Source organism: Tachypleus tridentatus, chromosome 12 (genome assembly GCF_004210375.1).
Source record: "Tachypleus tridentatus isolate NWPU-2018 chromosome 12, ASM421037v1, whole genome shotgun sequence".
NCBI lineage: Eukaryota > Metazoa > Arthropoda > Merostomata > Xiphosura > Limulidae > Tachypleus > Tachypleus tridentatus.
In genome coordinates this window covers 23,665,466-23,734,048 of record NC_134836.1, presented here as the reverse complement: position 1 = coordinate 23,734,048, position 68,583 = coordinate 23,665,466, and the positions used below count along the sequence as shown (strand labels likewise).

Sequence of the window (68,583 nt, the reverse complement as noted above, 5' to 3'; positions counted from 1 at the left end):
GTTTGAATCAGCCTCTACTTCTACTGACTTTTCATTAGCTTTGATTTCCATCGCAAGTGATGATGATGGAGCGGAACGAAAAAAATTTACTATTTTCTTTTGCAATTCTGATACAACATCAGAAAACTTTAGACTTCTTCTTGTCTTCACTATAAAACAGAGAATTTTATTCTGTTTATATATATATATTTTATATATTTATCCTATAAACATTAAATACAGAAGAAAAAATTCCATATATTCATTTTCAACCATAATGAAAAGTAAAAGAAAAAAAAATTGATACAGAATTATATTGGTTAGCGCATCATCTTGCTTGACCCACTGTTCAATTGTTTACTAACATCTATACGCTTGCGCTCCGACGGGAAGGAAATGAGTGAAGAATAACAAAAGTCAAATCTTAATCTTGATACTTTTATGGTGATATTTTCTGTCTCTCTGTCCGAACCATATTTCTTTCTTAATTTCTTTCATTTTTGGCCTGGCATGGCCAAGCGCGTAAGGCGTGCGACTCGTAATCCGAGGGTCGCGGGTTCGCGCCCGCGTCGCGCTAAACATGCTCGCCCTCCCAGCCGTGGGGGTGTATAATGTGACGGTCAATCCCACTATTCGTTGGTAAAAGAGTAGCCCAAGAGTTGGCGGTGGGTGGTGATGACTAGCTGCCTTCCCTCTAGTCTTACACTGCTAAATTAGGGACGGCTAGCACAGATAGCCCTCGAGTAGCTTTGTGCGAAATTCAGAAACAAACAAACAATCTCACTGCTAACGTAGGTAACGCATGCGCACACTCACACTCACTTTGGCTTCCTAGCAGCACAGCGGTAACTCCGAAGACTTGTAATATTAAATGCTGGGTGTCAGTATCTGTGTCAAGCAGAGTATAGATAACAGTTGTTTGGTTTTGTTGTTAAGTACAGAGTTAAGTGCAGGTAGCTTTTACTTAGCTTTGCCCAAAAATTCTAAAAAACACAAAACTTTCATCAACAAACATGGTTATTTTAAAACTTTTGTGCAAAGCTACCTGCACTTAACTGTCCTTGGATTTGAAGGTAACTAGTCAATTGCATATGATGGAAAATGTTTCATCTACTCTTATAATGCACCATGCCCCAATACTGGAGAGCACATTTCCTCGGGAACGAGATACGATTCACAAAACTTTTTATTCACAGTCCGGACACGTTAAGTATTATGCCGCACGTGATATCTAAAATAGCATTAGAGATGCAAACGTCACATGTAGTCTAAACATGATTAAATGTTTCTCTGCATTTTATTATTTTTCTTTTTTTGTATGTTGGGATAAATTGATATAAATATTTAAGTCAATGTGTCATCAAAACTATGAACGTTTGTTATACATGAACAATATTTTCGCCAGACCAAGTTAACGGTTTTTCTCATTGGATAAAGCTTAAAATGTTAAACTATAAGTTATAGTTAGCACTAAATTCTTTTAAGGGAGAATAAGACAAGTGCACTATAAATGAAAAGTGTGTATGTTTTCCTACAGCAAAGCCACATGAAGTTGTGTGTTGAATCCACCAAGGAGAATCGAACCCCCTCATTTTTTAGGGTTGCACATCCGTAGACTTACCGCTGTACTAGCTGGGGACGTAACGAAAGGCTCGATAAGATATATATATATATTACAAAGTAATACAAAGTCCCGCTAAAACTAACTTTACCTGTGTTAAGAAGTTAATTCATTTGACAAAAGTGTGTGAAACAATGAACAACACAAAAAACATTGTACATACAGTTACCATTACTAGAAAAATAGATTGTACAGATTAGCTTGAGATTTGTATCCTCAAGACGGCTGGTATGGGTATTAGCACGTTAGTTAAAATAAAGTACAGAACAATTTTTCGGCCTTCTTATGGCATTTTCAGGTCTGAAGATGACATAAGAAAATCGAAACGTTTATCTTACTTTATTTTAATTGAAGTGCTAGTACTCATACCAGTTGTCTTGAGAATACATATTTACTTCGAGTGGGTTTCTCGTCATCACGAATATCTCGAAATTTATTCATTCAATGGTTTGGTTTGCTTTGAATTTCGCGCAAAGCTACTCGAGGGCTATCTACGCTAGCCGTTCCTGATTTAGCAATGTAAGACTAGAGGGAAGGCAGCTAGTCATCACCACTCACCGCCAACTCTTGGGCTACTCTTTTACCAACGAATAGTGGGATTGACCGTCACGTTATAACGGCCCCATGACTGAAAGGGCGAGCATGCTTCATTTGACGGGGATTCAAACCCGCGACCGTCGGATTACTGCATAGAGCAGTGTAAAATTGTGCGATGAAGGAATATTTCACGTTGTCTTCTTTCATATCTAATGAAGAGATTTTACAAAATTTTAAAAGTTTTTCTGTATATGTGGAGTTTTCCCATAAAGTGTGGCAAGAAAAATCATTAAGTTGATTTAGTTCGAGCTGTCTTTGTTCTTATTCATCCAATGGAAATAATAGCTAGTCTCTGCGAAAATGTGTCACTGTAAATCTACACCTTGTTCACGAAAATCAACAAACACACTCAGTTTAAGGGAACTCAAAATTCCTTTATATCACATCCTGTTAAACCTTCCCTTATATAATTATTCTACCTCATTAAATCTTTTGTGAAATTGGTTTTAAGTAAAAGCCCACAAAAGTAACAATAGAGCATACAAAATAGTTATAAATTACAATTAAACTGAATAAAGCACGTCAATATAATAGTTTCTAATTTCAAATATATAGAGCAGTGCAATATATAAAGGAAACCATTTACAATAAATGTAAAGCAAACTGTTCAGTTTGAAAGGAGATAAGAAAAAAAACTCTATCTTAGCTAAAGAAAAACAAGTAATTCATTTGTAATCTTTAGATGAAATGAAATTATTCAAAAATATATTATAAATAATACTTCACAAAATTGTGCATCTTTACGGTAGTGTTGCCTTCTACCATCTCTTTTTGTAAAGGATCCACTTCTGTCCGTTCAGTAACCATCTCCTAATAGTGTCACTTGTAGATATGGATCTGCTCTAGCATGGACTATTTTGTGATCATCATTGGTGGTGCCATTGGGAGTTTCACACTCATCTGCCACTGAGATTGTTTTCAGGAACTATCAGAGGAGTTCCTTTCCTCATCTCTATATAGTAAACACAACTTTTGATAGTAGATATGGCAGTAGTGGGCCAAGAGATAGTTGGCTCATGTGTACTACCATGGTTGTCATTGGTTGGTAGTGTTGAATCTCTTGAATCTAACTGAACCAATTGGACATGTTTCCTAAAGTAGTAAGCAATATCAAGGAACCTATTCCACTCTTAAATTTGTTCGAGAGGTTGAAAACTATATAAAAAATTCTCGTAGCTTAAGACTGCAATGTCTTCACTGGAGCACATTGGTGCTGTTGATGCAAGGTTACACTAAATCTTTGGATTCCAGAATTTGGATTGGAGATTCCAGAAGTGGGTCCATATTTCCCTGGATGCAAAAACTGCTTATAATTTCATATATGTCAATGACAGTGGCATTGACTGCTAATGAGCTATTTGAGGTTTGGTTGCTCCAAGGTTGTCAAAGAAATTGGCTGACTGCTCTCTCCATCTCTGGTATGTCAAGTGGAAGCTTGAGCTCACCAAGACTTTTTGTTACCAATGCTGACTACCCAATCTAAGGAGACTTTAGCACCATCTAAACAATAGATGTCCTAAGCTCCTCACGTTCTATGCATTGGCAATAAATGTATCTTCATCTCTCGGCTTAGCTACTGTGGACATAAAGGAAAACTTGGGTATACTGTCTTTCACTTAAATAGTGTTTCATCATATATTAGGATTGCTTAAGAAATCTGGAAACAAAGAGAATGGCTGACCATTAATTAGCCAAAGAAAGAGAAAGCCCGAAAGGTTAATAAATTGTAACCTAAATAACGAAATTATAGATTGAAAATATAAGATCAGGCAAATTTAAATTTATCAGAAATTTAGTCAAAAGTGTAGCTTGCAAAAACTTTGTAATTACTCAGTTACAATCATGGCCCTATCTAAAACCTTCTATGTACAGAGTAATAAAACTATACCTTAGGAAAGAAACATTTCTATGGGGTTTATGTGTACTGACACTTATATTGGCCACTTAAAATGTATTTCTAACATTTGAGAATTTCTCAGTCCCCAAACATTGGATTTCCACTTGGCCAATACCTGAACCCCTGCTGCCCTCTATTATCCAAGCTAGACAACAGCCAGCAAGGCCTATCATTTAAAGCAGTCACATATGTTTCACTGTCATCTACTTATTATTTGTATATAACTCAGGTGCTGTAAGAAAAGAAATAGGTAAAGAATGCAAACACTGGTTCCCACATATATCAGTTGTTTCTGATAGGTAAAATACAAGCGTACATTGTTTCTTTTTAGGGTATTTCTTAGGGATATAAGTTTAGTATCAGCTTAGTGTGTCTTACAGTTTCACTGCACAAGTATTACTATTTACACCTTCATTTTAAGGAATTTTAATTGCACTGTGTTCTACAATAATTTTATGACAAAATATCCAAAATTGTGTTTCTACAAAATATTTCAATTTACATTGTTGAACACAATATTCCGTTATAACAAAATAAAACAATGCCAGGTTTACTTTGATCATGATGCTTAATCTGCTGTCTGTTAATTTTATTTATTATTGACAATTTAACACACTCATGAATATTTCATTTTTATCCAGCAGAGAATCTTGCACTACTTTTACGAAAAATACAGTGTAAAACTATTTGTTTCAATTCTTTTATCACAAGTTCTGATATCCAATAAAAACTTCGTTATGGATATTCAAGCACTAGAGACAATACTTAGATATGCTTTAAGAATTGGAATACTTGTTCACATTATTTGTTCCATCCAGAATATGTTTATTTTTAATATTTGGAGAAGTTGGCTACAAACTATTTGTAGTATGACACAAACCCACAAAACTGCTGACATATTGATTGGTAACGGGTAGGGTAGTTTTTCTGAAGTGTGATCACGAAACCTGCATCTGCAAGCTTCTTCCTACAAGCAATTTATAGTTACTACGGTTTACCTTGTCATGCATTAAAGAGGGTGAAAATCTATCTCTAATACCAAAGCACTGTCTCATTGATTTTCTTGGGAGTTCCCAAATGATGACGTTTTATCAACCAGTGGAAGGTAGAATTTACTGTGCAAATGTATAGATTGTCGATGTTGGTAACCATATTTTCAGTGATATCCCTCTTCTAAATCTTGAGCTTGGCCTGATGGATTGCTTGATTCTCCAATGAGTTGAGCCATCAGCAAAACGTTTTCATGACTATATTCCAGTTGCACTTTATTTAAGTTCCCTAATTACTCCGCTTCTTGGCCTCGCCAGCTGTGTAGAATGCTGGTTTCTGAGACCACTAGTTTCAAACAATTACACTATGTAACACAAATTTTGTTCCTGCAGAGTATGTGTTATTTCTTAATTGCTTACGTTGTAAAAGTATACAAAATGACCATTATTTCCATCAAACTTTGCTTTTGTGACCTAGACAATAAAATTTAGAAATTAGCCTATTTGTTTTTGTAAAAACGGGCAAATTTGCACATTTTCATTTACATAAGGTCTAAATAAAACAACATATGAATCAAGATTTACATGTATTTATACTAAAGTTATACAAAAATGAACAAAAATGTTTAGAAGTGAGTATTTTTCGAGATTTGCGACTGTAATGTAAATAATTTTCACGTATCAGCCCCCAAATATAGTCTCCCATCATGTTTTCGTTATACGCACCTTGGTGGCGGCGTTCAAAGTCCAGCATATCTTGATGGAAACGTTCGCCTTGCTTCTCTTAGTATGCTCTCATGTATGTTCTCCTTGAATTTATCAAGATGAGCGTTAAGAATATGGACTTTCAGGGATATCCTGCAGCCCATTTTGCCGTAGTTCTTCACCAGAGCCTCACCCAGTTTCACATAGTTTTCGGCCTTGTGATTGCCTAAGAAGCCTCGAGTCACTGTGACAAAACTGTCCCAAGCTTCTTCTTTCTTCCTACTGAGCGTCTTGAGGAATTCTGTGCACTGCAGGATCTTTTCTATTTGTGGCCCAACCAAGACACCAGCTTTGATCTTTGCCTCAGACAGTTTAGGGAAGAAGACTCGAAGGTGATTGAAGGCTACATAACCCTTATCAAGAGCTGTGACAAATTGTTTAATAAGACCCAATTTTATATGCAATGGTGAGCACAACACCTTCTAGAGGTCCACTAGTGGCTCACACCTGACATTGTGCCTCCCCACAGAGAACTCGGTCTTTTATAGGGAATGTTTTCTGTTGTAGTGTGCTGCTGTGTTACTACTGTCCCAAAGGCAAAGATAACACGAAAACTAGATAAAGCCTCCTTGGGACCCATCAGGAATGCCACCCTTTTGAAGTTTCCGATAACATCTCAGCTATACTCATTATAATTCAAGGCTTCTAATAAGGTCTTGACACTATTGTATTCCTCTTTGAGGTGCACTGAATGAGCAAGGGGAAGAGACGGATACTTATTCCCGTTATGAAGCAGCACAGCTTTGAGGCTTCTTGATGAGCTATCAATGAAGAGACGGCACTCGTTCGGGTCACAGGCAATTACAATTGCTTCGCACGGACCAGATACATTATGGTAGAAGCAGAGCCCATCTTGACGAGTGAAGAAGCTTGAAAAACGTCGGTGACGCTTTCTCTGACTTGCGACTTGTACACTTTCATCTAGCAAATCCTATTCCTTGAGCCTAGATGTTAAAGTTCGACATTTGACATTGTTAGACAAAAATATCTGATCAAGTCATTGAGGTCTCTTTGGTTGGGGTAGTATGGGTTTCTCTCACCTGCTGCACCTCTGAAATTGTAATCTGAATCTTCAACGCCTACTTCTTCTTCTGATTTGCTGCTCTTTTCTGAGGATGGCTGCTTTCTCTTTGTCTGAGTGGGTACAGGGGGCTCAGGGCAGTGTGGCACTGGGATGATGGATGATGGAAGGTTCCGGATATATGGTAGAAGATGCATTCTTACCAGCCCAACGTTTGGAAGGGTCCACCATGCAGAAATAGCAATTGCTTGAGTGTTCAGTGGGTTCACACCAAATTCTTAGAATAGCGAACTTCATGACTCTCTTTTCCCCTCTGTACCATCCTGCAAAAGAGAAAAATAAAATTTTTATTATGAAGAATAAATTTATTTCATCCACAACTAATGTGTAAGAGGTTCATGCAAAATATTTTATATGTGATATTTTTTCTATACTATTGGAAATTTAAAAAAATAAATTAAAAGATATTTGAACTTTAAAAGGTCTAAAATTTGTATAATGTAAAATCTTACTATTCAAGCAAGCAAAAATTGTTTGTTTTACCTTCTAGAGTTTTTTTTGTAGTGCTCGCAGTTAAAATGAGGTGCTCACAGTTTGTCTTGACCCCCGACAGGCATACCGAAATATGCCTTGTTGGCTTCACACATTTTAGCAGATGATGTCACAGAGTATTTTTTCGCTCTTTTCTTGATAAATTGGCCGCATACACAGCAGAATGTGTCTGGAGAATGTTTGTACCTTCTTGATGCCATCTCTGATAAAATCAGATAGGTCTATGTGTTCACTTAGACAGCTAGAACTAAACTGAAGTAGTGAGTGGTGAGCCCCTGTATATATATACATATATATATATATATTATTATGGAAAGTTCTAGAAAATTCTAGTATGTTCTACAACAGTCTAGACAATTCTTGTAAGTTTTACAACATTCTAGAAAGTTCTTGAAAATTCTTGTAAGTTCGAAAAATTCTCTCTCAAGTACTCAGCACTGAATTTACTTGAATTTTCTTGAAAATGGGTAAATTTGAAAATTTTATTTCCCAGGTCACAAAAGCAAATTTTGAAGAGAACAATAGGTCGTTTCCATTTACTTTAGGTATAAGTAATTGGGAAATAACACTTTTTGCTCAGTAACAAGAAAAAATAAAGATTTTGTTACATAGAGTTATTTGCCTGAAATGCTTTGAAGAATGGCCAGATATTCTTTAACCGCATCTTTGAACATCAGGATCAAATTAAGCAAATTATCCTTTGCCACACTCACAGAGACCCGTGGTTGTGGTCAAAATTTCTTTCTTTGGAATAAACTATCGCAGGTACTGTGTAATATGACATTCAAGGGCCCCAACCCTCAGACAGTAGTCATTTTCTGGTTCAAGGTGAAAAAGAGGCAAGATGCTTCTGACAGCTTATTCATTGGCTTTACATACCTATAAGTTCCCTTATGATCAATACTTACCCCAGGGAACAAATTTTTGTTCCAAGAGGTTTTCAACTACCTTATAGTTCACATGGCCTTCACCAGTTTTTTACACTATTTAAGCTGTTAAGAAACAGCCTTGCTTAGCAGACTTTATTGACCAGTGATATTTCTAGTTCTTTTAAACTGGCCTCAGGTTGGCTTAACCACAGTTAGAATTGAGTTACTCTGACTGACAATTCGATTCAAATTTTCGACAGTCTGGCCCATACAGTCTTGGGCTCACCAGATGTAATTACATCTTAATAACTCTCATTTTTCTGTGGATTTTTAACCAAGATAAATCTTTAGGGATTACATCTAATATGGCATTTTGAGTTCACCAGCTGTCAAGTGATCTTTCTGAGACCGTGGCTGAAAGAAGTTTGAAGTTATGGACGTTTACAGCATCAGTGGAAGTTTGCTATCCAGATGAGGGCTCCTCCTAGACCCAACATCATTTTTTTATCTTTCATCATGGATTGACTTTAATTCTTCTTCGTGAGTATACCCATTTGTGGAGAACACTATTCCTCAGAATAAAATAAGAAGCATTTCTTTAAATTCGTTGACACAAGAAGTAAGGAGCAATACACATGTTAGTAGATCACACAAAACTCTAGAATAATATTCTGTAAAAATGGCACCAAAATTTTTTCCTTCCTACATACTTTGTGGTATTTTCAGATGAAACTGATTTCCACAAAGAACAGGTAAGAGAGGTCCACTATATTATTAAATAAACAATTTTAAGATCCACAAAAACTAACTGAGTCTGCGCTAAGAAATAAATAGACTAGACATAAGTGTGTTAGCTACAATGAAACAATCTTTACTGAAACAACATTCCGTGGCTACAACGTAGTTGGATATTGGGTCGTTGCCTTTGTTAAAGAGGTAGATTGATTAGACTGTCTTTACTCCATCATTAGTTATTCTAAGTTTTTCGACTCTTTGGAAACGCTGTTCCAGACTGACAAAAACTCAAGTTACTTAGTTAAAATGAGTAACGCTAGACTTACTCAAAATAACTAGCTCTACTCACTGGATTGGTCATTTCCATCAGAAAATAAGGGAAGTTCTAACATCAAGGTATCACATACTCACAAATGGAGAATACTGCTGTATTCGGTAGACTGTCCAGCTTTACAGCCATATCATCCTCAGGCAGACCAGGTATTATTTCAAAAGGAATAACGGGGTACAAGTGTAGCTAGAAGTAAAACATCTTGACAACTTTCTTGACCATGAGTTATGCGAAAACTGAACGTATCTAGAATATCAGAAAATGTTTTGATTTTTTTTTTACATTAAATAGGATGATAGGAAACAAATTATATGCCTGCACACCACAATTAATGTAGTTTATCATCAAGGGGATAATTGGTGTTTAAAAAGTTAATCTTATTTTAGTAAAGAATGGGTAACTTTGTTTTTTGTAGAAAATACAAATGAATAATAAATATCTCCTCTGATGTACTGCCGTTGTCTGAAGCATCATCTTTAGTTTAAATAGCAACCCATAAAACTGAAAATGACGGAAAGTTTAAAGATGCTTTTCGCTATACTTTGTTTTTGTTTGTTTGTTGTTGACGTAGGCGTCCGCAGAAGTTTTTTCATGGCGAGGTCAAAGTTTTACAGCGAGGATCAGAGTAGTGTGAAATTGTGAAGTGAATAAAATTATTTACATGTTTTTCTTTATCCAGGTGGGGCAAGTGTCCCTTATTGCCACCACAAGTAGACGTCCATGGGTGTTAAGTACATAGCTACACAGTGGGCTATCTGTACTGTGCACAATGCGAGTATTAAAACGCGATTCTTAAAGGCGTGTGTCCCCCATTCGCTAGTATAGTGTTAACTCTACGGATTTACAAACCTTAAAATCAGGAGCTCGATTTTCCTCGGTGGACTCAGCAAATAGCACGAGGCGGCTTTGCTATAAGAAAACACACACACATATACAGTTAAAGGCGTGAGCACGTAGACTTACCGCTCAGCTCCGAGAGGATCTTTTCACCAGCCACAGACGAAAAAACAAAGACAAAAACTAATGTGTTGCGATTTTCAAGAAAAATTATTTTTATTGTTTTATCTGTTCAACGATTCTTCACAATCAACTAGAGTTTCGTACGCAATCTGAGGGTCGTGGGTTCGAATCTTCGTCACACCAAACATGCTAGCCCTTTTAGCCGTGGAGATGTTATAGTGTGATGGTCAATCCCACTATTCGTTAGTAAAAGAGTAGCCCAAGAGTTGGCGGTGGGTGATGATGACTGACTACCTTCCCTCTAGTCTTACACTGCTAAATTAGGGACGGCTATCGCAGATAACCCTTGTGTAGCTTTACGCGAAATTCAAAAATAAACAAACTGTTACGTACCCAATTTTGGTGGAGTAAGGACACTGTTATGAACTTGTTTATGATATTAATGAAAGGTAAACATTATTAGGCTCAAAATTCTAAAAAGCAAAGAAACCTAAAGAATTAGAGGCATAGAGTTATCAAATTCGATAAGTACAGGTAGTTCTTGGAAAATATACAAAATCATATCTGTCATATCTGTGCACATTTAAGAAATAAAAACTTAGTCGAAGAATTTTATCCATATGTTTATGTTTTATTATTATTCCATATCATTAGGATGTCAAATTTGTTCCATGGTCTCAAACTCGATTGCATAAATCCTTACAACCAGTAACAAAACGTATTAAGAGAATATGGCAACAAATATAATTTGCTCATGGGTTGGACGATACGCTTTTGATAAAATGTTGGATTATTTTGCTGTAGCCTGTTTGGAATATGCTTCTATCAACCTCCCCCCCTTTCAATTCCAATGTTGTTGTAAGTTTTGAATTAAGCACAAAGTTACACAATGGGCTATCTGTGCTCTGCCCACCACAGGTATCGAAACCCGGTTTTTAGCGTGGTAGGTCCGCAGATATACCGCCGAGCCACTGGTGGGCTGATTCCAATGCGTGAGCACTGCGCTTATAAAATACAATAATACAAACTTTTCATGCCTCCTAAGTTTATTTTTATTAAGCACAAAGCTACACAATGACCTATCTGTGGTGTGCATACTACATGTATCAAAACACAGTTTAAGCGTTTTAAGTTCGCCTGAGCCACTCGGGGGGGATGCTTGTTTGTTTTGAATTTCGCGCAAAGCTACTCGAGGGCTATCTGCGCTAGCCGTCCCTAATTTAGCAGTGTAAGACTAGAGGGAAGGCAGCTAGTCATCACCGCCAACTCTTGGCTACTCTTTTACCAACGAATAGTGGGATTGACCGTATTATAATGCCCCCATGGCTGAAAGAGCGAGCATGTTTGGTGCGACCGGGATTCAAGCCCTCGACCCTCGGATTACGACTCGAACGCTTTAACCTACCTGGCCATGCCGGGCCTAGGGGGGATGTTTTATGTTCATAAAACACAGTCAAATCTCTTTTAAAATGTTCCTTTTCCGTTTTGTTCCTCATTCTTGTTTTGTCTTTTTAATAATTACTGTTTATCATTTTCTAGCTTAATTATAGTTTCCCTTTAAAGTTTTCGTAGTTGAACATTTATAAGAATATATATATATACATAGTTTTCTATTTCGTCCACTTTGCCACATTTTCTAACATTTCATATTTGCCCTAATAAAGAAAGAGTGTACACGTTCAAGTGCACTTTATTTTTGTGCATACATGTAATTTCCACAATTTCACCTGTAACCTTCTTATCTGATGCTTGAAAAACAACGGTACTGTGCAACGTTTTATTTTTATGTTGAAAGGTTTATTTTGGTTTCCTTCATGCAGTGACTTCTGTTCTCCAAAAAGCAGACTCTTTTCTGAGAAGAGTGTTATCTCTGTTAAAGGATAATATCTTATTCAAGTTTTCAGAAAACAGTTTAAAACAAATCAAATGACTATTAATAGAATAAAAAGAAAAGAAGCTGATGTTACTTACAAAGCGACTATCTTTAAGTGCTCACGTCAGTGGCAGAACCTTATCTTTAAGTGCTCACGTCAGTGGCAGAACCTTATCTTTAAGTGCTCCCGTCAGCGGCAGAACCTTATCTTTAAGTGCTCACGTCAGTGGCAGAACCTTATCTTTAAGTGCTCACGTCAGTGGCAGAACCTTATCTTTAAGTGCTCACGTCAGTGGCAGAACCTTATCTTTAAGTGCTCACGTCAGTGGCAGAACCTTATTAATTTAGCATGACGATCAAAAACACTTTACTCTCATTAAAATTATTGTTTGATATCGTACTTATTGTGCTGTTGCAAGTGAAGCAATGATATATTTTCTGTAATAAATTATGTTTTGGTCTCAAACACCAACTGATTAATATACAAGACTTGGAGCTAAAAGAAATTCACACACACACATATGTACAGGTCTCGATTAACGAACAAATCAATCAAACAGAAATGGCTCTCAAGTAGTCAACGTCTATGATTGCTGTTTATAATTCACGTTTTATAATCCATCCGTTCTTCAGTGGTACAGCGAAATGCCTGAAGACTCCCACTGTTAAAAACCGTGTTTTGATACCCGTAGCGGGTTGAGCAGAGATAACTCATTGTAATAACTCACAGATAGCTCTGTGGTTAATTTCAATATTCAGTTGATCCACCAAGTTATTATTTATAAATAAACAGAACAAATATAAAAATGTTCTTTTTAAAAAAAATATGTATTGTATATAAATAGACAAAATAGATATTTTGTACTATTATTGTACTGTTGTCGATTGTCTAATATGAAATAGTCAACATGCCAGCACTACCTGTATATCTATAATTCTATAATACATATGGAACTATTTATGGGAGACTTTACACTATCTTAACTTAAGGGTCCCTCAAGACATGAATCCGACCCTGTGTATGTGTATATATGTAACTTTATCAACATCTGTAAATAAACTGATGTCTGAACTTCCTTATAAGTTATACAGTATTTATAAACGTAAACATACAGTGCTAATATATGTTTAACTGTAAACATACAACTTTTTTTTTTTATAATTTGTTATGGAACATCACCATGACAACAAAATTAAAAGTTTTAAACCTTTTTTATATTAGTTTTATCTTTCTGTTCACATTATAATTTTATCAAATATGAGAAAGTTTAATATATCTTTGTTTAAAAGTTTTTCATTCAAAAGAAAACGTTTCATTTTCTCAATAATGTTTGACTTATTTCATTTTGACCAAAAATGTTGGAATTATATACTTTACCCAGGCCTGGCATGGCCAAGCGCGTAAGGCGTGCGACTCGTATTCCGAGGGTCGCGGGTTCGCGCCCGCGTCGCGCTAAAACATGCTCGCCCTCCCAGCCGTGGGGGCGTTATAATGTGACGGTCAATCCCACTATTCGTTGGTAAAAGAGTAGCCCAAGAGCTATCTATGGGTGGTGATGACTAGCTGCCTTCCCTCTTGTCTTACACTGCTAAACTAGGGACGGCTAGCGCAGATAGTCCTCGAGTAGCTTTGTGCGAAATTCCAAAACAAAAAAAACAAAAAAAAAAAACTTTATACTTTCCCCAACAATTTTGACCAATAAATTATGATTAGGATTTTGGAAAGCCAACTACGGAAAACATATTTTGAATAAAAATTTTCCTTTGTTGTGGAAACTGGATAAACATTCTACGGGTAAACAAGTACGTGATAATAAATCGGTCATGACGTTGTTTAAAACGCGTAATTTTAATATGCAGTTTTAAATTATATAAAAGTTTACTTACAAATGTTTTCGTTATTTATACGACTGTATACGTTTATATAACAATATGTTAATATTTTTATCCTCTTTATGTGTTCATAAATAATGATTTTATTGAGATTAGGCTACTAATGTACAAATGTGTTTGTTTGTTTCTAGTATAAGAACAAAGCTATATAACGAAATTTATATGCAAAAACGGCTCGTTTGGGTTGAGAAAATATTTTACATAGAAGAGCGAACAACGTTTCGACCTTCTTCGGTCATCGTCAGGTTCACAAACTAATTTCTTGTGGTGATATACAAATAAGTAAAGCATTAAAACGTAGCTAATAATCCATATCCTAATAGTATACAAGTTTTATAACATACCGAATTACATCTATTATGAAAATTTCTCTATAGAAATCCCCTCTTTCCTAATTTATTCACCACCCCTCCAAGAAGAACGAAATGCACAGTAAATTATTCATCACTATTTTTTCAAGTCAATATACAATTCGGATTCCTCGGACATGAGATTTGTAGCGGTTACTCGTGAAATTTGCGAGAAAAATTCCGGACGGACAGATAGACAGACAATCGCAAGAATATTATTTACACAGATTGTTATATTTCATTACATTTTTATCTTCGAATTGTTTACCGTTACAGATAAAATGTCGCGTGTTCCAATTCTGTAGACACGATTACATTAAATACTGAGCGAATGAACTTGTCGCCAGCGACAAACAACAATGTTATGTGTATAGCCAAAATGCTATTTAACACGATTTTACTATAAATCAGTTTCGGGTCGGTTATGAGTGATATATTTTCTAAGCTCTGACTATCGGAGGTCCATTTTACGTCGCTTCTCTACATTTAAGTCTTCTAGGTACGTAAACAGTTTACACCAACAAACCTTGTGATTTTTCTCAATCTGCGTACCATTCTTACTTAGTGTTCATATTTATTTGTATAAACCTCAGTACGTTAATTTAAAGCAGGTGAAAATTAAAAATAACCGATATACTACTGTGGAACAACAAACTTTTGGGACACTCGTTGGTACGAACGTCTTGTTGAATATCACAAAATATAATATTTTCAATTAAGTTTTTATAGTTACTGTTAATTTAAAATGTAAGTCATTCTTATACCATGATTTGTTATCACTAAAATAAACAATGATGACACTCAACGTTTTAGCCAAAAAAAGTTAAATTTCACAATTGTTTATTCCTCATAAAAAAATCCACACAAACGTAGACACGTATTTTCTCCGGCATGGGAAGTGGTGATGTTGAAATTCAAAATTTTTATATCCTTTAGCTTTAATTGTTTGTATTTTTAATACATAAATCAAACGTATTTTGAATTAATTAAAAATATTATCTATGAGCACCTGCTGATATTGAAACAGTATCAATATTTATAACTGTATCGATCGACTGAACGTACTTCGATATCAAACATCAAAATATTTTACGAATGGTAACTTTTATTCAGGTAGTTTCGAAACAAGGATGCATACATTGCTATAAATGTTTTAGCGATATAAGCCCTCGAGTTTACCACTGAGCCATCGAAGAACGTTTCTTTGTCATGAAAGTAAAACAGAGTTTGGAAGGAGAACCCTATAAAACCTGGGTTTGACACTTCATTACTTTGCATTAAATACGAAGTATTATACTCAATACATCAGTTACTGTTTATAAAGAAATAAAAACTTCCTATGATATTTTAATTTTTAATCAATTCAATTTACCAATTTCGGGATATCTTAACGCCACGACTGTACATCTATATATACATATGTATATTTCTACGATATCTTAACGCCACGACTTAAGTCCCTATCCATCCATATGTTATTATGTTATATTCAATTACGCATGTATTATAAATTTGTTTCTTTTTTTTCAGAGAAATATGGCCAATGTAAGCCCATTTACACTAAACTGTCTCACAGAACATGGCGTCGCATAATATTATGCAGCGAAAATGAGGGACAGCACACAGACACACTGGATACGTAACATATATGGATGGGTACGGACATACGGCCCACCATGTATATATACATACGTATATTTCTACCATTTTATCTTTCCGATGAAAGCGATATGACTATTATTATACTACTGTAGATATTCCTTAAAATTTGTTCTTACTGTAAATTACGTTAAAGTGCACTTTAAAGCGCTATTCTCTTAAAAGGAAGCAAACACGCTGTAGTAAGTGTACTAGGCAAGTGATCAAGGGATAAAAAATACAAACAAAAGTTTGTGTTCGTGACAGCAAGTGTTTTCCATCAACATCAGCCACCTGTTGGCCGGGGTAGACAGACAGAACGCACGTGGTGAGAACACCCGCACGTTACATGAGTACTTTAGTTTATTGCATAAGCTTTCCCTCTCTCACAATAACACTCGCATTCGAAATATTCAGCGACAACAACCCTTAAAAAAAAGAAGTAATAGAGACAAAAAGGAATACATAATTATATGTGTATATATACACGTACATACTGTCGTAATAGTAAATAAATACACAATACCTGTAAAATATATCACGTATTCTTGAGAGCCAGATTAACAAGTTTATAAATAAACAAGTGTCAACATTTATATGTGTCCTTTTCATTTCAAATTCTGTTTTCTATATATACATATATATATCCACGCCATAAAGTTGGTTTATTGTTATCATTTGCTAGCCGACAAGTATAAGAGGATCACATATATTAAAACAAACATCTTTTTAATACTTTTCTTGCTTGGCTACCCAGTATGGGTTTTATGGAGAAGAATACATCTTACAACAGATATGGGACCGGCATGGCTAGGTGGGTTAAGGCGTTCGGCTCGTAACCCGAGAGTAGCAGGTTCGAATCCCCGTTGCACCAAACATGCTCGCCCTTTCAGCCGTGGTGGCGTTATAATGTTATGGTCAATCTCACTATTCGTTGGTAAAAGAGTAGCCAAAGAGTTGGCGGTGGGTGGTGATGATTAACTGCCTTCTTTCTGGTTTTAGACTGTTAAATTAGGGACGGCTAACGCAAATAGCCCTGGTGTAGCTTTGCGCGAAATTCATAAACAAACTACAGAGGTGATCCATTATTTATGTGTGTTAGCTCGATTACCCAGTGTCGGCTGGCTCTATTACGGTAACGTTTTTGTATGGTCACGGGAAAATAGGTGTTAGGTGATATATGTGGGTTATTTTGTTTCAGGTTTTTTGGTCGGGAAAGAGATAAAAAAACAACAACTGTGAAATAGGCCACATTTTAACAATGTTGTAATTTAAATTTAAAGACACAAGTACTTTATCAGTTAAATGAGCCAATTATTATTTTATAAAAGCAGGGTATATAATTAACTTCTGATGAGGTAATCAGAACAAAGAAAAGAAGGCATGGGAACACCATCTAACATTATCCTTCATGCAATCTTTGCTTCAGTAATGAGTACTTTCCGTTAGTTCATATACTTTTAGCTGTTCACATCTATTATAGGCCACGGCCAACAAAGACTTTCGTAGTTTTCATATCACTATGGAGGCGGAAGTATGACGTCATATGTAATAATATGCATGTGCAAATGATATGTTAATTAATGCCTAATTAACTTTTCATTACTTAATTAGTAGTAAATGGTATACAGATTAGTAGTTCATGTCTAATTAGTGTTTTATTACTTAAAGGTTTTAATTGATTGTTTCATTTTGAATTTCGCGCAAAGCTACACGAAGGCTATATGCGCCAGTTGTCTCGAAGGTTATATGCGCCAGTTGTCTTTGATTTAGCAGTGAAAGACTAGAGCAGCTAGTCATCATCACCCACTGTCAAATTATGGTATACTCTTTTTATCATTGAATAGTGGGATTGACCGTCACATTATAACGTTCCACGGCTGAAATGGAAGCATTTTCGTAAAACAGGGACTCGAACCCGCAACCTTAAGATTGTGAGTCAAGCACACTAACCGCCTGGCCATTAATTGATATGCAAATAATATTGAATATTCACACTTTAATCACGATTACGTCATCAACACCAAAGGGCACATTGCTATGTTGCACTATTTTACATCATCAGCACCAGGGATGAGTTGCTATGCGATATGAAATGATTAAGTTATCATCACCAGAGGCCGCATTGCTAATATTGCTATTTTTCACATTATAAATTTTGCTTTTATAACTAAGCTTTCGGCATTCTTTTGTTTGAAAATAACAAGATACAATGATTTTTAATACATTGTAATTTTACTATATAATGAATATAGGATTCTGACATATTTAATCATATTAATTAGGTTATTCTTTCACTTGTATAAAACCCCATTATGTTTCAAGCAGATACATTAGTTAAATCACACACTTACAACAACTAGTAACAATGCACGTCTCACAAATGCAGATGGCGCTCCTCTAAACAGAAAGTACAACTATACTTCCAAAGAACTGTATACAAACATCAACCTGTCTCAGTTCATGTTTACACTTTTCATTTATATATTTAATTGTATTACAAACGCAGATGGTGTTTCTATAGGTAGATAATATTAATAGCACATATAATATGTTGTAAAATGGTTGAATATAGTTTTACCTTTTATGTTTAATTTACATGACACACTTTTGCATTTTTTTGATGTTTTATGTTTTAATTCTCTAATTAATAGATTGCATATTATCTACTAACACTGAAAAGGACATTCTTCTGTTTGGAAACAAGAATATACAAATATTTTATTATATTGTAATTTTATTCTATAGTGAATAAAGAGTTTGGACATGTTACATATTTTACACTATCAAATAGGTAATTTTTGCTCTGATGCAAAACCCCAATATGCTTTAAATAGATATCCTTAATATATGTTAGCTAAATTATAGAATTAATGACTGAAGCAAATAGTAACAGTCAATGACTTAGAAAGGCAGATGGTTGTTTTATAGACGAACAGTGTTACTATACTTTCATATTACTGCCTACTGAATTCAACTTTTTTCATTTTATGTTTATTTTATATGTGTTTTAGAAAGGCAGATGGGTGTTTATATAGGTAGATGGTATTACTAATACATGTAATATGCGGTCGCATATGATTATAGTTTTTAATTTTATATTTAATTTAACATTGGATTTTTTGGCATTTTATATGTAAAAATCTTATCGCTTATTCATTATTTTTTTTTCTATAACTGATGTATTTTATAGCATATAGTCATCCTGAAAAGGATGCTTATTGAAATCTCTGAAAGGTATACAATAAGTTAATTCTCATGTTTGTTTTTATAAGTTGAGTTGCTTCACTAAAGTTTATTTGTAAAACATCTAGGTAAACAACTATGTTTAAACATTACTATGTAGAAAATTATATTCTTACCACTCACAAATATTTGTATAGAGTTTGCTTCTTGCTAGATTCGAACTTAATGCATAATGCTGATTGATACAAACCATCTCATAGATATGATATCATCAACGTACATAAGTAAAACTGTAATCTCTAAACAAAACTGTTATCACACATACTGAAACATTATTCATAAAACTTCGAGTAACTGGATAGGATACTGTAATCTTAGATCAACTATTTGGATTCATAGCTAATCATTCATTGAAAACTTACAAAAAGGATCAGATAATAGATTAATGCAGGTGTTCATTGTAAATATTAGAAGTTAGAAACGTTTTTGCCAAAAGAGGTGATGATGTATGATGGTCTTGAAAATAATCTTTAAATTTCAATAGCTTAAACGAAGTAATTTTTCTCATATTAATATTCATCATCTGGAAAAATCCTCATTTGAAAAACATTTAAGTCAATTTCACAGTATACGTACAGTCAGTCCAATGTAATCACAGGCTGCCATACAACTTTTGTACATTTCTACTTTATATCCATATTAGTATTTATTCGTTTCAATTCAGCGTGAAAGATTTATAATATATGTTAATAAACAAAAGGAAAAGTTAGTACACGTTTCATGTAAGTTGCCGAGTTCATTGTACTTCACAACAACAACAAAACTGCACTCATTGCTCAGTAAGAATAAACAGTGCCTACCATACAGTAATGGGTCGAAAGTACAGACAGGATCAGTATATTAATATTCGGAAAATATAATTAATGCCAATCGTTACAGAATATACTCTACAAACAAAATAATCTTTATGTTCACTATACTTTAAGTCTAACTTACTTATTGAAGAACATATTTTGTATGTCAGTAAATTTAACAGTAAGTAAAATACGAATGTATCTGTTATTTCACTTTACATAACGATACAGAAAGCTAGATGTGCATTTACGACACTCTTTTTGAGAGTACATAAAGAAGTTGTTATCTGTTTTCAACTTACTACTTTCTTTTTCGAGTCACTATTGTTTACAAATAAGTACGTAGAAAGTATGACACTTTTTTACGTTTTGAAAAACATGTTTCTCCACATCTGACATTGTTTTGTCGAATTAATAATAGTGAAACGCGAATAGACAGTCTATTTGCTACTAATTGATTTGTGTCTGTTGTAACTGTCCACAGATTTACATCTGTTGCAGTAAGGACAAACCAGATGTTGATTGTTTATACATTCGCTACTGTAACAAAAATTACAGTAACTCACACAAAGATGCAGATCTCAATTTATAAACCTTTTGTCTCCTCGGAATACGTTATAATAGCCTATTCCGAGGAGACTCTTCATTGACGAGATAATGTCAAAGTGATTATTTTCGAGATGTCAAGGACCTTGATATACAGCTGTATTGAAATTACTTGAAGAATCAATATTGATGTAAACGTTTAGATATTGTTACATTCTTGCTGCTTCTTCAATTCTTTGATTCCTTCAGAAACGTTAGATGAAGCACGAAGGTCCCTGGACATATGCAGAAGCCCCCCAGTTGCTCAGCTGTATGTCTGCGGACTTACAACACTAAAATCCGGGTTTCGATACCCGTGATGGGTAGAGCACAAATAGCCCATTGTGTAGCTTTGTGCTTAATTAAAAAAAAACAACAACAAACAACAACATATGCAGAAGTAACGGTGTTCTAATACCGTTATATTTTCAAAGATTTCTAAGGTGTGCTAAAGTAAAAAAGCTGTTCTTAGTGCAACAGAAATATCATGATTGTTCTTTATAGATATAATTAATTGTTTTTACAAAGGATCGGTACTAGAATTAGTGATACTACACCAACTGCTACGACAGGCATATCTCAAGTTCTATTTTATTAGCCTATTACATGTGGCGCCAGTGCATTAGATTCGCGTGTGACGTGTTCATGATATCATATCTGCACCCTGAGAATGGAGAAGAACAAAGTTCTTCATGACGGGAAACGGAGGTGAAACGGATAGATCGTGACCCTTGTTGTAAGTCTACATGCACACAGAATAAAAATTTCTCGAAGTTGGGATTTGCACATGGCGTAATAAAAGGTTTTTCCAGTATCATATAAGCAAGAGTTCCATTATAGTATGATGATTGTCTGGTATAGAATCGGAACTTGTCTTGGTAATCCTACACCAATTGCTATGACAGGCATTTCTAAAGTACAATTTGATCGTATTTGATTATCTAGTGTAGGATTGATACTAAAACTAGTGATTCTACACAAACCACTACCACAAGTATTTCTCAAGTAGTGACCTAAGTTTTAAACAATTTGTCCAATGTTATATCTCTTTTGCTCTGACTAATGTTTTTCAATATTTGAAAACGTAATCTTATCATGTAAACATGCACTAATAGGTTTGTGCAAATTATCTGAATAGATATATATATTAACTGTGTTGGTATGTTTTAGGTGTCAAATAATCTCGTCCACGGTGTATCCTGTATATTATTGGAAACAGCATTCAGTATATTTATGAGATACTGCCTGTATGGGCCTTTATTAAAAATTATATTTTGTGAAGTTCACAAAGACGTTATATTTTTTCACATAAAGAATCAATTTGTTTGTTTGTTTTGGATTTTCCACAAAGACTTGACACAGTAAGTATATCATTGACCGCAGGCTGGGAACATTCACTTTGTGTCTGTAAAGAAAAGGAAAGATGATACGTAAATATTTAAACCTAATAAACCTGTAAACGTAGAGTTCAAGATATCAGTATAGATGTTGTTATCAATGTGAAAAAATCTTACCCCTGCTTCATCGATGTCAGACACTGATTTGAGTCCTGGTGAAGTCTGAAAGAATCAGATTGTAAATAACCTAAATGTGAAAATATTATACTCTTTAGCACTGATTATTACAATCAGGATGAATAAATCTTTGAGATCGTTAGAATTAAGTATTAAAAGCAACTTACCATTTTCACATATAGCAGTTGGGGGTGCACTTGCACCTCATTATCAAAGGTAAAGAAGGTCCGTGTAAGGAAACAAATACGATACAATACCAAACGAGTAGAAATGAACGCAGTCTGTATTATTGAATAACATTCAATAAAAACATAAAACTAAAAGAAAAAATACAACTATCTATAAACGAATCTGAATCGTAAACAATCTTGGATATAGAACTAATCTATGTTGAGTTCGTTCCCTTTTTATCATTTACCAATCATAAATTGTTTTCAATTCCAACAATTCTTGAAATATATAATTACAAATATGCAGGGATCTTGAAAAACCCATGTTTCTCAGTGTGTGTGTGTGTTTTCTTATAGCAAAGCAACATCGGGCTATCTGCTGAGCCCACCGAGGGGAATCGAAGCGCTGATTTTAGTGTTGTAAATCCGGAGACTTACCGCTGTACTAGCGGGGGGCCCATCTTTCTCAGGAAGTATATGTTAATCGAATGTATGAATGGTAATGTTAAAGAATGTATGTTCCCATTTCAAGTGGAATTGAATTAAAACTTCGAATGTTCAATTTAATTAATAACTGAAAGAGAGAGAAAATTAGACTGAATTTAGCATCGATCAAGCATAACTAACATACTTTACGAGAAACATGACATAAATATCAATGGTTTATGCAATTCTTGATCATACTGTCAAAAGCACTTGTCTTTAAAAAGCTGGAACTTATGTGTTTGTTTGTTTTTTTAATTTTGCGTAAAGCTACTCGAGGGCTATCTGCACTAGCCGTCCCGAATTTTGCTAGTCATCACCACCCACTGCAAACTCTTGGGCTACTCTTTTACCAACAAATAGTGGGGAATTAGTGCGAGCCTGGCCATTGAGAATTAGAACTAAATTTCTAATTTGACTTGGCCTGGCATGATCAGGTGGGTTAAGGCGTTCGACTGGTAATCCCAGGTGTGCAGGTTCGAATCCCCGTCGCACCAAACATGCTCGCCCTTTCAGCAGGGGGGGGTGTCATAATGTTATGGTCAATCTTACTATTTGTTGGTAAAAGAGTTACCCAAAAGTTGGCTGTGGTGGTGATGACTAGCTGCCTTCCCTCTAGTCTTACACTGCTAAATTAGGGACGGCTAGCGTAGATAACCCTCGTGTAGCTTTGCGCGAAATTAAAAACAAACAAACTAACTTTCTATACATTTGTTTACCATTCCTCTAGTTATTATGACAACTATGTATTTAAGATTAATTACGTTTGTGGAAGAAAGCCATGTCTTTTAACCTGTTCAGTGCTGTAGACGAGATAACTCGTCCAAGCCGACCGGTAACACAGTGACACGGACGAGTTAATTGGTTCTCAATAGTACCTAACTTCAACGCTAGATTTCAGCATCATACATGCATTTGACCTACTTACAAATTGTTTTACTTTCGATTCAAAATGGCGTTACGAAAAAAAGTTACAAAATGAAGAAGCATTCGAGTTTTATTGTAGCAGCTGAAATACTTGGCAGTCAACAGGTTAAAAACAAATTACACATTGAAGCAATCCCTATCACGTTTTCTAATATTGTTTTATTTTATTTATCAACAGAATTACATCAATGATAACATTTGAATATTAAATGTTTGTAAAATAGAATTAGAACAATATACATAAAACTGATAATACAATTCACCATCTCTCTCTTTATTCAAAAGTTTGTACAGCGGGACAATGCGTTACTTATTCTTATAGCCTTGAAAATCAGTGTCGTAACTGTAGCTACGTTCAATGATATAGAATAGATCATTAAAGCATGATCATCCGACCCATACTGATAATGAACAACAAAGTACACATCCATAACATCTTGCTGGTACTTGTGTGACAAACATTAAGTTTTGTATCATTATAATGCTGTGTATAAGTTCCTACGGTATTATCTTTCTTCAGATACGGTTAGTCATACAAGATAGCTGCAATCAGATATTTTAGAATGCCGTTCTTCGTAGAACCTAATGCTATGGCATAAATGTTGTTAAGATGTTATGAAAACGTAGCTCATTGGGGTCAGGTAAGGGTGAAAATTTGGAATTGCTGGTGTTATTTTGGAAATCGGTCATACACTATAGCCTTGTTTGTGGATTATTTTCAAACTTGTGAGTGTTTTATTAGTGCAAAGCTATATAACTAGTCTGTACATTTACACGGTGGTGAATAGAACTCCGGATTTTAGCGATGGAAGATTGTAAGTTTTGTAAGTGCCTTTAATAAAACGTCAGTAATTACATCTTACTACATAATCTGGTTCACACCATTACAGTTATTATTCATAAAAAATGATGACATATATAGCACTTAGGACACAATTATGTCTGTTGTATCTCAGGAGGATGATCTCTGACAATATACGAAAGGCCTCGTCGGCATTGAATAAATCAAGTGAAGTGTAATTGATATATTACAGCATATTCTCCTTCGCTTTCACTCATGAATTCTTAGAACTGCCGCTGACCCACCGGGTAACGGTGTCAAATTTCAAATATTGAACTCCCAGACGCATTAGTAAAGTTTCACATATTGGTGGTCATTCACCTAGATTGCTGTTGTCGTAATTTTATTAATAATATTGTCCCCCAATGACTCAACGGAATATTTGCAAACTAAATTATTAATAATTTTAAGTAGTTATTGTTTAGAATTAAGCACAAAGCTACACGATGGGCTGTCTATGCTCTGCCCACCACCGGTATCGAAACCTGGTTTTTAGCATTGTAAGTCCGCAGACATACCGCTGAGCCACTGGGGGTCTAATAGTAAGTATATACAGCTCATGTTTGTGTAGTAAAAATATAAAATGGTATTTTAACTAGTGCATAAACCAAAAGTATTGTACGTTCACCGCAAAGACGTTATTATAAATGATTATTAATAAAACATAATAATAGCATATATTGTATGTATTTTCCTGTTTTATTATGAGCATAAATATTTATAAATGAATTTATTTTAGGGAATTGGCTCAAACCCACTTGAGAAATTTAATAAATACCTTGCTCATAGCTCACGAATTTTTATTATTTTCTTTGTTTTAATTTTTTTTCAATGTTAAACATTTTACTTCATATTTCTTTCTGTAATCAAATGTGTGCAAAAAATATTGAAACCCAAGCACGTAGTTTTCTTATTGTATTACCTTGTAAGTGACGACATCTATACCATATATTATGTATACAAATTAGCGGTTTTGAAAATGTTAGGCTAATCATTTTCAAGAATTGTTATGATAAGATAAATACTTTATTTGTTACCGTTTTCGTGTCACTGTTTTCCATTTTTGAAAATGCTCCATGAAAAATCATATTTTGAAGAGGTAATATTTACATGTTATGGTAATTACCAGCCAATTGCGGGTTGAACGTTTGGAGAAAGATTGTTTCGCACAGATTGTCATTTGTCATCACGAATTGTTTCACGCTAGCCTTCTTTTCATAATGTTCGCCTTTAGATGTAGGTAAAGCGGTACCCTCCTGCAAACAAATCGAATTAAAATCGCGACCGACAACAAAACATAGTATGAGTTACGAAAAGCGTTTCATAAAGATCCATCATCGCGTTGACGTTGCTATAGTAACGGAATGATAGCTGAAATCATGCCAGGGAAATTGATCAACAGCCTGTTCAAGGAACTAAAGAGTGATTTACACAGCGATAGAGCCTGACAGAGCGCGTGGAATGAGCTAGTGTCTAAGGAACAGTATCGTCTTATGCCCGATACAGTCTATCCCAGCACAGTTGTCTTATTGACATTTGTTCTTTGTATTCCACTGTATCATCATTAATAACTTAGTTCAGTAACAAAATTGATTAGCAATAACACGTCTATAAAACTTACAGTACTCAGCTATAAAGTGGCACGTTCTCGAAACTTGTTAGGGGTTTCTAATTGGTTATTCTGAGAAATAATCTTGAGGACATTACATCAGTTTTAAAGTTTCAAATGACACTAAACTTTAAAGAAAACACATTTAGATATTAAACATTGTAAAGAAAAAGATTATCCACATATATATATATACAACTGCACAAATATCTAAATGTTCATATGAAAAGCTACAGAGAAAAGCATTGAACAACGCTAAGAAAACCCACTTCAACATATGCCTCAGGTAAGAAATATGTTTTCGCACAATTCTTTTTAATACGTTTCTTTCATGTTGTAAAATATTCGTTCAAATTATTGATAGATCCATATGAGTAATTTGCACTAGAAGAAAGCGGTTATTTTTATCAGGACTAGAAAGTGGTTTAATAAACGCAACGGTCGTCAGTCATTATTATATTACATTAAATTCACAACTAGTTGAGTTCGTCTAATAAATTTATATCGAGCTGAACAAAGTGTTATATTATGGTTAGAGCTGTTAACAAATTAGTCTGGATTTCAGCTGGTCTCGTTCATTTTATGCTAGAAATAACTAATAATAAAATATGATTCATTACATATAAACCTGAATTCTCATAGAATACTTTGTGTACATATGAAGCCTAGGTTCTGTTCGGTTCTCACTTATCAGTTTGTTGTACCTTTCGTACCTATAAATATTGAATTTTCGTTGCTTTTCATAATATGTTAATATTTGTACATATAACAACTGGATTCTGGTTGTTTTCCTTAAGATCTTCAGTTTTACCATCTCTCCATTTGAATTCTTGTTAGTTTTCATAAGATTATACTCTGTGTACGTGTAAAACTTGTGATCTGGTTGTATTCTTATTACATTATACTTTGTGTACGTGAAAAACTTGTGATCTGGTTGTACTCTTATTACCTTATACTTTGTGTACGTGAAAAACTTGTGATCTGGTTGTACTCTTATTACCTTATACTCTGTGTATGTGTAAAACTTGTGATCTCGTTGCATTCTTATTACATTATACTCTGTGTACGTGTCAAACTTGTGATCTGGTTGCATTCTTATTACATTATACTCTGTGTACGTGAAAACTTGTGATCTGGTTGTACTCTTATTACCTTATACTCTGTGTATGTGTAAAACTTGTGATCTGGTTGCATTCTTATTACATTATACTCTGTGTACGTGTCAAACTTGTGATCTGGTTGCATTCTTATTACATTATACTCTGTGTACGTGAAAAACTTGTGATCTGGTTGTACTCTTATTACCTTATACTCTGTGTATGTGTAAAACTTGTGATCTCGTTGCATTCTTATTACATTATACTTTGTGTACGTGAAAAACTTGTGATCTGGTTGCATTCTTATTTCATTATACTCTGTGTACGTGAAAACTTGTGATCTGGTTGTACTCTTATTACCTTATACTCTGTGTACGTGTCAAACTTGTGATCTGGTTGCATTCTTATTACATTATACTCTGTGTACGTGAAAAACTTGTGATTTGGTTGTACTCTTATTACCTTATACTCTGTGTACGTGTAAAACTTGTGATCTGGTTGCATTCTTATTACATTATACTCTGTGTACGTGTAAAACTTGTGATCTGGTTGCATTCTTATTACATTATACTCTGTGTACGTGTAAAACTTGTGATCTGGTTGCATTCTTATTACCTTATACTCTGTGTACGTGTAAAACTTGTGATCTGGTTGCATTCTTATTACATTATACTCTGTGTACGTGTAAAACTTGTGATCTGGTTGTACTCCTATTACATTATACTCTGTGTACGTGTAAAACTTGTGATCTGGTTGTGTTCTTATTACATTATACTCTGTGTACGTGTCAAACTTGTGATCTGGTTGCATTCTTATTACATTATACTCTGTGTACGTGAAAAACTTGTGATCTGGTTGTACTCTTATTACCTTATACTTTGTGTACGTGAAAAACTTGTGATCTGGTTGTACTCTTATTACCTTATACTCTGTGTATGTGTAAAACTTGTGATCTCGTTGCATTCTTATTACATTATACTCTGTGTACGTGTCAAACTTGTGATCTGGTTGCATTCTTATTACATTATACTCTGTGTACGTGAAAACTTGTGATCTGGTTGTACTCTTAGTACCTTATACTCTGTGTATGTGTAAAACTTGTGATCTGGTTGCATTCTTATTACATTATACTCTGTGTACGTGTCAAACTTGTGATCTGGTTGCATTCTTATTACATTATACTCTGTGTACGTGAAAAACTTGTGATCTGGTTGTACTCTTATTACCTTATACTCTGTGTATGTGTAAAACTTGTGATCTCGTTGCATTCTTATTACATTATACTTTGTGTACGTGAAAAACTTGTGATCTGGTTGCATTCTTATTACATTATACTCTGTGTACGTGAAAACTTGTGATCTGGTTGTACTCTTATTACCTTATACTCTGTGTATGTGTAAAACTTGTGATCTGGTTGCATTCTTATTACATTATACTCTGTGTACGTGTCAAACTTGTGATCTGGTTGCATTCTTATTACATTATACTCTGTGTACGTGAAAAACTTGTGATTTGGTTGTACTCTTATTACCTTATACTCTGTGTATGTGTAAAACTTGTGATCTGGTTGTGTTCTTATTACATTATACTCTGTGTACGTGAAAAACTTGTGATCTGGTTGTACTCTTATTACCTTATGCTCTGTGTATGTGTAAAACTTGTGATCTGGTTGTGTTCTTATTACATTATACTCTGTGTACGTGTAAAACTTGTGATCTCGTTGCATTCTTATTACATTATACTCTGTGTACGTGAAAAACTTGTGATCTGGTTGTACTCTTATTACCTTATGCTCTGTGTATGTGTAAAACTTGTGATCTGGTTGTGTTCTTATTACATTATACTCTGTGTACGTGTAAAACTTGTGATCTCGTTGCATTCTTATTACATTATACTCTGTGTACGTGTAAAACTTGTGATCTGGTTGTGTTCTTATTACATTATACTCTGTGTACGTGTAAAACTTGTGATCTGGTTGTACTCTTATTACATTATACTCTGTGTATGTGTAAAACTTGTGATCTGGTTGCATTCTTATTACATTATACTCTGTGTACGTGAAAAACTTGTGATCTGGTTGTGTTCTTATTACATTATACTCTGTGTATGTGTAAAACTTGTGATCTGGTTGTGTTCTTATTACATTATACTCTGTGTACGTGTCAAACTTGTGATCTGGTTGCATTCTTATTACATTATACTCTGTGTACGTGTAAAACTTGTGATCTGGTTGTATTCTTATTACATTATACTCTGTGTACGTGTAAAACTTGTGATCTGGTTGCATTCTTATTACATTATACTCTGTGTACGTGTAAAACTTGTGATCTGGTTGTGTTCTTATTACATTATACTCTGTGTACGTGTAAAACTTGTGATCTGGTTGTGTTCTTATTACATTATACTCTGTGTACGTGTAAAACTTGTGATCTGGTTGTGTTCTTATTGCATTATACTCTGTGTACGTGTAAAACTTGTGATCTGGTTGTGTTCTTATTGCATTATATCTACTTTCTATATACCGTTTCAGCAAGCTTCTCGTCATGCTAGAACTATTTATAACTACTATTAGTCATACAGTAGAAATGCTTTACGGTGGTTTCATCACAGTCTCTGTAGGTTATTCAGTTAGAAATACGCTAATTATCTTTAGTGTTTAGTGGGGACTAATGTAATTTATGTGTACACACAAGTCGGCTTGTTTTTGCTGTTGGTATTCTATTTATTTCTGACTCCATCTTTAACTTTTTTTCTTTACAATTCAGACGTACTTTCAATGACGTGTTTAAAGTTTTTACCCTATTCATAAACGTTATTACAACTCTAGTGGTTTCTCTTCAGAGTTATAAGTCACGAGTTTGTGTACATGTTTGTTACACTGCTTCCATTATCTCCTTGTAAATTAAACAAAATCAGCAACAGTTCCTTTATTTATATAAAAAATGATAGTGTATACAAATTAAAATATCTGAACGACATCTTTGTAAATAATAATTATTAAATGTATAGAAGAAAATTTACAACAGTAGTGTCATCTGGCGGTTTGTAGAAGAGGAAGTATGAACTTGTTACAGGACTAAAATAAATTAAATTTCATAGACTTTTTCCGTAATTTGGGATGTCACATCAAAATGGGATATTCAGTTGTTTTTTATACTTTAAAGCTTTGAAATACTAGCAAGTGTTTCTTTCTCTCCTAACCAGGTCTGACACAGTCAGATGGTTAGGGCAGTAGACTCGCAATCTGTGGCTGGGAGTTCGAATCCCCGTTCCACCAATTATGCTCACCCTTTCAGCCGTGAGAGCGTTATGGTGAAACGATCTATCCCACTATCCGTTGATGAAACAGTAGTCTATGAAATGACGCTGGAAATTGATGACTAAATACCATCCCTCTAGTCTTTCACTGCTGAGTTAGGGTTTGTTTTGAATTTCCCACAAAGCTACACGAGGGTTATCTGCGTTAGCCGTCCCTACTTTAGTAGTGTAAGACTGAAGGGAAGACAGCTAGTAATCACTATTCACCACCAACTCTTGGGCTACTCCTTTACCAACGAATAGTGGGATTGACCGTCACATTATAACGCCTCCACGGCTGAAAGGCTACACACGTTTGGTGCGACGGGGATTCGAATCCGCGACCCTCAGATTACGAGTCGAGTTCCTTAACCACCTGGCCATGCCCGGCCCCTAAGTTAGGGACGGTTAGCATAGCACGGATAGCCCTCGTGTAATTTCCGCGAAATCTAAAATAAACCCTTTTCTCTATTCATATACAAAACTTCCTACGTACGAGTTCTAAATCAGAAGTAACTTTTATAGCATGTCTAATAAGAAACAGCTTTAACTAGCGGTGTTACGAAAATTTTGTTTACAAGAACCAAAAAGTGGAAACATATCATGCAGTATTACAAAACATTTTGCATATATAAATCTGAAATGAGACACAGTTTAACTACTAATGTTATATAAGATATTTTGTACATATAAATCCAAAATTAGAAGTCATTGTAGTAGTGGTGCCATAAAACTGTTTTTAAAATCTTTTTTTTTCTGTTCAGCATCGTTTAAGATATTATTGTATTGCAACACTTATGGTTCAGTTGTCTTCAAAAAGATGTAACTTTTTAATATGAAAAAATCAACTTCCTAAAAATAAACTGTATTAATCAGCAACATTTACATTTTGCTTAATTTAAAAATCCTATGCATCATTTGTTTAATAACAAGCTGGTAGACGTTGTGAAAGGGCCTTAAAAGCGATTATAACAAGGGCTAACACATGTCTCAACTTAGGTATTACTCATCGAAGAAGGTGGGAGTAAGGAAACGTTTGGCGTATTCCAAACTTACGAGCGCAAGTTTTTGCTTGTATTGTTATGAACAACAGCTTTCACATAAGCAGCAATTTATATGCTGACCTGACTTCTTTAATTCGTGGTTTTTGCTTATGAGCGACCAAGCTCTCTTTAATACAAGGCTTTGTTCATCACTGGACCTTGTTTAGTTTAAAAGCAATTTGAATGGTCGACTTCATCAGACTCGATGTGGGCGTGTCCATTAAGCGTAATTTACTCAGCATTCTGAAATTAGCGTTTTCTTCCCATCGCGTTAGCAGCTTTATTGTAGTGGAAGAGATTGCTTGGAGCAATAACAAATAAATAAATAAACTACGAGTATATTCGATTATTTCAGAGGAGAAATGCGGTTATTTTCTGGAAAAAAAAAAACATGCAAAAACATCCAAGTTTAAAAATACGTAAATATTTGCACAACCATTCAACGAAACTTCCGTGACTATTACATGATATTTTTTTTTAAAATATAAGCATTAATGTTTTATATATTAGCTACCCATCGTTTGTGTTTGTCCATTTCTGAAATTGTACTTAATAAATAATATTAGATTGTATTTGATTTATATATAAAGTTCGATTCTGAGAGCACCCCTTGCATATTTTAGCGTTGTAAATCCAAAGACTTACTGCTGTCCCCAAGGGGTTCGATTCCCCTCGGTAGACGTAATAGATAGCCCGATGTGTCTTTGCTATAAAAAAAGAACAACAAACAGAACCCTAAGAAAATAATCCGGGTTAGTCTGTTAACTTGCTTATTTTTAGAACATGCAATGAATACAAACATACAAATAACTTATAGATATACAACAGAAGTTTGAACACTCTTGTTTTAAAAGAATATATCCCTTTTTGCCAAGAGTCATTGCCCAGGATGCTCAGGTAAAATACGTAAGAAACTAACTGAGAGGCACGAAAATAACTACAGTCTTGCCACAAATTTGACACCAATGTTAGGCCTCTTGTATTCACTGTTTTACTAACTTTTGGCGTTTAACGTCAAAGTATTGAAAAAATCTAAAAAAAATTACTCGAAACAAAGTTGAACCATCAATGTTAATTTTAGTTCCATTCCTTAACATCAAATTTAGCTAAATTGAGACGAAACGTACATCGAAATTACAGTTCACAGCTGGTCGTGAAACAGGTTTTCTCACCTGTATTAAAAATTAACGAATCGTATTAGTTACAGATTACTGCTTAGTACCACAAGTTAAACAGTTAACGGATTAATTTGCGATTGCTATAGACGTGACCAGTAAAGGAGGTTTTCGGATCCAGGACAATGTCTCACCTCTTGGATTTCCGACTCTTGCTTTAAAACAAACTAACTTTTGGTGTTACATTCCTATTCGTAAATTCAGAGTTTTGCAAAAACTCGGCTTTACTTTGATAAAGCATAAGTTGCATACTTAGTGAAAAGTTATAACTATAAGACTTAAATGCGGTAGTCAAATAAAGTCAACCACAAAAAAATCTCTAATATTTATAAATATTAAAGAAGTTTTTAAACGATGTTTCAATCTTGCTCTAAGTCTTTCTTTACATGAATTTAATCGTCATGTTCTGTGTTTTGTATTCTGACAAAAATTTATTTTTTACGTATAAGTATTACTTTTGTATTTCCCAATCATTTTTTTGCAAAATTTTAATATCTTGAATTCGACTGAAAAATGTGTTTGATAATTGTTTTATTTAAATAGAACCATTTCTTTCTTGTGGGTGCCAGTTTTAAGCAAAAAAAAAGTGCCAATTTTTTGCAACAAAGTCATATTTCTCATCTTAAAAATGCAAGATATCATTACTAAATTACCAACCTAATTACATTCTCACTTGGAAATAAACATTCTTTTGAAGTAATTTTCCTGACGTAACTAAGTTCTGACTTTGAAATAAACAAACTTTTAAGATGTCCTAAAATTAATAAAAAATAAATAAAAAGGTAGCCAAAATAAAAAAAAATATTTGGGTGAGACATTGTTCTTTTTTTCAAAACCTAGCGAGAATTTGTTCGGTGAGACATTGTCTGTATACTGAGATTTTCATGGAGATAAAAAAAATATGTTTTAAACAGCCTGATTTGTCGTCACAAGATACGTACTGGTAATTAAGGTATAACAGCAACTTTCATGTGTTTGTGAGGATAAAAACGTACATTCAGTACACTAAAAAGTTGCCGTTCCGAAAAGTAATAAGGTGTAATACCGTAGGAATTTCGATGATTGGTATTTTAATATATCTAATGAAAACAATTCAGTAATTCAATGTGTAGTCGATGTGAGTTTAGATAATAAATCCTCCTCTAACGTTTCTATAAATTTGAACAGTTTTACTCTGCCTTAACTTGCTTTAGACCTACTTTATAAGTGGCATTCACTAACATAAAACAAATCAACTTCCTTGTACAAGGTAATCACGACAGCTAAGACACTGACTGGTTCACCCTCTATCTTAAAAAACAACAACAAAACTACACTTTCTTAAGTATCTTGTATGGATGTAGTCTACTATCTAATATAATAGGTGATTAGGGCACTTGAATCGCAATCTGAGGGTTGTGGGCTTGAAACCCGTCCTATCAAACGTGCTCACCCTTTCAGCCGTGGATGCGTTATAATGTTGATGACCAATCCTTCTGTTTGTTGGTAAAAGGGTAGCTCGAGAGTTGGTGGTAGATTTTGATGACTAACTACCTTCCCTCTAGTCTTTCACTGCTAAATTTTTGATAGCTAGCGCTGATAGCTCTCGTGTAGCTTTGCGCGAAATTCAAAACAAACAAACCAAAGTAATATATTAGAAAGTTCCATGCCACATTCTTTGAACTTTCTGATAATTGTTCTAGGTCTGTCTTATTATTTGATCACAAAATTGCCATTAAAACCCGCAGCTTAAGTTTAAATTGTAATACTTAAAATATAGCTTATAACAAAAGTTATAAAAATAGAAATCTGTATGGCTGCACAATATTATCTCAGTAGTGATTTATACAATACCAAGCCTACACTTATGAGGTATCTGGTTGTTCATATAAAATTTCTTCGTCCTTAGGCCAAGCATGGCCAGGTAGGTTAAGGCGTTCGACTCGTAATCTAAAGGTGCGGGTTTGAATCTCCGTCACAACAAACATGCTTGCCATTTCAGCTGTGGGGGCGTTATAATGTGACAGTCAACCCCACTATTGGTTGGTAAAAGAGTAGCCCAAGAGTTGGCGGTGGGTTGTGATGACTAGCTGCCTTCCCTATCGTTTTACACTACAAAATTAGGGACGGCTAGCGCAGATAGCTCTCCTGTAGCTTTGCGCGAAATTCCAAAACAAACAAACAAACAATCTTCGCTATAAAGTAGCTTCAGCCTTATTACATAGGGTCATTAAATTTAATGCCAATTTCATAAATACAAAAACACAACTAAGAAAATTGTACAGAACAACTAACAGTAAAACCACAGTAACTTCCCTATTCCTCGTTAGTGGTGACTGATTTTGTACCAAGTACACTCCATATATGTTTAATTAACAGAACCTCAGTGATTTCTGGAAGGTTAACTAGTTACCAGTAGATATTTATTCATACCTTAGAAGAAAATAAGAAGAATTGTTGTCTTTAATCTTGTGATTTAACATAAGTAAAGAGAAAGAAGTTTCCATGTTGATAACAAACCATTTTATAGTGGAAAATAAATGTGAAAAGCTATAGATCTAGAATTAACGTCAAAAAACGTTTAAAATGTTTTTTATTACCTAAAGAAGGCTTTAAGTTGATAACTAAAGTGTTGATAATCCTACATCTTGTTATCGGATATGTTGGTAACCCTAGAAATAGACATTTGAATTATTGATAAACTTACAACTGAATATCTGAACATCTAACAGGTTTACAACATTACAGTTGCAGTGCTGAAAATACTATTACTGAATATTCGAAACGTTTATAAGCCCACAGCTAGATCTTTGAGATGTCAATAAGCCTACAATTGAATATCTGAAGTGTTGACAAACCTACAACTGGTCTATCAAGAAAAATACAGAGAAAATCTCCGATAAAGTATCTTAGGACTAAATACAATGAGGATTTTAAGGTGTAGATCGAATCGAGATCCGATTGATATCAGTTTCACTATTTTGTTCCTTTAGGCGAAATAAGTCCATAGGTTCAAACATGTTGCTTTTTTACAGACATTAAGTTAATAAAAATAAAAGAAAAGTGGACCATTTTTCGTGTGTTGACAAGTCGAAAGCTAGATATTTGAAGGATAAAACAGTAGAATGGTATTTGATTCTTATCTGTAGTCCATTCATTCTAGTTACATTTTGTACACACCCATTTAAATAGCCTTGTTACTGGGTCCATAATATAATGTTTGGTGAAAAGGTTGCCAAGGATATAAATCACTTCCATAACATTCAAGGGTGATTTACATCCAAAGGTCTAATTTCATTATTTTATCACTTTCGTATTTTCTTCTCATTTATATAAATAATTATCAAATAGGTATCTGAATATGGAAAGAAACATACGCTCTTTTCGATTGACAAATATTTCCTCAGTACTTACGATTTTCCCAACTTATTCTTTTAAGTGAGATCTAGACCATAAAATTAGATACATCAGGCATACCCAGCTTAATTAGCACATTTTTCCTCTTTATCGATACATCATAAATTGGCTTGTTGAACTTATTTTGCTGTCTTTTACCATACAAATTAATCAGTCTTCCATTTACTCATTTGTTACTAGAAATAAGATCAGAAAGAAATATATATTTAATGTAGATGCTTACATCCTTAAAGATAGATGTTTATGTGCTTTCGCTCGGATTTAAGCTTTACGTAAACGCGTGGCAAATCATGTATCACGAGAAAGTGTTCTATGAACGGTAGAAACAAGTTGAAAATCATGCACGTGGCATACCGGTATCAGCTTCTTTTTAATTTCTCTTTTGATATAATTTATCATTATTGTTATCACGGTTTCGAATTTAATATTTTTTATTGCTATACCTTTTCATCATGTTTCACCAAATACTTCCAGGTAACTTACGTCTTTTCTACTCAGTATGACTTATCTCTAAGAACAAAATAATAATAGAACTTAGAGACGCGCAACCAACTAAATACAAAATTCTCAAACCTCACGTACTAAACGGGAAACAACTCTGCTGTTAAGCCCACAGTAGTCTTGAAGTAATATGAAGTACTTAAAGATACAACTGAAATCAAATTATCAATTATTACTTTTTACCGAAATCCTCATATAGCATTGAAACCGTATTTTTTAACGTTATCAAAGGGCACAAAGTTATTTTCAGTAAACTGTTTAACTGGTTAATGCGTGATATTTCATATGGCAATTTAAGACACTTTCTGAAAAGATAATTGACTTTAAGTATTTTGTTAGTTTGTTCTATAGAAGTATCGAATATCTTAGGTTAATTCTACAAGTTATTTTGTAGATTATTATTGATTCATTGAATAACTTGTCACACATTTGTTTTTATTCAACAGAAAAATTTGTTTGTAAACAGCAGTAATGTTCAAGTTGTTGACATTCAGGCAAATATGTGCTTCTAATATTATAAGTAATAGTTTTTTAGGCCATATACTGTTCTTGTATTCCCATTTGTGTTTTAGGTTAAAGTAGGTTTTATAGGAAATTCATTTGACTCTACATATTCCATGTAAAATAAAACCAAGCAGATAATACAAAGACTACAAATACTATATTTATCGGTATGTCTGCAGTTTAAAATTTGTGTAGTTTAACAGTTGCATAGAAAGAAACGAGGTTTTAAATCACATTACAATCACGTAAGCAACCAGACACAATACCACACAACATAATTTCCATGGGAAAATGAATCATTGCTTTTCCCCATTGTTTAGTAAAGCGCTGGTGTGTCATTATAAATCAAACTGAATACGATAGTTTCAAGAATAGCAACTGTTTGGGAGTATTGTTCACAGAGACAGTGTTTAACCCTCACCAACACCAAATTACCATTATAGTGAGTTCTGGATTGAAATTTCAAACAAAAATTGCATTACAGCTTTTATTAAAGTTAACGTGCAATGTGAATAGCATAATAATGCATGTATTCTAGAGGAAATATGTTGATAAATCAAGAAATTACAAAATTACATTGTTAACCAGTATACAAGTGAATAGTGTTAAACCATTCCGTATACAAACAGTTTCAAAAAAATGCCAACGTTTTATTATACTCCAATATTCAATTCGTTATCCACTAATACATGATGAGATTACCATAACACTACAAAATTCAACTCAAAGAAAACTGAAAGCGTACACTGTGGACTACCTTGGATCTGACCAGACTCCATCACAAATGTATGCTAATAGTAAGCTATGGATTGAAAATCCAATAAGCAAGGTTTCTATAAAATATGCCACCATAATCAATTATCACAGAGAACTGTTACTGTGGAATGAGATGCACATGCATGCTTACCAAAATGATGTTATAAACAGACGAGATGATACTGTACTACTTTAATGAATTATCATCTGAAACAGCTTACTTGGTGAAATAAACATTTAGACATTTGTTTCATATGCTACAGGGTGAACTGCATGTATAGTGATGTTCAATGATAGTATGGGTTCTGCGTAGACCCCAGATAAATATTGAATTACAACTACGAAATTCGTCTGCCTGTATAAAAAACAGTGGTGTTATACTGATCCATAGAGAGAGTTAGAGGCAAGTATTTTAAAGTAAATGTTATGACAAGTTTAGTTACGTAACTCAGTAAGAGTCGTATGTTGTATTAGTAACTCATTGATGTCGAACGTTATCGAACGTCGCGTGAAATTTATTGATGTTGAAGATATAGCGAGCAGATGATTAAGCATTAAATATATAAATAATGTGAGATGAGCCTCAAAAGGAGTCAGGTGTATAAAAACAGAGTGGATGAGAAGTGAAGTTAAGAGAAGGAATTCGGCTAAAGTTAAACGCAAAGTTAATTGTCGTAGGAGTGAAATGTGAGACTAACGGTATTGAAAGAGATACGAAAAAAATATATATATATATATTATTCTAAAAACAGGTGGAGCGAGTGCTGTTTGTTGATTTTTTAATTTATCGCCAATAAAGCACAGACACCTTCCGTTGGAGAATCCTTGCTGATACCATTACTAAATATAGTATTAAGAAGAACAAGCCCGTTATTTTGACAACGTGCTTGACAAGTATGAAACGTTCAGTGACGTTGTCATGCTGTAAGTTATTTAACTTAAAACTAGAATCATTGAATACTTCTTTACTTTCGAAAACATTAGTTCAATTCAAGTACAAGTATTATTTATTTACATCTAATTAAAATAATAGAAGTTATATAAACGTCGTTGAATTCAATCATTTCATTGAATTTTAGCTTTGTTTTTCTATTTTTAGTTAAAATGTGTTTATTATCCCTGCTACGTATTTAACAAAACCAATTTGTGAAGTATAATCCTCATCAAAGATGCATCATCAAGTTCTACATGATAGCGTTAGTGAAGACTCCTCTTCATCACTTGTCTTCCCTCCTCGGTATTCAGGCAACAAATCAGTGTTTGGTAGGCTGTCACAATACGTCCGTCCAAGACCTGTGAAGGTTATGGTGCTGGGCTTAGCAGGAGTAGGAAAGTCGGGTAAGTTATGTCGTATACTAAAAAAAAAAGCTAGAGTTACAAATTTATTTTCAATTTTAAATCTGTTTATTATAACTAATATTATTATAGCTTTATTATTGCTATGTTCTGTTTCAAAGTGATTTATTATTTCTGGACTAAAACATTCGGTGCTGCACTAATACGTTTTGTATAATAGGAAAAATACACAAAAAGCACCAACAAAATATTTTGTAACTAAATACAATGAATGTTTTAAACTGTGGCTTGAATGGATGTAATCTGATATCATATTCAGTATGTTATTCCTTTAGGTGAAATAATTCTGTGTCAAATCTCACTTTTTTACAGTAGTTAAATTTTCAATATATGGCACGTGACTGTTAATGAAAATGAAAGCGAAGTGGAACAGTTTTTGTGTGATGACGGATGTGAAATCCCCTTAGTAAATACTGTCAAGTTTTCCCATTAAACAAAACTGTATTTTTTTCCTTGTTCCAAACTGAAGTTCCTTTGGAGTTGGTTATGCTCAGCATTCTGTCAACCCGAGCAACCCTTTTTCTCTAGCTTTTATTTGTCCTATTTCAGTGGATTTTATTTAAAATAGTTCTTAAATATTTTTAGAATATTTAGAAATCTATCACCAGAGTGTCGTATTAGCTTCATTTTTTTGTTACAACCACGTGTTTTAAATCTCTCCAAGTGGATAAACATATCAGCAAAGTGAAGTCTCTAAACCTAATGTATAACGTATCTGAACGGTAACGACAAATGTTTTTAGTTCACAAATGTATATATTAGAAACTGTTAATTTTTAATATAGCCCCAATTCGAATATGTTATGGCAAAATAATAAAGGAGATTTGATCATCATGAAATAAAAAAATCCATTTCATTTATTTTAAACAATTAATTAATGTAGCTTGTAACGTTCGTCAAGCAACATCAGTTGTTCTATTGTAATGGCCCGCTGGTACAAGGGTAAGTCTGTAGATTTACAACGCTAAAATCAGGGGTTCGATTACCATTGGTGGACTCAGCAGATAACCCGATGTGGCTTTGTTATAAGAAAACAAACAATCGTCTATTGTAATGTTTAATAGATAGAGCGAATACAGATCGAGAGAGCTAAAAGTAATGTTAGCTCCAGATGTTAGAAAACACTCTAAGGTTTAAAAATGCAGAAATAAATAACATAAGCTTGGCCAAACAAAATAAAAAAAAACCTTCGGTTCCACATAAATGTCGTTTCGTTTCTGTCGTGTTGTCATCTGTTGCTAATAACAGCACAGCAAAAAACTTTCGTTGGACAAAGCCAGGTTTTAGTTTTCTCTGACCAAGAAAGTACCAGTTACCTGAATTATAAAGCATATCGTGATGGACGGAACTAATTTCAGAAAACAAGATGTCTGTGGAATACAAAACTATTATGTCCAGGCATGATCAGGTGGTTAGGGCGCTCGAACAGTAATCTCAGGGTCGAGGGTTCGAATCCCCGTCACACCAAATATACTCACCCTTTCAGCCGGGGGAATGTTATAATATAACGGTCAATTCCACTATTCGCTGGTGAAATAACAACCCAAGAGTTGACGGTGGGTGATGAAGACTAGCTGACTCACCTCTACTATTATACTGCTAAAGTATGGACGGCTAGCGGAGATAGCCGTCGTGTGGCTATGCGCGAAATTTAGAAAACAAACAAACAATTATTATCAAAGCTATTTTCTTTTTACGTCTTAACAAGATGAACAAAAGCGACGAACCAATAAATGTACAACATAGAGAAATAATAGTCGTGATGTTCTTCCAAGAACCATCATTGGTAATCACGTGAGCTGTGAACCAGCAGTCAAATTAGTGGAGATAAACAACACATGGTACTTAATGTTGTTCATTCAACAGATAGTACTAAACCCAACTTCTTTAGATCGTTCCACCACAACAGTATCAGATTGTTCCATTAGGGGAAATTATTTATGTGATGCATTATCTAATTGTTTGATTACTTAAAAATCACAACTAAGCCAAGGGATCTCTAAGCGAGGGTACACATATCACAGAATATGATGAAGCAAGTGTCTCTAATCTGCGACTAATGCACATTGAAATATATTTGCTATGTAGTTTTGTAGATGCTATTAATGTTAACTTTACAGTTGATTTTGTAAATAATTTTAATCTAAGTTTGAATATAACATTCTTATTTACGTTAATGTTTTCAAATTATATACTTAGTTTCACGTCGGTTAAGTTATATTTCTTTTTGATTTATTGTTTTTGTAAATATTATGGTTTTATTTCAATTATCTGGAGTACTTTTGCGTTTTACCTTTCAGCAATCTTCCCCCAGTGTCTGAGCGGTAAGTTATTGGGCTTATAACGTTAGAGGCCCGGCATGGCCCGGTGGTTAAGGCACTCGACTCGTAATCTGAGGGTCGCGAGTTCAAATCCCCGTCACACCAAATATTCTCGCCCTTTTAGCCGTGGGGGCGTTACAATGTTACGGTCAATCCTACTATTCGTTGGTGAAAGAGTAGCATAAGAGTTAGCTGTAGGTGGTGATGACTAGCTGCTTTCCCTCTAGTCTTACACGGGTAAATTAGGGATGGCTAGCGCAGATAGCCCTCGTGTAGCTCTGCCCGAAATTCAGAAACAAACAAACAAATAATCGAATAATCGGATCTGACTGTCACTTTTATAAGATTTGAGTAATAAGTCTGTAGACCACTAGAGACCCGTGGCTGGCACAGCATAGATAGTCTATTGTGTAATTTTATACTTAACTGTAAAGAAGCGTTCTTATAACGTATCCACGATCCCAAAGAGCGAAGTAATATTCGATTCTACATCAAGAAGATCCGATCGATTTATGAATACTTGAATCCACTTTTTTCGGTACACTAACCACAGTCAAGATAAACATTCAAACGTTGATAAGACACAATGTAATAGAAAAACAGTTACACGAATTGAGAAACTATTATGAGTATTACGTGTGTTTTTTTAAAACGAAACTAATATTTGCAAAAAAATGTACAAAAATAAAACACTATATTATGAAAATATAAAAAAAGTACATTAAATTAGATAAAGTCATTACCGGTATCAGTTTGGTTCCTGCTTCACTCTAAGTTAGTAGTATGATCAGATTGAAAGATATTTAAATATATATATATATATATATATAGAGGCTCAGCGTATTATATTAAAACGAATTTCAAGCTTCACCATGCCATTACAGTTAATGCCGCAACGTCCAGCCGTAACACATCTGTCGACAGTGCATCTTGACAAAATCCTACAGCATAATTACTATTGCAAAAATATCTGTCTAATGAAGTCACATCCAAAGCATGTCATTCTTTCGCGCAGGCCTTCCGTTTAGAATACCAGAACGATAGCTGTTCTAGCTGGAGGGGGGGGGTTATCGTTATTATAACTTTTAACATTTATCAATTTTTGAAACGACTATTATTGCACTTTTTTTTTTTTTTGTGACTGTTATTGTTTTCATTCATTCCTGGACCTTTATCTTCGTTTTTTTTTTTTTTTTACCTTTCAGCTTTGGTTTGCTTTTGTCAATCACAGGTATCAAAACTCGGTTTTTAGCGTAATACGTTTTCAGACTTCCCGTTGAGCCATTAGGAGGTATCTTCCAGTTATTATAGGTATATATTTTAACAGTAGTTCAGCTGTGTGTTCTTAAATTACATTACTGCCAACATTTTTCAACTGTGACTTCCTTTTGAGCTCAAAATGGCGGTTCTATTAATTTTATATTTAAAAATTACATACAAATAAATTATATGGCTAATTTAGGCTAACGGACTTTAGTTTTTCATTGAAAGTAGTTCCTCGATGGTCTAGCGGTATGTTTACAGACTTGCAACGCTAAAATTTGAGGTTTGATTCCTCGCGGTATCCAGAATGAATAAAGCCCATTGTGTAGCTTTCCCCTAAAACATAAATGAATATATATATATATATATTTAATACTGACGTTCATCTTACCACATACTAGGTGGCGGTGTCATAGAGGAAAGGAGAGGCATTCGCCCACCCAATATCAACCCAAAAGTATAATTATATGTACTGTGAAAAACTTTATTCTTTAACTTACCGAATTCTCAAGAACAACCAAGATTATGATAAGACATATTCTGAATTTGTTTATTAATTAGTTACTTAATATTTTTTTCAGTCATGCTGTATGGAATCAATTTACCATATTGTTCATTTTCTAAACTACCTCCCCGCTAGTACAGCGGCAAGTCTAAGAATTTACAACACTAAAATCTGTGGTTCGATTCCCCTCGATGGGCTCAGCAGATAGAAAAAAACACACAAAAAGTTTCTGAAGTGGCTACACAAATAAACACGACGTCACTTTTTTTTCTAGACCTAATATTAAAAAATCTGAAAGATAACACATATCTTTGCTGAGAAAAGCATTTTTAACTGTATTTTTTATGACAAGAGAAATTTCTTACCATAAGATAACGTTGCTTAAGTTTGATATGCTGATGGAAAAGTTTCTGTAAAACAGGATTACCTAAGAATAATAAATACGGAACTGAATATGAAAACAAATGCCTGAAAATGTTTGTGTTAAAAGCAGTAAACTTTATATGCATCTTACGTTCGTAGACGTTTATATATTTTACAATAAACAAAATTAAAATGTAAAGTCCACTGACGCAATATGTTAGGTTTTATGATAAAGCAGGCTACATGTTTCTGGTTCGATGTTAGCCATGCAGAAGTGTTTCCTAAAAATAACAACAACAGAGATTAAGTTCGTCGACGATAATTGAAGTAAAGTTAAAAATAATATCAATAATTCTTTAACTAAAAGATAGCACATGATGTAAAACTATAGCAGTTCTCAGTAGTGTCATAAGAGATCACGAAATGTTTGACTAACAATAACTTAATGTGTCTTGCTATTTATAGAAATGCACATCTCTTATACATATTCCTTTTATTCATAAATTCAACTTATCTCTCGTTTATTGCGGTTTTCTTCGTCTTTTGATTATTTTTTGTAATTTGAACTTACATTTTCATTACTGTTATTCGATTAATTTTGTTTCTCTTCATTGTTTATATTTCGAACTTTTCATTTGGTTTTCTTCGTCTTTTCTTTCTTTTTTGTAGATACACCAATTATAGTTCTATTTCTTTGAATTCTCTTCTTAGGTTATGTAAAAAAAAGCGTTCATTATGGCTTTCTTTGTTCTTTCATATCTTTATAAATCGTAACTCCAGCCTTCCCTTCTATTGTTTTTCATGTTATTTTCGTTCCCTGTTATAATATAGTGATAAGCATGCCTGAATTCGTGAGTTGAAATTCTTGCCCCTTGTCTCTAAAACACGCTCCATAATTTAGGGCCTTGAACAAACTATAAAAGTGACGGTAAATTTCACTATTTGGTCAGACAAGACTGGGTGCTATTCGCAACGTTCCTTCCCGTTAGCGCCAATTTAAAATGGGCAGAATGGTAGAATCGGCAGCATTGTGCAAACAGTTTATACAAACATAATCTATAACTAGAGCCTTCTCATACGATTTTCTTAACGGATTGCGCCTTTCTTCGCAAACCGTAGTTTTCAATTCAGATCATAGAATGCAATACTCTTTTTTTCATGACCCAGATTTGAAGCCTTCCATTATTATCCGAGTTGGTTGTTTTTTTCTGTTTCAAGTACAGAATATTTACAGTGTGTGTATTGTCCACAGGATAAGTTAGGATTAAAGAAGTTTAACTCCTTTTTGTGATCCAGCTTGACACTCGAATCAGAAGAGAAGAAAAGGACTAGTGGCTTGAACTTCAAGAGACGGAACTCGTTTCTTCACCATTTTACCCTAGTTTAACACCTGGTGTTTTTATAAGTATGTGTGGCGGAAATTGCAACTGGTGATAAAAATTCAACGATTGACACAAACAAATAATATTTACGTAAACGATCTTATTAATGAAGTTCGAAATGTTCCATTCTACAATCAGTGGCAATACAATGAGAAGTTTTATATCTATTAGGTTGTTTTGTAAATGGGCCTTTTACGCTAAGCCCACAGCAGAGGTTGAATCCAAAGTTGTAGCATTATAAGCCCCAAAACGTATCGATGAAGCACAGAAGAATTAAACTATTTTAGTCAAGAAACAAAAACCAATGTTGATATTTACTGTGGGACTTTACTATATACTGCACACCAAAAATGGCCATTTGGTGACATACACAAAATTTCTTTATATAGCTTTGAAAAAGGTTGTGCATTTAACAATATAACTTTTTCGGTTTCTTACATCTGTCAGTGAACCCTAAAGTAATTTTATTTTATGAAATAAAGTAATAAGAACCCTAATTGACCTAAAATAGATTTAAAACAACGAACAGCTTGCAATTGACCCTGATTGGCTTCTCCTTATTAAAAAATCTCAAACAGTTGGTCAATGACATGTCTGTTCTTTATAAGATAAAATATTTAAAGATGGATCTGGCACTTAATTAATTTAAATTGCTGAATACAAGCGATGATGGAGTCTTAATTAGAGTAGACTGTCATGCAGTAGGATTATCGTGATGTCTCGTTCTGACAAGAAAATGTTAAACCTCATCGTAAACAGCTTGTTGTTCCTGTTCCGTAATACTACTAAATTTGTATTGTTAAATTTCCATCTATTCAGACTAATTAACATCAAACGTCTCCATAGTAACTGTGCTTTAAACACACTTCATACACAGTACCCAGGCATCTTTAACGTTGTTAGTGGTAGGGAGATTAATATAAAATTCTTAATATCAAGAGGAAAATATATTTGTATATACGAGGCCTTCTAAGGTTACTTGGTGAAAGGAATACGACCGACATCTCCTTTGAAGGTGGTTTGAATGATAGCTGAGTATCAGTTTACTAAAGCTGTTTGTCTACCTGTATCAAAGTAAATCAGACGAAGGTTCTCTGGTCAGCCTAGTAAACAATGATTCAGTTGGAAAACTTAAAAAAAACAAAAGCATTTACCACAAGTTTTGTCTTTGGTTGTGTCCTACATAATGACAACCAAGGTAAAACACGTGTATAAAACTAAGTTTATACGAACCATATAATACGTAATGAAACATATTCGTCAAACATCAACATTGCTTCAACAACCTCTTCAGAGACTTGACTATCAAATCTCGTAAAAAGTGAGTCAGTCACTAATTCTTCGCTGGAGATATTTTTTATTCATGACACAAATATTTTGTGAATCGTATTCGAAAATAACTATCTTTTAAACAATTGTGCATAGATCGAAAATAAAGAAAATAAGTAGTGTGATGTTTGAGGTAGAAGAGTGTTCGTGCTTTCATGCAGTTTTCGGTTAAAGATACAGCTGTACTTTATACATCAACTGTGAAAGGTAAGGGGTGTAAAGTTTATTCAAATATTCACAGACTGTATTATCAACTGAACGAAATACATTAAGCATCAGCTAATCGTTGATGTATATCTTGTATTTAGACAAATATTGATTTACAAACTATTACAAAAGTTGTACTTATTGACTTCTTATGGGAAAATTGTAACACAAGTACTTGAATACGAAAACACTTATATATATGGTCACTCTGACTGCTTCATTATCTCGCAGGGGAGACAAACTAGAAATTTGTCCCTCAATAAGTTTCATTTTCGGTGTAATTTGTAGTGTTGGGATACGAAAACAAACACGTGCCAGTTCATTTTCACTGTAGCTTTCTGTTCAAAGTAGATAGTGGCAAACGTTCATTTTGAAAATGAACATCACGGTCCATCAAAATGAAACCAGATCTAATAACAACGGTGAAAGGCTTAACAGTGATTGCTAGAATCTTGCATCTAAAACGTTCACCGTTCAAAGCACAGTCCCTAATGATGTACAGACCAGTCTGTGTATCAGAAGCTTGTTTGTTTTTTTTAATTTCGTACAAAGCTACTCGAGGGCTATCTGTGCTAGCCGTCCCTAATTTAGCAGTGTAAGACTAGAGGGAAGGCAGCTAGTCATCACCACCCACCGCCAACTCTAGGGCTACTTTTTTACCAACGAATAGTGGGATTGACCGTAGCATTATAACGCCCCCACGGCTGAAAGGGCAAGCATGTTTGGCGCGACGGGGATGCGAACCCGCGACCCTCAGATTACGAGTCGCACGCCTTAACATGCTTGGCCATGCCGGTCCGTATCAGAAGCATCACATCATCAGAGGCTAATCATGGACCTCTGTTGTAAAGCAACGGCCATCACAATAATCAAACAACTCCCAGGCCTTATTGTTTGCTATTAAAATGTTAAGTTTTTGTTTTCCCTTTTTTGCATATATCCTTTCAATTTTGCGCCCCGCTAGTACATTGGTAAGTCTACGGATTTGCAACGCTAAAATCAGGGAATCGATTCCCCTCGGTGGGTTCAGCAGATAGCCTGATGTGGCTTTGCCATAAAAACACACACACACAAACTTTCGGTTTTATTAACCGTGATCTGTTTACAAAGAAATTAGGTAATTGCAAAATTAATAAGCCCTAAAAATAATATTATGTGTTATTTTTCCCTCTTCGTATATAATAATATTATGTGTTTTACAAAATCAAAATTTTAAAAGTTTGTTTGTTGTTAAGTATAATCGGATATCTGCTGCGTGTCCATCACAGGTATCAAAACTGAATTGTTAGCGTTATTAGGTTTCAAACTGATCGCTGAAGATTTTTTTTTGAAGTATTGTAAATTTATTTTTAAAAATGTAGTTTACATTGAGGAATACATATATCTGTTAATACGTATTATTCACATTCAAGGACTGAATACGGTAAGCGTAAATATGTTCTGTGTGTGCGTGTTGTTTGTATGTGACAAAACAGTTATGTTGATGCAATAGCATAATATAAAATATTAAGCAGGTTGGACATAGAGGGCGTCCCACAAATGGGGAAAAAAATCGGGTCTCAAGTTAGGCAGTGGAAAATGTAGAATAATCTCTAGTGGAAAAGATATTTCCGAAAGAAACGACACACACAATAGTGTGGATACATCGGCTTAGAAATAACAAATGCTGGCAAGTCGTGAGAAATAAAATAATTATTAGAATTAAACATCAGAGCCAGTTTATTATTTTTTTATACACAATGTTACACGATTAAATAATCAAACACTATCTAAAACTGTTTTTTCATGTCAAGAAGCAGAGACACAATTACATCGGTAACGAAAATCTGGGAGTAATTAGTTATGTGAAAAATGACATCTCGTCCTACATGACGGTCCATATAATTGCGAACAGTAATATGTTTCTTCTCGAGCCAGCAAACTAAGCCTTAATTTATTGTTGTTTTGTTTCTATTATCTATACGAGCTCATTTAATTAATTTGAAATGCTATAAAAACTGAGAAATTTGTCGTTGTACACAGTGATAAAGCAATCCGACTTTCGGTTTTCCGATGCTGTTTCCGTCAGTAATACTTCATTTCAAATACCACGTATCGTTAATCAGTGTAATTATTGAAAAATATTTACTCAAGAAACATATAGAACATAAATTACCATTTCGCAATCTTAGAGAAACTCGTGTTAGTGCAAACAAATATCAGCCAGTGGTGCTGACTTAAATAAGTCTGACTTATTGTTTTATGTTTAAGCCCTGACTGTACGTTTCATCACCAGAAGGTTTATTGGAGATTATGACCCTACCCTGGGTAAGTGAACTGTTTCTACAATTTCATTTTTTTATACTGAAATCTTGTAGTGACCTAGTGTATATTTCATTTGTTCATATTACCCACAGATGTAATTAATAAAACCCCGTAGCTCCCATCGATAACATGATTGTCGACATAGAAGCACATTAAGCGTTATCTGGGAGACAACACATGAACCGTGAATAAGTCCATTTCAATGCGCGCTGTTAAAGACATCTGTAAAATGTACCAAAAACGATTTCAGTTATGAACTTTAAAGAAACTGACTAAAATAAAACAAATAAATCAATTTGCTGTTTTTTGTTCCGCTGTTTTCGAAATATTCTGTGTTCACACATTGCTACCGTACGTACTAATCTTCATAATAAGTCGTTTGAAGTAGGGACAAAAAATCACGTATCTATTCGTTTTGAAAGTCAGTACTTCATGATGGATTAATGATAGACACCAAAAACAAGGGTCAAGTTCCACGTTGATTTTGGTTCAATTAAGATGCCTGACGCTTATGACACGAATCTGAATAAAGGAAGAAATGTGAAGATAAAATGAATGAATGGAACTTTCATACGGCCCGGCATGGCCAAGTGGTTAGGGCACTCGACTCGTAATTGGAGGGTCGTGGGTTCGAATAATTATCATACCAAACTTGCTCGCTCTTTCAGCCGTGGGGGCGTTATAATTCTACGGCCAATTCCACTATTCGTTAGTAAACGAATAACTCAAGAGTTGGCGGTGGGTGATGATGACTAGCTGGCTTTCCTCTAAGTCTTTCACCGTTAAATTAGGATGGCTAACGCAGATAGCCCTCATGTATTTTTGTGGGAAATTGAATACAAAGAAGAACTTTTATATGGAACGACACATTACCAATACCATATGGTACTCGATCTTAAAGTTTTATAAAGGCGGCTCTTTATTCGATAAAAAGAAATTACGTCACAAAGAGTTACAACAATAAAAAGTACTGGTGGACTCGACCTGTTTCCATGAACTTATTTAAATGTTTAGTAAACCACAACATTATACTAAATACTGTTGTCATATTAGCAAGTGTATTTGTTTGTTGAATTTCGCGTAAACACTATTCGAAGGATATTTAAACTAACCATCCCTAATGTACAGGTGATAGACTAGAGTGAATGAAAGTAGCTAGTCAACAACATTCACGCTTGGGCTACTCTTTACCAACAAAAAGTGCGATTAACTGTTTCATTATATCATACCCACAACTGAAAGGACGAACATATCCGACGATAAGACTCGAACCCATGGTCCACAGATTCCCTTGATTATCAGGACATGTCATGCTCTGACAAGTGTGCTACACAGGATTGTCAAGCGTTATTTACCCCTGAGGTACGAGACCAACATTTGAGACTTTTGTATTGAAGAATTATTTTTAGTAATTAACATTGGTCAAGGAAGCTTTAAACTTCGTTATTCTCAAAGTTTCTAGATCGCCAAAATCGACGTTTCTGTTTTTACTTCAGAAAATACCACTGTAGTATGAACTATATTATATTCAGAAATAGTGGTTTGCTGTATTGGCGAACCATAAAATTGGTAGTGGCGTTTTCCTCCCCTTCTTGGCAAGAGAATGGACCTCAGTCCATCAGATAGTAAAGGCACCTGAGGAAAAAACTTGGTAAATAAATTAATGTCTTATTTCGTTTGTAAACGTTTTTAGATACATAGATTTTTACATACTTCTTCCCAGATTTACAGCGATTCATGCATAAGATGTGATATATTTCATTGTCATATACATTACATGTCCATACGTATGTGGACACCCGACCATCACACCCATACGTGCTTGTTGGACATCTCATTCCAAAACCGGCCCAGCATGGCCAGGTGGTTAAAGCACTCGACTCGTAATCTGAGGGTTGCGGGTTCGAATCCCCGTCGCACCAAACATGTTTGCCCTTTCAGCTGTGAGGGCGTTACAATGTCACGGTCAATCCCACTATCCGTTGGTAAGAGAGTAGCTCAAGAGTTGGCGGGGTGGGGGGGGTGATGACTAGCTGCTTTCCTTCTAGTCTTAAACTGCTAAATTAGGGACGGCTAGCGCAAATAGCCCTCGAGTAGCTTTGCGTGAAATTCAAAAACAAACCAAAAAATCAACAAACAAACATTCCAAAACCATGGGCATTAATATAGAGTTGGTCCCTCCTTTGCTGCTATAACAGCCTCTACTCTTCTGGGAAGGATTTTTACTAGATTTTGGAACATGATTGCAAAGATTTGCCCTATTCAGCCACAAGAGCATTAGTGAGGACGGGCACTGATTCTGACAAGAAGGCCTGGCTCGCAGTCGGCGTTTCAATTCATCTCAAAGGTCAGAGGTCTGTAAAGGCCAGTCAAGTTCTCACACACCAACCTCGGCAAACCATGTCTTTATGGACCTCGCTTTGTGCATGGGGGCATTGTGATGCTGAAACAAAAAAGGACTTTCCTTAAACTGTTGCCACAAAGTTGGAAGCACAAAATTCTCTAAAATATCATTGTATGTTGTAGCATTAAGATTTTCCTTCACTGGAACCAAATAGCCTCGCCCAAACCATTAAAAACAGCCCCAGACCATTATTCCTCCTCGAAACGTTACAGTTGGCAATATCATCACTCCAGAGTACCTGTTTCCTCTGCTCCAGAGTACAATGTCGGTGTGTTTTACACTACTCCAGCCGACGCTTGGCATTGCGTATGGTGATCTTACGCTTGGCCATGGAAACCCATTTCACGAAGCTCTCGACGAACAGTTCTTATGCTGACGTTGCTTCCAGAGGCAGTTTGGAACTCGGTAGAGAGTGTTAAAGTTGTTGACAAACGTTTCTTACGCGCTACGCAAGTCAGCGCTCGGCTGTCACGTTCTGTTAGCTTGTGTGGCCTACCGCTTCGTGGCTGAGCTGTTGTTGCTCCAAGATGTTTCCACTTCAAAATAGTAGCACTTACAGTTGACCGGGGCAGCTCTAGCAGAGCAGAAATTTGATGGACTGACTTGTTGGAAAGGTGGCATCATCTGACAGTGCCACATTGAAAGTCACTGAGCTCTTTAGTACGACCCAATCTACTGCCAATGTTTGTCTATGGAGATTCCGTGGCTGTATACTTGATTTTATGCACCAGTTAGCACTGGGTGTGGCTGAAATAGCCGAATCCACTAATTAGAAGGAGTGTCCACATACTTTGGTTATGTAGTGTACTTTTGTCGCAATTAAGTTATGTTGGCCTCATGTTCTAAGGGTAACAGAATTTAAGCACACTGGTAAAAAGTATAAACATAAGATTAAAAGTGATGTGAAGAAGAAGAAGACAACTAACAAAAGCTTATACAGAAGATTAAAGTTGATGTAGTGAAGAAAAAAAAGACAGCTAACAACAGCTTATACAGAAGATTAAAGTTGATGTAGTGAAGAAAAAAAAGACAGCTAACAACAGCTTATACAGAAGATTAAAGTTGATGTGAAGAAGAATACAACTAAGAACGTATATACAGAAGACTAAAGATGATGTGAGGAAGAAGACAGCTAATAACAGTTTATACAGAGATTAAAGTTGATGTGTAGAAGAAGACAGCTAACAACAGTTTATACAGAGATTAAAGGTGATGTGAAGAAGAAGAAGACAGCTAACAACAGTTTATACACAAGATTAAAGGTGATGTGAAGAAGAAGACAGCTAACAACAGTTTATACACAAGATTAAAGTGATGTGAAGAAGAAGAAGACAGCTAACAACAGTTTATACACAAGATTAAAGGTGATGTGAAGAAGAAGACAGCTAACAACAGTTTATACACAAGATTAAAGGTGATGTGAAGAAGAAGACAGCTAACAACAGTTTATACACAAGATTAAAGTTGATGTGAAGAAGAAGAAGACAGCTAACAACAGTTTATACAAAGATTAAAGTTGATGTGTAAAAGAAGACAGCTAACAACAGTTTATACACAAGGTTAAAGGTGATGTGAAGAAGAAGAAGACAGTTAACAACAGTTTATACAGAGATTAAAGTTGATGTGTAAAAGAAGACAGCTAACAACAGTTTATACAGAGATTAAAGTTGATGTGTAAAAGAAGACAGCTAACAACAGTTTATACACAAGACTAAAGGTGATGTGAAGAAGAAGAAGAAGACAGCTAACAACAGTTTATACACAAGATTAAAGTTGATGTTTAGAAGAAGACAGCTAACAACAGTTTATACACAAGATTAAAGGTGATGTGAAAAAGAAGAAAAAGAGAGCTAACAACAGTTTATACACAAGATTAAAGTTGATGTGTAGAAGAAGACAGCTAACAACAGTTTATACACAAGATTAAAGGTGATGTGAAGAAGAAGAAGAAGACAGCTAACAACAGTTTATACACAAGATTAAAGTTGATGTTTAGAAGAAGACAGCTAACAACAGTTTATACAAAGATTAAAGTTGATGTGTAGAAGAAGACAGCTAACAACAGTTTATAAAGAGATTAAAGTTGATGTGTAGAAGAAGACAGCTAACAACAGTTTATACAGAGATTAAAGTTGATGTGAAGAAGAAGAAGACAGCTAACAACAGTTTATACAGAGATTAAAGTTGATGTGTAGAAGAAGACAGCTAACAACAGTTTATACACAAGATTAAAGGTGATGTGAAGAAGAAGAAGACAGCTAAGAACAGTTTATACAGAAGATTAAAGTTGATGTGTAGAAGAAGACAGCTAACAAAAGTTTATACAGAAGATTAAAGTTGATGTGAAAAAGAATACAACTAAGAACGTATATACAGAAGACTAAGGATGGTGAGAGGAAGAAGACAGCTAATAACAGTTTATACACAAGATTAAAGGTGATGTGAAGAAGAAGACAGCTAACAACAGTTTATACAGAAGATTAAAGTTGATGTGAAGAAGAAGACAGCTAACAACAGTTTATACACAAGATTAAAGGTGATGTGAAGAAGAAGAAGACAGCTAAAAAAAGTGTATACACATGATTAAAGGTGATGTGAAGAAGAAGAAGACAGCTAACAAAAGTTTATACACATGATTAAAGGTGATGTGAAGAAAAAGAAGACAGCTAACAACAGTTTATACACAAGATTAAAGGTGATGTGAAGAAGAAGAAGACAGCTAACAACAGTTTATACGGATGATTAAAGGTGATGTGAAGAAGAAGACAGCTAACAAAAGTTTATACACAAGATTAAAGGTGATGTGAAGAAGAAGAAGACAGCTAACAAAAGTTTATACACAACATTAAAGGTGATGTGAAGAAGAAGAAGACAGCTAACAACAGTTTATACAGAAGATTAAAGTTGATGTGTAAAAGAAGACAGCTAACAACAGTTTATACAAAGATTAAAGTTGATGTGTAAAAGAAGACAGCTAACAACAGTTTATACACAAGATTAAAGTTGATGTGAAGAAGAAGAAGACAGCTAACAACAGTTTATACACAAGATTAAAGTTGATGTGAAGAAGAAGACAGCTAACAACAGTTTATACACAAGATTAAAGGTGATGTGAAGAAGAAGAACAACAGTTTATACACAAGATTAAAGTTGAACAGTTTATACACAAGATTAAAGTTGATGTGTAGAAGAAGACAGCTAACAACAGTTTATAAAGAGATTAAAGTTGATGTGAAGAAGAAGACAGCTAACAAAAGTTTATACACATGATTAAAGTTGATGTGAAGAAGAAGAAGACAGCTAACAACAGTTTATACAGAGATTAAAGTTGATGTGAAGAAGAAGAAGACAGCTAACAACAGTTTATACAGAGATTAAAGTTGATGTGTAGAAGAAGACAGCTAACAACAGTTTATACAGAAATTAAAGTTGATGTGTAAAAGAAGACAGCTAACAACAGTTTATACACAAGATTAAAGTTGATGTGAAGAAGAAGACAGCTAACAACAGTTTATACAGAAGATTAAAGTTGATGTGAAGAAGAAGACAGCTAACAACAGTTTATACAGAGATTAAAGGTGATGTGAAGAAGAAGACAGCTAACAACAGTTTATACACATGATTAAAGATTATGTGAAGAAGAAGAAGACAGCTAACAACAGTTTATACAGAGACTAAAGCTGATGTGTAGAAGAAGACAGCTAACAAAAGTTTATACACAAGGTTAAAGGTGATGTGAAGAAGAAGAAGGCAGCTAACAACAGTTTATACAAAGATTAAAGTTGATGTGTAAAAGAAGACAGCTAACAACAGTGTATACACATGATTAAAGGTGATGTGAAGAAGAAGAAGACAGCTAACAAAAGTGTATACACATGATTAAAGGTGATGTGAAGAACAAGAAGACAGCTAACAACAATTTATACAGAAGATTAAATCCCTGATGACGAGAAAACTCACTTGTAGAGAAAATTATATATTTAAACCAGCTGGTATGGGTAGAGAAAGTAGTAATAGAGGAGCGAACAACGTATCAACCTTCTTCGGTCATCGTTAGGTGCACAAAGAAAGAAAGGGTTACTGATCGACAGCTGACCACATGTTTGAAGGCGGTTGTGTAACTGAGTGTAGGAATGTAGAGGGCGTGCTTAGATGTTGGATTACATTTATTAATATAGGTATAAAGGCGTCCCTTTATATTGATTTATTTTGTGTTTAAGTTGTTGTATAAGTAAGGCTTCTTTAATTTTCCGTTTGTTTATGTTTGTTTCTTTATTTAGTATTTGAGTGTTTTCTATGGTTATGTTGTGTTTATTTGACTTGCAGTGTTCGTAAACGGGTGAAGGTGACTTTTTATGTTCTTTGAATCTGTTTTCCATTTTTCTACTTGTTCCTCCAATATAGAAATCGTGGCAGTTATCACATTGTATTTTATAAATAATGTTTGTGTTGTGTTTGTCAGTGTAATTTTTACATAGTATAGACCTTAGTTTTGTGCCTGTTTTTTGAATAAATTTGGTATTAACTGGAATGTCATATTTTGTTACTAGTTTTTGCCAAATGTTGGTTATTTTTCTGCTGATGTCAGGAATATATAGTATGCAGCAGTATATGGTTTCGTGATTTTTTGATTCGTGAGATATATTTACTTTTGTTAATTGATTTTACTTTTTGTCTATGTATGTGCGTATAATGTTTTCCACGGTTTGTGTAAGAAACGTATTGATGTTGATGAAGCATTGTTTTATTTTGTGTAATTCGTTGTTAATTTTATCTCGTGAGCATAGTTTTATGGCTGTGTTTATTTGGTTTCTTAGTGTGTTGAGTTTGTGTTTTGTTTCATGTGCTGAGTCCCAAAGAATGTATAGTCCAGTATGGATGATTTTTCTGTGGATTCCTGTTTTAAATTGTGAATCAGTTCTTGTAATTTTGAGGTTAAGAAATGATATTTGATTGCTTTCTTCAAGAGGTCACAAATATCGAATCGTAGTCGATCAATATATTGGTATAGATGCTATTAACGTAAACATCTTTTATAGGGTATTTAGATCAACTATTATTCGCCTATATACGATAGGTAAAAGTCATAAATCGATGCCCCTAGGCGTATATTTTTTGACAACTTTCTCCAACGGTATAGAGCGAAACGTAATATTTCTCTTCCATTCTGAGAGTACAATATATAATAACATCACGATTTTTGTAATAACATAAAAAAGTAACTCAATAAAAACATCACATCACACTACCTCAGGGTCAATCACATGAACAGATATAAGATTTTAACAATTTATTTCATAACTGATACGAAAACGTTTTTCAGGAATCGTCCCCAGATTTCGTCATGTTTCAATAGCGCCACTACCTTAAAAAAAAACTCGTTAAACACTTTCCGCCATTTTATGTGTAAGCTTTCATGAAATGATATGAAAAAACAAAATTCCGTTTTGTACTCATGAAAATAATAAATACCGTGTACGATCCCTACCAAAAATTAATTGTTTAATACTAAAAACAAAATGTGGCAATAGACAATAATAAATGTGTTTTAACTTTATGACATGTTAAAATGCCTTCTCTAATAAATATCGTTTACAGGGTACAATGGTTATATTTTGTGTTTTTTTTTTGTGTATTAAATCAAATCAAAAGTTCCATTAAAAGATATTTCCGAACAAAAGTTTTAAACTCTGATACGATATGTTATGATGTATCAGTCTCTGACTTTTTATTTTCGTTTAGAAGACGTTTACACTCACGAGACCTTGTTGAACAATGAACCGGTTATTTTCCACATACTGGACAGCGCAGGTCACAGTCCTGTAAGTATACTTTATGTAGAAAAAAAACTTTGAACTTACTGCCGTCTACCCACAGCAGAGGTGTTTTTGGTGATGAATATGTTGTTGTGGAAGAAACTAGTGAATGCGAAAGTAAAAAAGTAAAAAATTGTGTCACAGGTGACTGGGGTGATTGGTTGTAGAAACTAAAGAAATGACTGTAGTGAGGGCACAGAAGTGGTAAATACAGACAGATCCTAAGACATTAACAATTTTAAGAAAACACTTGTTAGCGATAAGCAAAAAAGTCTCAAACACCGTTTATAAAACATGGTTTCCAAATAAATATTTACATAAGAAAATATCTGTAGTTGAAATTCCTGTTACTAATATTTTTTTTTTCCGGTGTTGAAACACGTCTAAAATTTTTATTTGGAAATTATGGCACTCGAATCAAAAGAAGTAATGCTTTTTACAACAAAAATATTTCATGAAGAAATAGAAACGTTTTTATATTCATCTTGTTTTGGTGTTTAGTCAGTATTCCGGTACTTTTAAAATTGTCTTCCATGTTATTTAAAAAAAAAAAAATGTAAATAATATGTTTTTACTATTACAGGAACAGGGTTCACTATCTCAGTAAAATTGATGAAGTAAATCAGTGTCAGTTTATTATATTTTAACTGTATATTAGGAAACGGTTCTTTCTATTGCCTCCTTTTATTTCTAAATCCGGTACAGAATTCGGAATACATTTAACCAAAAGTATTAAATACAGACGTCTTTTTGTCTAAAAGTGAGACTTCTAGACTTAATAGTATCTTATTGCTCATGTATGAAATACTGCAAGACGTCATAACGTCAAAAAAGATTATACAATCGGTATAAGACCAGCTGTTAGAATAAATTCTCACGTATTTTTCATTTAGAAAGCTTCTTATCGTATATTATAGCCACTAAACGTGGAATTGTTATTGAAGCAAGATTGAATTTAACTTTATGATATTTTTTGCGCTGTTTTCACCAACTTTATTGTATCTTTTGACTTTCGTTATTTGTGAAAATGTAATTTGACAAAACATTATAAACGTTTAAAGTTTTATGTAGTATTTCATGAGACGAAAGTAAAGGATTTTTTTTCAAGTTATTTAAGGTGTGTAAAGCATATTTCTATAGATGGTATTATTTTTGCCATTGTGAAGCAATATTACTGTGTAATGTTGAGCTGAGGGTCACATAATGGTCAAATATCAACTTTATGTTATCTTAAAACATCCTTATATTCGTTTAAAAAAATCTTGATTTTTAAACAGCCAGAAATCAGCACAGCAAATACTTATTCACTTTCAAGTAGGCTTACAAGGTTATAAGTATGAAAACAAAGTTTCAATAAAGGTCTTTTTTACCATGGAAGTGTAAAAAGTATGATTTAGGTCTTTAACTACATTGTTTTTTATGAGCGTGTTAAATTGTGTCGCGACATTTTTTGTTTGAATAAATGAAACAAAACTGTTTTCAGAAAGCTCTGAATCCACATTTTTTAAACATAAAAAATATATTTCAATGTTTAGTTACACATAAATACAAACAGCACAATATTAAAAATTAGGCTTAGGTAATAATTATTTTTAACATTCTTTTATATGTTTTTTTTTCAAATAAAATTTTGAGTATGGTATTCAATTTGTTGTTAATAAGAGACACTGGCTAATTGGACCCGTGACCCAATTCTAGTTGTCTTTTGTTTCTTTGTTTGTTTTGGAATTTCGCACAAAGCAATTCGAGGGCTATCTGTGCTAGCCGTCCCTAATTTAGCAGTGTAAGACTAGAGGAAAGGCAGCTAGTCATCACCACCCACCGCCAACTCTTGGGCTACTCTTTTACCAACGAATAGTGGGATTGACCGTCACATTATAACGCCCCCTCGGCTGAGAGGGCGAGCATGTTTTGGCGCGACTCGGGCGCGAACCCGCGACCCTCAGATTACGAAGCGCACGCCTTAACGCGCTAGGCCATGCCAGGCCATTCTAGTTGTCAGTGCCTCAAATTCCCTGTTGATGTCTTGAAAAATCAGAATAGAAAACCGAAATACATAACATACAAGAACGCCGAAAATTCCCGCGTCTACGAGCCCGAGTCCAGATTTTTTAAAAGCAACTAACGACACCTGTAATTTTAATAAAGTAAGAAAAGCATCAAGTATTGTTTTGATATATATATTTCTGGAGTGAGATAATAAGAATTCGTCATATTTTTGGCAGTATGTACCGTAACGTTCACCTTTTATGTAAAATTCACAACAGCAATCGAAATGTCCAATCATTTATATGATAAACAGATATTCGTTCGTCCAACGATGAGACTTAATATCATTTTGTTTAGAATAAATGAAATGCTGCATGACTTTAACATAACTTATGGCCAGGTGGGTTAAGGCGTGCGAATCGTAATCCGAGGGTCGCGGGTTCACATCCTCGTCGCATCAAACATGCTCGCCTTTCAGCCAAAAGGGCGTTACAATGTTACGGTTAATCCCACTATTCGTTGGTAAAAGAGTAGCCCAAGAGTTGGCGGTGGGTGGTGATGACTAGCTGCCTTCCCTCTAGTCTTACACTGCTAAATTAGGGACGGCTAGCACAGATAGCCCTCGAGTAGCTTTGTGCGAAATTCAAAAACAAACAAACAAACAAACAAACCAGTTATTATTTGCCAAAATTTATTTAGGTAAAATGTAACGTTTATTTGCACAAAGTTAAATTCAAAGGTTTTGATTCTTTTTATCAATATTTCCATCGACTCTAACATAACTTTAGCTTTTTATTGAAAAAAATAGTAGAATCCTATTGTTATTGGAAATATAAACATGTGTTTTATCAAAATCGGCGAATAAAAATGGTTTTATATGAACTTCTTGGATTACAATTAAAGGTTTTTTTGAATGCTTTTCGTAAAGACTTCTAAGTTGGTTTGGAGATATACATCGGTATGTATAAATATGTAGTAAATTATTCTAAAACATTACTGTATTCGAATGTTTTAATAATTTCCACTTAACGACCAAAATATCAACTTTGTGTTGTCTATCAAGTTATGTACGCTTTCTTGGCAAGAGTTGAGTTTTTTCGTTTCCTTTAGAAAGGAGCAATCTGAATTCAGGTGAACGTTGTGGACCTCCCGTATGGCCAGATGGTACAGGTGTTTGACTCGCAATTTGAGGGTCACGGACTCAACTTCCCACCCATCAAACATGCTCACCCTCTCAGACGTAGAGACATTACAATGTTTCGGTCAATCCCAATATTCGTTGAAAAAGAGTAGTCCAAGATTTCTCGGTGGGTAGTGATGACTAGTTGCTTTCCATCTAGACATTCAGTGGTAAATAAGAAATATCCAACGCAGATAACCTATGTGTAACTTTGCGCGAACTTCAAATAAACCAAACATGGATATTGCTACTCTATATTCCCACGCCCACAAACAACTTTGCAATTCCACCTGATGAAAAAGAGCTTTTCAATACGATAATAATATAACTGCTAACTGTGCTTGCATTTTCATAAATTATTTCAAATAACAGAACTGTTGATATCCACCGATGAGCACATGTGAAATTATGTTTAAAATTTGTTTTTAATACTCAAATCGCTTTCCAAATGGGTGAACTACTTTCACACCATTGCTTTAATCGATGAGTCACAGTTGAACAAGAATTATTCCACAATCTTGAGGCTAGACATGGCTTAGTTGTTAGAGTACTAGACTCGTAATATAATGGTCGCGGGTTCGAATCCCCGTCAACGAACATTCTCACCCATTTATCAGTGGGGGCGTTATAATATGCCAGTTAATCCCACTATTCTTTGGTAAAAGAGTTGCCCAAGAGTTGATCGCGGTTGGTATTGAATAGCTACTTTTCCTCGAGTCTATCATTGCTGAATGAGGGACCGGTAGTACAGTGCTATGTCTGCGGATTCACACCTCTAGAAATCGGGTTTTGATACCCGTGGTGAGTAGAGTATAGACAGCCCATTATATAGTTTTGTGCTTAATTACAAGCAAACAACTGAGAGACGGCGAGTGCAAATAGTTTTGTGCAAAATTATGAACAAAACCAAACAAATAAAGTATCTTGCATATCTATACCATGTCGCACCGAGACTGTTTCGTGGCAAAGTATGGGTGAACCTTACATTACTTACTTAAAAAGGAGGAAAGAGACAGATATAAAATCGGCATTTTTCTTTAAGAGAAATTTAGAGCAGATCTTAGTGCAAAGCAAATTAGAGAATCGCTTTCGGCCTGCGCTTTAGGGGGGGCCTTGAAATCAAGTAAAATATTTTGAGATATGTGTCATGACCAGTTTCAGTAAATATACTTTGATTGTATGAGCTCGGGTTGGTAAGTAGACTAATAAACAAGATACAAATTGGATAGTGCATTTTTGCATAACTATGAAGCGATTGTGATGTCATATGTTTTCGATCAATTGTTATTTGACTTGTTTGTTTCGTTTTTTGTTTTTGAATTTCGCGCAAAGTCACACCAGGGCTATCTGCTTTAGTCGTCCCTAATTTAGCAGTGTAAGAATAGAGGGAAGGTAGCGAGTCATTACCAGCCACCGCCAACTCTCGGGCTACTCTTTTACCAACGAATAGTGAGATTGACCATCACATTATACCCCCCACCTCCACGGGAAAGGGTGACCATGTTTTAGCCTTACGGGGATTTGAACCCGCGACCCGGGATTACGAGTCGAACGCCTTAACCACCTGGCCAGTTATTTGACTTATATTTTACATTTGAGCCTCACAAGCTCTAAGGCCTGCTTTGTAGCTATTTGGATATGAACCAGGGATTACCAGGAAAGACCTCTGGTGAATAGTTGAAAATTAATATAAGGAGTTATTTAGGTTGAAAAACCTGATCCCAGTTTTCATTGTCCCGTCCTAGTTAAGGTGAATTGTTACTTGTAAAGAGTGTATGTTGTTATAAGTATTGATGAAATTTCAAATGATTCTGCCAGCTTATTATTATTACTATTAATTTATTTTACCTCATTTTGAAGGACACGGAACCATTTTTTCTGGAATCCAACATTCGCTGGGCTGATGCATTCATTCTGATGTATTCTGTTACTGATAAATGTAGTTTTGATGAATGCAATCGTCTGAAGTTTCTCATCAATCTTTACAACAAAAGATGTCGCATTCTGGGAACCCAATTATTTCCTGGACACGATACCGAAGTTCCTGTATTATTGGTTGGAAACAAAGCTGACCAGTATGGTGACAGAATGATCTCGAAAGTGGATGGAGAACGTCGAGGTCACGACATTGGTTGTGCCGGATTTCACGAAATTTCTGTGCGAGAATCTATTGATGACGTAGAGACCGTCTTTAGGGATCTTTATCAGTACTGGAAAACATGGAATAAAACAAGCAAAATGAGGCGTTGTTCCAGTGATGCTGGCTCGGGGCAGCCTCTTAGGCGACTTCCATTTGTCAGCAAGACTCCCCTGTTAAGCTTCGAGGAGGAAAAGAAGACCCGTGTAGAGCCTCAAGCAAATGCCACAGAGGCATCAACTAGGTTGCTACAGGAATCTGAACCATTCACTTTCAGAGAACGAGCCTGCACAGATGGAACTTTACATACATCAACTAGATGGCGCCTCAGAACTACGAGGTTTAAGAATGGAGACAACTCTCCTCTTCAGGTCCGAAGAATGAGTATCAGTATGCGGGGAAGTGAATCAAACTAAAAACATATCAGAGTCTGCATTTTAACTAACATTTGCTTAATGCAGCCAGATGGCGCTGTTGTGCGGTTTAATTTATATCATCAAATAATTATAATAATTATTTTTCTTGATGTCTCACCTAAATATTATGAATAAATTATATTGCTGTGCGTATACGAAAAGAAGTAGCTTTGCTTGTCGCTAACTGCGTAGGTTTTGAGAAAACCTTACTTACAGTTTTAATTTCTAAATTTAAGAAATTAATGTATCTTCATGACAAATTTTCAATCAAAGGAAAACGAGCGTCAACGCTGTTTTTATTTATAAAATTATGTGTATATAGTGCTTATAATAAGTAATACAATCCGTTACTTAATATTCTGTACAAACCAAAGCGAATAAAAAACAAAATCTATATATAACTACAAACAATTGTGAGTGTTCCTCATAAGTTATTCCAACCATGTGTTTCAATTACGTTTACTCTTGCACAAAGTAAATGGACATACACCACTGAAAGAATACGGAAACAATGTACGAAAATGTGTTGAACCAAATTACGCTCACGTGTAGACAGTTTACACTGTGACTTGGTGTCAGTAAACTAATCAGATAGTACTGATACATAATATCTATAAAAGTACAGGTAATCATTCTATTACCAACACTAATGTGGTAAATGCACTCGTAGCTCTCAGGACAGATATGCCACATACTGAACGTGTATGATTCAAAGTTCTGATTGGTGAAGGTTATTACTCCAATCTTACAGATAAAGGAGATGCTTCATCTTTCACTGAAGAGTTTACCCTCGTGAAAATATTCTTCTAATAATAAAAGTGATCGAGCAAAACCTTCAAAGTCTTCAAAATCGCTGGTAACGTTTTAATGGTGCGCAAAACTTTAGTAGAGATCTTGCCAATGTTCTGTTTATCAGCAAATACATCCATGTCACACCCCAGAACATTATGATACCAATTAGCAGAAAGTGTTCATAATAAATGTACAGCTTGCTCACAAAAACACTGATTAGAAGACATAGCCAAATAAAAAAGCTAAAAGGTCATCATAGTTCAATCAATGGGGCGAAAAACGTTAAAATCGTGCCCTATTTACAGAGAAATTATAATCCAAGTTGTTTGGCAAAATAAACAGTTGTGTGTTCGATCATAGAGAGGATAACACCTCCAGGGTTAAAATTCATAGTATATGATACAATAGCTGAGGTACCATTACAAGTGTGAGATACATGTCAGCCAATACTGTTAGATATTTACACAAAAATGATGGCTCCCTGACTGCTGATAGGCACAATATCATTCTCACCACCACGTTATTCATTTAAAAACAATACCAAGACAGGATTCCAAACATACTGTATATATGCTGTAATGATATTACTTGGAAGTAAAAAACCGGATGAAAGCCCCAATACGAATATTATCAAGGTTACACAAACTTATATGAAAATTGAGAAGATAAAACGGCAACTGATTATTTGGCTGAAATATACAGAGGACGTTTACAGCAATTATAGTCATACGTTAAGAAAGTGATGATAGCATATAAGCAAGATATACCATTTCCTTTAAAGAAAATGCAAAATGTTATTAACTATTATAATTCAGAACGTATTCATTTTCCTTTGATATATTTTTATTACACATGATGTAAAGTACAATTTAGTTGTCTTTACTCATTGCTTCTGACCACTGTTATGTGTATCACGTGTGTGTTTCCATACTTAACTCCAATATTATATTTGTAAATTATTTGTATCATGGTAAGTCGTAAAAAATATACGTAGCTAAGTATAAGCGCTATTTTCAATAAAACAAAAACACATAAATACCGGATGTTGAAATGAAAATTTTTATAAATTGGGTAATTCTTGCGATTTTTGTGTGAAATTGATTGTGATAAAATTTGAAATTAGGTGCAGCTGTTCGGTTTAATAACTTTTCTTTAATGTTTTATTAAGAAAGCGTACATAATATAGCCAATAAATACACTTCAACAACTACTTATAACTTTTGTTCTTCTGTACGGAATAAAACAATCAAAGTATTCAAATTTTCTCTCATTTGTTTCCCTCTCACACTTATAAATTGAAATTGATCAAAAAATAATAATTTTTGTAATTTATTGGGATGACAAAAAAAAAGGCGGGAGAAACCAAAGTAACTGATGTTGAAAATTTTACGATAAATTTGATTTTATACCACTACTAACGAGGATGATTTCACACGCATAAATGAATTACAGGTAATGTTTCTAAAATCAATATTAATACTGAAAAAGAGCAATATAAGAATCAAAGACATAAAAAACAGAAATACTTTTTTATAAGCAAAATAATTTGCCTTCTAGTGGTTCAGCGGTATCTGGACAATTATAACACTAATAACTGAGTTTTGATGCTCGTGGCGGGCACAGCACAGATAGCCCTTTCAATAGCTCTAACTTTACAACAACCAAATCACAACAATTTAAAGTAACGAATACTGCCCAATTTATGACCAGACAAAAAAAAAACTCTCCAGTACATATGTATGAAAGCTAAAGTAATTAGGAATATATGCAATGGCTAAACTATGAAAATCGAAGGTTCAAAAGCAAACAACTGCACTTTCTAAAGTCAGATCGCCCTTTCGTTATCCATGTTTAAAGGCTCGTAAGAAAAGCACACATTAGCACATTCAAAATTTTTGTCATAAGAATGCAAGTTCTAATCAGATCGAGTTTTATCAAGTGCACTTTCAGAATTATACAAAACTCTTAAATCTAATTTTGATTAAACAAAATTATATATCGAAAGACCCAAGCGCCAAGGTGAAGTCGTGGAAGAGCGCTAAAAAATATAGATTCTTCGAACTTTTTAAAAACTATTTGGAAATGTAACAAACAAAAACAATTAATTAATTCAAAATGCAGCCTAAAGGTTTTTCTAGAAGAGAGGAAGTTCGTTAACAAAAAAATACACAAAGTTTGCATAATTAATAGCTACTTGTATTTACAAAAACTGACAGAATCGGAGTTTTGAAAAATTGTATATATTACTTCTACCTAGTATTTAAATAATTCCATTAGATCTTTATGAGAGATAAAGCGTGGGAAAAAATAGAATATAAGTTACAAAATATTTTTCAGTTTAAAGTCGGAGAATTTTAGGTAATCTATTCGTATTGAAAAGCAACGTTAACTCGAACCATTGTCTCGTACGTCATTTGTTATTTTCTTTGAAGTTTATTTTTTATACTTAGTAGACAAATAAACGCGTATTAGGCTTATAGTCTTTTACAATATTAGACCAAAGATAAAAAAATGGTTCCTAATTATATCAGCTTTATTTTGATTTCGAAGATCAGTCATTGTTTAATGTTGTCGATCATGATAGTGCACATATGCATGTTACATGGTCACGAGACGATAGAAATTGTCTCGAATGAAAAATAACGAAATTAATAAATTATCGAAGAAATGGTCCCGTGCGATGCGTAAGACTGCAAAAACACACCTCTGGCTTTTTTATTCTCGTAGCGTAACAATCATAAGTACTGTAAGACTTATAGTAGGAATGGGCTAGATGTGTACTATGTACAACACAAATTAAAATCTCAAATACACTACAAACAACATGTAAACAAAACTTTAGAAACACTTTCACACACTGTTGAAAAACAAACAAATCAAGTGCAAAGTGAAAAAAAACACACCAAAGCACTTGAGAAAGTCGGTAAATATAAACGTTTAACAAAACCACAAGTTTATCAGTCTGACTGACTTAGTGACCGACATTGTTGGAAAGGCATACCTCTCTCCTGCCTTTACCTTATGGAAATCTAAATACACATGACTGAGTAACGCTGCCTTGGCCTAAAGCGTGAATTAGAAACAAGAACTATAAGTTGTGTAATTTCCTTTCGCATTATTTTCATATTAACTGTGTTCTTTAACATCTGAGGTTGTACTTGAAACAGAGCGATTGTTAAAATATGCATTTCAAGGAAATAAGATGTGAGAAGCGAGAAAATCTTATGTTTATAACCTTAAAGTTTTGTCCCAGTGAAGAGAGCATTAATATAAGAAATACAAATAAGGTTACAAACTGTAACACTGAATATGCAAGACAAACAAGCTTTATTGTTTTCCTTGTTAAAAAATAACTCTTTAAAAAGCTTCAAGAAAAATTGGCATAGAGTTATCCTCGAGACTTAGTACCAAAAAAGCTATGAGACAAGCGTAAAAAAAGTTTAAAAAATTAGGAATGGTAGCACTAAAATATATGGAAACAAGGTAGAAATGGGCGGGAAAAACATTATAACATTTGGTGCTTTTTGACGTGATGCATCCTCAAATTGGATGTGGTCATCGTTCCGCCAATTAAAAAAGTTATGTTTCACTTTAATCCAATTATAGACTTAAATTGAAAGTTATCAGTAGCTGATCTTTTCTAATTAGTCAAAAAATTTCAAAATTTTAAATATGAAAAGTTTTGATACTATAAGTTGGCTTACCACTTACTAGTCATGAAGCTGTAATACTTCCCACAAGTAGAGTGGAGGTTTCTTTCTGACTTTCGACATTAAACAACCCCCCTTATGATGTTATGCATTTTGTTGAGGTTACATAATTTGATGAAATACTAGTATCTGTACTTGGTTGTTGAAACAAAGTTTATGGAAATTAACTATATACATCTTTTATTTACTTTGAACTATTACTAAGTTACACAAGTAGGAACGGGCAGAATGATGGCAACATCCACTTTGAAGTTGCATTATATCAAAAACCACTAAAAGTTGTAATGTTACCCGCCCATTCCTACCTTGTTTCCATACTTTGTTGGTGCTCCTATTCCTACTTCTTATTTTTTTAATTAACATTTTCTTACATCTGTACATATCATGGACACTTTAACGGGAAATTCATATAAGATTTTTAGTACTTCTTCGGGCACACAAAATACTATAATCTCGTCCTCAAGTATTCATTCATAAGCACAAAAACTTAAGAAAGTTATTTACGACAAAATTAGGTTTATTTTACATTTAATACGCAGAAAGAAACTAAGACCAATTTAGCGCTTGTTTTGAACGCTTGACGAAAATTACGATACTCTTGAAAGTTTCGTGAAAAACAAACGTAATAACACTAATTAAAACACTTGAGAAATACGGGACTTAAATACAATCACAAAAGAAAAACAAATCACAAAATAAAACTATGTTTCGGGAAAGTTCCTAATCAATAAACGTCCCGGCATGGCCAAGCGCGTTAAAGCGTGCGACTCGTAATCCGAGGGTCGCGGGTTCGCATCCCCGTCGCGCCAAACATGCTCGCCCTCCCAGCCGTGGGGGTGTATAATGTGACGGTCAATCCCACTATTCGTTGGTAAAAGAGTAGCCCAAGAGTTGGCGGTGGGTGGTGATGACTAGCTGCCTTCCCTCTAGTCTTACACTGCTAAATTAGGGACGGCTAGCATAGATAGCCCTCGAGTAGCTTTGTGCGAAATTAAAAAAAACAAACAAACATCCTAATCAATTGCAGCACATGCCAAGAGAAAAGTGAAACAGCAGTTTAAAGGATTCTTTGAAATGTCAATACAGAAGATTAAATCAGTA

At 34.4% G+C, this 68,583-nt stretch overlaps 1 protein-coding gene across 1 annotated transcript; it reads left to right on the top strand.

The window, feature by feature from the left end:
• The first annotated feature begins 25,806 nt into the window (after positions 1-25,806).
• LOC143235202 (ras-like protein RAS2) lies at positions 25,807-63,366 on the top strand. Its single transcript, XM_076473131.1, has 5 exons — positions 25,807-26,525; positions 39,108-39,346; positions 48,985-49,041; positions 57,185-57,264; positions 62,288-63,366. Exons 2-5 carry the CDS (start codon positions 39,178-39,180, stop codon positions 62,978-62,980), a joined length of 999 nt encoding a protein of 332 aa, XP_076329246.1. The 5' UTR covers positions 25,807-26,525; positions 39,108-39,177; the 3' UTR covers positions 62,981-63,366.
• Positions 63,367-68,583: the final 5,217 nt, after the last annotated feature.

Bases quoted from the DNA above. Each gene is read 5' to 3' on its own strand.
- LOC143235202 (XM_076473131.1), top strand. From the start codon at position 39,178: ATGCATCATCAAGTTCTACATGATAGCGTTAGTGAAGACTCCTCTTCA. The intron at 39,347-48,984 runs GTAAGTTATGTC...TTTATGTTTAAG, and splicing joins AGCAGGAGTAGGAAAGTCGG to CCCTGACTGTACGTTTCATC. The intron at 57,265-62,287 runs GTAAGTATACTT...CTCATTTTGAAG, and splicing joins ACAGCGCAGGTCACAGTCCT to GACACGGAACCATTTTTTCT.